We start from the raw sequence: 72,089 nt of genomic DNA on the forward strand, positions 1-72,089 counted from the left end.
CCACCTAATGTATATGTGGTATTTTTTTTTTATTTGGGTCAAATCTCATTAAGGGGTCACTTCCGGTATAAAATGAAATACCTTTAAAATGCATCTTCTTCCACAGATTCTGTAGGACAGTGACGCCACTTGCACACATGCATTGTTATTACCCAGTGTCTATGTGGTGTACACAGATTTGGGGTCAAAAGGTCATTAAGGGGTCACTTCCGGTATAAACGAAAAACCTTCAAAATTTTTGATTAGCCAAGTAAAACATGGGACAGTAACGATATGTTCACACATGATCTGCAGTCACCCAATGTATATGTGGTATTTTTTTATTTGGGTCAAATCTCATTAAGGGGTCACTTCCGGTATAAAATGAATTACCTTTAAAATGCATCTTCTTCCACAGATTCAGTAGGACAGTGACGCCACTTGCACACATGTATTGTTATTACCCAGTGTCTATGTGGTGTACACAGATTTGGGGTCAAAGGTCAGTGAGGGGTCACTTCCGGTATAAAACGATATACCTTCAAAATGCCTCTTCTGCCACAAAAAGCATAGCAAAATGATGCCGCGTGTGACACGTGCATTGACATTAGCCAATGTCTATGGGGTTTTCATATATTTTGGGGTCAAAGGTAATTAAGGGGTCACAACACGGCTGTGTTCGTGGTCTTAGACCACAGCTAAGTCTAGTTCTTCTTCTTTCTTCTGTCAACCATTACATTTGCTCTAGCACTCACATGCTTACATCGATTTTGACCTAACTTGGTCACAATGATCATTGACCGTGCCCCTACATGTCACATGAAACTCGTGGGGTCAAAGGTCATGCAGGGGTCACAGGGGTCAAAAACGTGATTTCAACTCAAAATGCATCTTCTCCTACAAATTACGTAGGACAGTGACGCCACTTGCACACATGCATTGTAATTATCCAGTGTCTATGTTGTGTACACAGATTTGGGGTCAAAGGTCATTAAGGGGTCACTTCCGGTATAAAACGAAATACCTTCAAAAAATTTTATTAGCTACGTAAAACATAGCACAGTAACGGTATGTTCACATATGATCTGCAGTCACCCAAAATATATGTGTTATTTTTTGTGCTGAAATATTTGGGGTCAAAGCTCATTAAGGGGTCACTTCCGGTATAAAAAGAAATACCTTTAAAATGCATCTTCTTCCACAAATTATGTGGGACAGAGACGCCACTTGCACACATACATTGTTATTACCCAGTGTATATGGGGTGTACACAGATTTGGGGTCAAAGGTCATTAAGGGGTAACTTCCGGTATAAAACGAAATACTTTCGAAAAATTTTATTAGCTAAGTAAAACATGGGACAGTAACGGTATGTTCACACATGATCTGCAGTCACCCAATGTATATGTGGTATTTTTTTTATTTGGGGTCAAATCCCATTAAGGGGTCACTTCCGGTATAAAATGAAATACCTTTAAAATGCATCTTCTTCCACAGATTCTGTAGGACAGTGACGCCACTTGTACACATGCATTGCTATTACTTAGTGTCTATGGGGTGTACACAGATTTGGGGTCAAAGGTCATTAAGGGGCCACTTCCGGTATAAAACGAAAAACTTTCAAAATTTTTTATTTGCTAAGAAAAACATAGCACAGTAACGGTATGTTTACACATTAATTGCGGTTACCCAATTCATATGTGTTATTTTTTTATTTGGGGTCAAATGTCATTAATGGGTCACTTCCGGTCTGAGACGAAAAACCTTCATAATGCCCCTTCTGCCACTAGTAACATGGCAAAGTGATGCCACGTGCACACATGCGTTGACATTAGCCAACGTCTATGGGCGTTTTCATATATTTTGGGGTCAAAGGTCATTAAGGGGTAACAACACGGCTGTGTTCGTGGTCTTAGACCACAGCTAAGTCTAGTTAGTTCTTTGGTTTTACTTAAATTTTTAATGTGTATTTTTCATGTGATTTTAATATGTATATCATGTATATTTCTTAATAATTATGTAGGGGGGCCTACTTTTTAAAATATAGTTTGATGTATATTCTTGTATCTGCATTTTAATGTTTTTTATTGTAAAGCGCTTTGACAATTTTAATATATCGCTCTATAAGTGTCGTTTAATAATAATAATAATTCGTCTTCAGTCTGTGCAGGCAGAAGGGGCCCGGGTTCATAATTTTTGACCCGTGATATGGGTTTCAAAGTCGACCAATAAGTCTTTTTTCCTCCTCCCTCTCTCCCTACCTGAGGGATGGAAAACTTCGGTGCATCTGCTCACGCCACTTTCAAAAGGTCTTTTTAACACAGGAAATTCTAGTAAAATTTTGACTTTTCTACCTATCTTCAATCACTACAGGAAAATGAAAAATGTTTTTAAATATCTTCGCTCGGTATTAAAAACTTTGCTATATCTACTTTCAAATAATATAAATTATAAATCCATTGAGTTTTGGGAAAAGGTGGCACTTTTTACTTAGAAAGTTGTACGTTTTTCAATTTTCAATGGGAACTGAGACATTTTTCTTTCCTTTTCAAGTTTTTTTGAGCAAATTATTTGCTAATTATTTCAGAACATTTCACTGGAACATGCTAACATTTTTCTTCGCGTTGCAATAAACACTTGAGAGAGTTATCTTTCTGATGATATAAAATTCATGTTTAATAGTGGATAGCAAATGGTGGCACTTTTTGATCCAAAATAATAATAAACATCACCAAAACTCATTTTTTCGATGTGCACAGGGATTCCTAACAATGGAAATCAATCAGCCATAACGAGTGAACAATGGGGAGCACAATGGGTTTTCCCATGCTTGCCTAATACAAGGTCATGCAGTAAAAAATGTTGCTCTTCGTGCTACCACTTTTCTGCTCATATTGTGGCCAAACTTTTTCATATGCGGGGAGTCCCTCCCTGAGGGAGCCCATAGCCAGGTATTAAAAGCGACTGCTATCTGTGCAGTACCGCGTGCGGTACTGCACACTTCCGCTCACAGTCCCGCATGCGGAACTGCACCTTCCGTCACGCACTTCCGCATGCGGGACTTCACATCCCGACGTGCATTCCCGCATGCGGTGATGCAGGTCGGGATGTGCAGTCCCGCATGCGGTGATGCAGGTCGGGATGTGCAGTCCCGCATGGGGAACTGCAATATTTTTGGTGCATTTCCGTTAGGGGATGTGCAATATTTTTGGGTTTTAAGGGGAACTGCAATATTTTTGGTGCATTTCCGTTAGGGGATCTACAATATTTTTGTGTTTTATCCGCATGGGGATGTGCAATATTTTTGGTGCATTTCCGTTAGGGCATGTGCAATATTTTTGTTTTGTTTTCCGCATGGGGAACTGCAATATTTTTTGTACTATAGGGCCTAGTATAGGTTTTTCTTTCACTCTGGGTTAGAGCCATGTAAGTATAGCTCTGAGAGTTCCGTGATATGGAAAACGGACCGATGTCACGGAATCGGATGCAGAAAACGGAAAACAGGATTTAAGCTGGAAAAATAAAATTGAAATAGGGCCGTGAACTCAGCCGTGAAAAATGTTATTGTTTCAAATGAGATGTCATTGTAAAGGGGAGTATTGTAGCTACCCATTGACATGCAACACGATATGAATATGTCACAAATAATTTGAGATGTCATTGTAAAGGGGAGTATTGTAGCTACCCATTGACATGCAACACGATATGAATATGTCACAAATAATTTGAGATACAGATGCTTGAAAAAACTTTCCAAACTTTTGTTGAGGAGTTTATGTGTCTGGGTGTGTCTCAAGTTTGTAATATATCTTTAGTAAACCTCTTGTATAACGGTAAAAAACATGGTAAAACGGAAACGGACAAAACATGGAAAGTGACATAATTCCCAAGTTTAGTTGGGAGAAATGCAGAAATGCATGTGTTTTGTGGCCATTTTGGTCGAAATACTCATTTTGAGGCAAAACAAAAATGATTTTTGAGCTATATTGCTATTTTTCTGCCTCATTCCATATGAACATGTTTTATCTGAACATATCCTGAATCTATACATGTACCAGATTATGCGTGATGGAGCACACAGGGTGTTTTTGAGGCACTTTTCCTAAAAATGCTTTTTGACATTATGTACAAAGCCTCATCCATATAAACATGTTTTATTGACGCCTCATTAGTCCACAGTAAGCACCACGAAGTGCGTTTTTCTCAAAATCATATTTCTGAAAGCAAAATGACAAAATAAGTTTGCTTATACATTTTATAATATCCATGTTTTGTACATTAAAACATATCCTAACAAAAGGTACAATATAGTTGAGATTATGCATGATGGAGCTGAACGATTTGACCTATGTTTTCAGACACTTTTCATAAAAATGCTCATTTTTGGGTAAAAATATGATTTTTAAGGTTTTGGCATTTTTGACATTTGGGTGATTCTCTGAAAAGAGTAACTTTTAAGTCCCGCGACTTTCGGCGCTCATAAAAGTTTTAAAAGCGGATTTTTTTTTCTTTTTTGGCTTAGTCATGGACTTTTGTATGTATAAAAATAGTTAAGAACATCCAAGTAGGGAAAAATTAATTTCTTGGTGTCAAAAAATTCTTCAATATCTGACGACCCCCCTGAAAACCCCATGTCCCGATGTCACGCACCGAATTTTAGTGATTTTGTAGTATTTTTGTGAGCAAGTGTGGGAAGTGAAAATTACCACTGACTGGGGTAAATATCATGTCTAAGAAGGTTTAAATGCTTAAAACCACTTCTAAAGTCAATATTATGGAATAATTCAAAAATTTGTGTCAAAAAATTGATGTACCTTGGTTTTGCATCATTGCCGTCACATTGGCATCAAAACGACTGGAGGTGAAGACCAAATATCAGAGGTCAATAATTTGACCCTGTACGCTGCCTTTTACAGACGACGAAAACATCAACCCGGAATAGGTGCACATTGGCACTCTTTTCCTGCCAATTTTGAGGGTATCTTCAAGTATACACGTGCGTACCTTTATTCAACATCATCTCCAAACGTTTCTGATCAATTTGATATAAGTCTTATTGTTGAAATTTTCCGGAAAATAATGATGGTTGAATATGTCCCACAAGCTGTTGTGGTGATATGTAACACGTGGGTAAGATTAACCCTGCTATTAATCGTAAGCAATGTCTGAACCATCATCTCCGCTACATCAGTTGGCGTCACAATTTGCCGTGGCGGAGATGATTCTCTATAGGAATTCGTGTAGAAATATCATCTCCGTCACATCACCATCATCTCCATCACATCACCGGATCTTGAGATACAGCGAAGTCCAGTTTAGTTGATCAGAAAATGCTTACCAATTCTAGACCTTCTCATCTGTATGAATTTAATTTTCAAGTAGTGTGAAAACATTACTGAAATCAAATGTCTGTGACGGAGATGATTCTCTATAGGAATTTGTGTAGAAATATCATCTCCGTCACATCACTATCATCTCCATCACAGCATTGTCATCTCCATCACAATTGTTGTTGACCTTTATTTGACCTTTGACCCAGACAACATGGAATTTACTATTTGGAAATGTAATTGATATTGTATGTGTTTACTATGTCAATAGAAATTGATTTAGTTATTTCAAGCAAAATTATGAATATACTTAAGTTTGTATAAAAAAAATACTAACAGACATGACATTTTCCGTACAGCCTGCCTCTCATTGTCCCAACTAAATGACGAAAGTACAAAATCCTATTTTTTTTAAATGAAAAAAGCAAACATGAATCAAGCAACTTACAAGTTATCCATAAAACTCATAATTAAGAGTTTTAACAATTTTTTTGTCCTTATTTCCTTTTTGGCCTAAATGTGACGGAGATGATGCTCACCTGGCACAACCTGCAGATTACGCCCTCTATAATATAGAGGGCGCCCTAAAGATTGCGCCAAATATTGTTTTCATGCACTAGAGACTTACATCCTTACAGATATGTAAAGGAAACATTTTTATAATCATTTTCAAATTCATATTTGCCTATCTTCAAATAGTACACCTTTTCAGAGAAATACCCATTTATTTCACAAGCCTCATCATCCAAGGAAGTGTGTTTTATAATACCCCTCCGAGTCTCTGTTTTTCAATTACTTCAAAATATAAAATATAAAATAAAGATAACAAAATGTATAGGCAACTCTATAGTCAACAGAAAGTCTGTGTTTTCTCAAAACCTTTATAGTTTTAAAAGATAAGTGATAGTAAATATGATCGTAAAGTTCTCTATTTTCAACTTTTTTGTTACCACATTTTGTACCATTTCTACGTTTTGTAAAAACATCATTTATAGATCAAATGAGTTCACATGGTGAGTTTTTCGCGCATAGCAGGAATGTGGCATGAATTTCTTTTTAACACTAGTGGGCTTTGGAGAAAATCTGTTAAGTAGAATGAATCAAGTGTTTTTGCTCACAGAATAACTTTTCACGTACAGAAGGGCAAAAAATACTTACCAGTTCGAAGCTAAAATATTAATATAAAAAATGGAACAAATTCGCGCGGATAATTTTATTTAAAAGTCATAATGTGAAATTGGTTATTTTTTTTCAAACCTGATTTTTTGCATATTTGTAATGTTTACACATGTCCCAACTTGCACCTAAATAGAATCGGCCATATTGTTGTCTTTTATTTTTGTAGGTCAACAGAGCAAATTTCGACATACGTCATAATTAGGCCCATGACTTTAAGTACTCCCATAGAATTGCATGTTAAATGACCAAATAACCAGTGTGATTTCTTTCACTTTACCCTGTTATTTCAGCTTAAAATGGACAGCATCAACTCTTCCAGCCGGCCTTCCATCAGTTATTACTATTATTATTTCAACATTTTAAATAAAGAATAACAAAATTAAAATTTGACAGAAATCGTACATTAAGGCTTTGGGTGATGTGGAGCAAATTGTTTTTGCCTGAGTGGAGCAATGTTTAATTTTTGCTCATATCAGATGGCGAGAACATTTCTTCTTCACTTCAGTGTAGGCCCCTACTTGTCTCGAGTTTGTTACTTAGAAACAATTAAATCAAAGAAAGAAATTTAGAAAGAAAGAAAGAAAGAAATTTAGAAAGAAAGAAATTTAGAAAGAAAGAAATTTAGAAAGAAATTTAGAAATTTAGAAATTTAGAAATTTAGAAATTTAGAAATTTAGAAATTTAGAAATTTAGAAATTTAGAAATTTAGAAATTTAGAAATTTAGAAAGAAAGATAGAAAGAAAGAAAGAAAGAAAGAAAGAAAGAAAGAAAGAAAGAAAGAAAGAAAGAAAGAAAGAAAGAAAGAAAGAAAGAAAGAAAGAAAGAAAGAAAGAAAGAAAGAAAGAAAGAAAGAAAGAAAGAAAGAAAGAAAGAAAGAAAGAAAGAAAGAAAGAAAGAAAGAAAGAAAGAAAAAGAAAGAAAGAAAGAAAGAAAGAAAGAAAGAAAGAAAGAAAGAAAGAAAGAAAGAAAGAAAGAAAGAAAGAAGAAAGAAAGAAAGAAAGATGGCATCTGGTGGCAGGGAGGTAAATAAGGATAGCCTAATTTACTGGGTAATTTGATTTATTTTGCCCCCAAATAAATTGAAATAATGGAAAATAATTTACTGGGCGGGCAGCGATAATTAATGGCATCCATGCGTTTGGATTTTCGGAAATGTAGACCTGTTTATGCGTACAATTTGGCTTTGATGTAAAAAGTGGACATTACCCTCCCTAAATGCATCTTCTGCCAATTCTTAGCATATTCGTGTAGCAACTTTCAAGAAAAATTGTATGTACCATATTATATTTCACTTTGGGTATTTACAAATCTTATACTAATTATCACTCACCATTACTCCTTCGTGGGGAAAGAAGTAAAAATTAGATTGTAATTATGGTGCCCAATATGTGAGGGGAAATAATTTACTAGGTGGGCACTTTTGGGCAATGGGCAAGTTGAATTTACTGGGTGGGCAAAATAATTTACTGGGTGGGCAAATACCCACCCAGTTAACATGTTATTTACCTCCCTGTCTGGTGGTCGTTTTATAATTTACCGTATATAACCCCTTCGTACATACTGTGTACAATTGTACACATGGACTTCTATTACTCCCTGTATACCAGGGGAAGCTTATTACTGCAAACAAACACCATGTGCACAATTGTGCATTCATATGCAGACATGCTATCCTCCAGTGCAGAGCGCCCTCGCCTAACTGAATGTCACTTTTCATAATCTAAGAGGGCATCACCCACTACAGCACGTTGCCAGAAGACATGTACTTTCCCTTTTTAATTTTATATGAAATATCATTGTGGACAAGCTAAATTCTAGTCAGGGGGTTAGTGTAAGACCTGTAGAAAACATGGAACACTATTTTTGATCAAATGCTTCAAACATATGTGGTGTAGAATTTTTTTTAAATGGTGTGTACAATTGTACACAGTGTGTCTCACCTTCTAAATATAAGACTAATATATTGTGTTCAGTTGTACACAGTGTGACTAATCTTATCAATATATAGGAGTTATTTAGTATACTTTGTACATCATTATAAGTTATTTTTAACTCTTTTGTCAATACTTCCATTCAGTTTATAATTTGCTCTGGATGCATTTTTTGGAAAAACCACTGTGTAGGCCTATTATTACAGAGATAGTTAGGAGTAACTGGTCGTTGATGGGCCCGAAAATGGATCGTGTATAGAGTGGAGTAACAAAATTAGTCTCAGAAATCAAGTTTATTAAGTGTGATGTCTTTTTCGGTCTCTCCAAAGACAAGAAATGTTTATTAGCATTTTATACCAAATTAATGAAAGTTAAGAGCCTATACAGATACGGACGTATGAAGGCAACAGAAAAAAGAAACAAAGGGTTCAAGTTTGTTGCTTCACATATGTTACCAAGTTTTACTGCCATTACTTAGTCATAATGTGTACAATTGTATCCAAAAAATCATTGTAAACGTCTTCACTTAGTCACAATGTGTACAATTGTACACATGCCCTAATTTGCATAATTGATGAGGTAATTATTTTTTTTTAGTTTTTCACAAATTACTATCCAAAATAGTTATAATAAGCATAAAAAATATTTTTTTGATCGAGCCATCTTCCTTCGTGTCCGAAGGGGGATAATAATAATTATTAGAATTTTTAAAGTTGGAGCCAAAATTAGTAATTTGTTTAATAGGCGACGAGCTGTATATAGCGCTTTCCCGCATGCGCATATTGGAGTCGGAAGTGAGAGAGCAGCGAGATAATTTGTCATGGATATTTGGGCTCGTCGTTGTGCAGACTTTTCATCAAACTTGAAGCTGGTGAGAGAACCTGCACTAAAGGCAAAATTCAGTCCCAGTAATATCTCATTGTACGGTTGAAATAGGGTAAGCAATTGCGACTTATATAAACCTTATTTAACAGGTGTTTGGCCGTGCAGAAATTCACTCCGAAATTTCTTCGAACTGCACCTGTCACACTCCCATACATGAATCATGATACAGCTCTGCATGCATGATGCACATGCATGGGGCTCAGCACCTGCACCTTGCTCGCGTGCATTGTATGCGTCTTCAAAGTTCAAGGCCCTTGCTATGCACATTCTACCATGGCTACTGAGAACTTCTATTAAGAGGACTGTACTTTATGGAGGAAGGAGAACTACCATGGGCCATTATTCCATTAATCGAGAACTCAAATTCTAGCTTCCAATTTGTAAATTGTAGCTATCCTATTGCTATGACACCCTATTTTTAAAATTTTAACAAAATAGGTCGAATTATTTATATACCAAATTAAAGCTCTTGATGAGACAAATACATTGGTGAAGAAAAAAAAATGTATCTTGTTCCATCTCGGAGAAATTTGCAGTTAAAATATGAATGGAAAATTGTGGTTTTTGCTTTTTTTTTGTGTCACATTTTTACGTTTCGGTTAGAGGGAACCCATACCGTAGTACATGGCTCTGCACAACGCAACGTTATGGGATGAAGTGTATACATACAAAAAGCTAGTGCAACGCAAGTGCATGATTTCTATTAGAGTTTGCACTAGTCTAAGAAATTAAGGCTCCTGTAGCTAAATAGTTGCATATGTTTGTCATAATATTACACAGCTTCTTGTACTTCTTGACTAAACATCTATGCTTGAAATTGTAATTATTACTTCATTATTTATCCAGTATGAAATAAGAATTCATTAGCACATGATGCACATCGGCGCACCAAAACTGAGATGGTACTTCTGTACAAACTTAAAGGGGGGTAATCCTATCGGTTTAGGATATATGGATTCTCTTCAAACTTACATACAATGATATAATATTGGATGGCTGAGCATGATACCATAACATATCGGATGAGTCATAAAAATATCGGACGAGCCAACGGCGAGTTCGATATTTGTATGACGAATCCGATATGTTATGGTATCATGCAAATAAGCCATCCAATATTATCATTATTAGGCTTTCTTAACTCCTAATAACCCTGAAAACATAATAATGTCAAATATTGTCCCCTTTATCAATCTATGTGAGAAAACGGGAACAATTTCAGCATAAAAGTGAATAATTAGCATATTAGCAAGCCAATACCGCTCATTAGGGTGCATCAGATGCCCCTCATGTCAATGGATTCATCTGTCCCTAGTCTTAAAATGTTCCTATTGTCACAAAACTAACATGTGCCAAGTTTGAATTAATTCGGAGGTCGTCCTGGGGGGCCACCGAGAGCCTGAAGTTACAATGTGTGTTCCTATGTAGTAAAGTTCGTTGACCCCTGTACAATTCCAATTAGAAGCCGATCGAACAATTTAAAGTAGCTGCCATATCAAAACCGTTAGGACTTAGAAGCTCAAATCTTTTGCGCTTATAGCACTGATAATCATCTTCGAATCGGTGATCAAAATTAATCACCAACAAAATGAGCATGTGTGGAATTGGCACAAGCGCCCTCGATACAAAATTTCAGTGAAATAGGCATTTTGTGGTAATTTTTACCTCAAATTTTACAAATGTTGATGTCCTGGTTGTCATTACACTTTTACAAAGCAGATTTTCTGAACTTTAGATCAATATATAATACATATTAACAACTTTCAGTGTGAAATAAAGTATTATAGCACTTGGTTAAGACAGAAATTATAGATTTTCCCAAGAATATGGACTGTGGGGGCACTTTTGACAATAAAACACACACAGTCATTTCTTTGGAGATGGATTTTCATCACAGATTCAAAGATGATTATCAGTACGCTTAGCTCCCAAGATTTGAGCTTCTAAATCCAAACGGTTTTGATATGGCAGCTACTTTAAATTGTTCGATCGGCTTCTAATTGGAATTGTACAGGGGTCAACGAACTTTACTACATAGGAACACACATTGTAACTTTAGGCTCTCGGTGGCCCCTCAGGACGACCTCCGAATTAATTCAAACTTGGCACATGTTAGTTTTGTGACAATAGGAACATTTTAAGACTAGGGACAGATGAATCCATTGACATGAGGGGCATCTGATGCACCCTACCGCTCATTCTACAAAATCCGGTGCCAATAGCCTTTTTTCCATTCTTTGGTCCACAAACACTTTGTCGAGCATTTAGGGCATCAAATATGTTGTTTTTCTGGTAGAACTCAACGAGATCTACACGGACATATATGGTCGAATCCAACGAAAAGTGTACACGGCATGTTCAGGGCCATAACTTAAAAATATTAATCAATTGGCATTCGTTTTTGTATTGTGTTTATTCGCTTGATCATACGCTTGGCGCCATATATAATAAGACCCCTTCTGTGAAAAACTTAGACACAGAGACCCCAAAACATGCTATTTTTACCCATTTTTTCAAAATATTTCTTAAAGTATTTTTAAAAACATCTAAATCAGTTATGAAAAGAAGTCATTGGATTGAATCTAAATTGATTTCCTGAAAGGTGTGTATTCAAAGATTGCCTGTTCAATTTTTCACATATTTGTACATAATTATGAATTTTTGTGATAATTTTTTGAGTGGTATTTTTTTACATTACCTACGAATACAATTTTTCATAGCACTAGATATATCTTTAAAAAATGGAAATCACTAATAAATGCGCAATTGATACAAGCTTTGATATGTCCAATATTGAAATGCATTGCATTCGGACATCTTTATTATTGTGTTTAGCTGCCAGAAATTCTAAATGGCACAAAGGTAGGTTTGGTAAAAAATATGCATTACCTCCGAATACATGTAAAAAGCTGTGTCATTTCCACAAAGTGAGAGAATAGTAAACAATAGTTAAGCAATAGGTGCAGGGTAATACACTCTTTATTTCTACCAAGTTTCAATAGCCTGCGTTTAAATATTTCTGAGATGTCAACAATAAAAGCAAGTATTCAGAGGTAAATTTCGGTAACCGAATGTTACCTTTAATACAATTTGACATCATGACAGTAGTGTGAAACACTTCCATTCATGTCAATGCCCATATTGGTACATAACGAAGGCCTGTATGTTTGCTATCAAATCATATGTCAATGAAAGTTGCGAATTCACATACATGCCCACTATGCAAAGGTGAATACGGCTTAATTGTTGAAAAATATGTTCTGAAATAGACGACGGTCTGCTCATTTGAAAGAAAAATCAGATTCAAAGAAGATTAGAAGGGGATAAATAGTTGGATTTGTCAACTGTCATGTGTGCTTCATTTTAAATGTTTACCGACCTTCTGGTTTCTGAGTAATTTGTGTCCAAATTGATTTATTCGAAGGTAACTTTTGACGTTTTCGCTAAGGTTACCTACTGAATACCATGGAAAAAACGACTGTTCTCATTGTCTCATGATCTAGACAACACAGTGATGGACCCTGGTATAAAGCTAATTGTAGTTGCCCTCAAACGAAAGGCCACAAGACGTAACTGACTCCAAGATGGACTTCACAAGTCTGCAATAACGGTTTTAAGCGATTTGTGTGCAATTCAGCAAATTATAATTAAAGTCACTTTAGTACCTTTGTTTCTTACTTCAATCCTCTTTCAACCGCTGTGAACCGACATTATTAATACATAATAGGGTCTAAAGTATCAATAAACGCACAAAAAGAAAATAATACATTCAAAGTGCTTTATAAAATGAAGTTTTGATTGCGATATCCACCAAAAGTCTAATTCTTACCTACAAATACTGAAATGTTACTTACGAATACAGCATAATACATGACATGTGTAATGAAGTGTCCCTACCAAAGGAAATTAATTGTCAAAAACTTTAAGCGGTACCCCAGGACGCTATTATTACCGATTTACGGATTCATTCAACCATTATTTATTATGTAAAATTGCTGATTAACTACTTGTATATCAAAATGAAGTGGTCAAAATCTTGCTAAAAGCATCAACATTTTTTTTGATCTAAGGTAATAGCATTTATTCATTTGGACGTACCATCTGAAAGAGATCTAAAACTACCATTTTATTAATTCATTACCATAATAGCAAAATTTAAACCTCTAAACTCAATATAGATATGTTAAATCGCTCATGTTACCTACTGAATACCGGGTTTCTTCACCTTTTCATTGTATAAAGCGTTAGGTGTATGCGTATAATTCCTAATATTCTTGAAAACATATATCCTACTCGTTCTTATACAATGTGTAAATTGATTCATACTCATTTGATAAATAAAATACAGAAACTGACCTAAACTTCATTTTCAAAAATAAACTAGCATAAATTGACTAAGATCATATTGATCGCGTTATAAAAATAAAACAAATATTTTCTGGTTGAGCTAGCATTTTCCTGACACCCTGTGGTCTACATTACACGAAAAAAAGCGTTAATGGGAATATTCCATTTGTTTTAGGTTGATTAGTATTGCGATAGTGAAAGCATCCTAGTGGTATTCGTAGGTAACATTGGGTTTTGGTATCACATTTACTATCACACGTCCTGGATTTATTTTTCAAGATTAGTAATGGCACTTTTGGTTCCTATAAGGCCAATATGTCATCAATCAATGGGCAAAAGGAAAAATTGTGGAGACATTTTTATTTCGACTTTAATTTTTGGCCCGTGGACACTTTTGGTTGGATTCGACCATATAGTTGTCCATACTTTAGATGCTTTCTTCAGCCTGTTTAACCCTTGCAAAGGCTCAAAATCGCTAAAAATGCGTTTCCACTGCTCAAGTGTCATATCTGACCCTGAATATTTTCTTTGAATAAATGCGATTTCTTTACACATTTGTTGTTTTTTAATTAGATAACGCACCATCACATTGTTTATCAACATTATTTTTTAGTGATTAAAACGTCTTTGTGTAATTCTAAAATAAATTGCACTTTCCACCAAAACGCTGTGAGCTACGTTACCCTTTTTTAACACACGTTATTGGAAAGAAGTAAAACAGAGGTATCAATGTAATTTGCGGTTTTTGAAAGGAAACACTCATAGGTTTTTAAAAATCACAATAAAAATCATGATGCTGTAGCATTTTTTTTTAGAAATGTTGTAAACATTGAAATTTCGACCGACCATGTTAAGATTGGTGAGCTACGTTACCAGGATTCTATAGTATGCACTTGTATTACATGTACTTCCTAATAATATGTGAAAGCTACCAGTGGTCGAACCCCATTTATATTAGAATTAACCGACATAACGTTCTAACGTTCGCAAATCACATTAAAAACATTAAAAACCCGTGAACTACGTTACTGTGAGCTACGTTACACACTCATTTACGCATCTTCAAAACTTCTATGAAATGGTGAAATCGGTTTTACATTTCACTCAAGTGATCTTTAGTTTGCATTTTATGACCTTGGATTGAGTAAAACCAGCCCATTTTGTAGCCGGTAACGTAGCTCACATTACATTGAGTTTTAGTGTTAAAAAACATCATGACTTCTTGAAAGAAAAATATGCAAGTGGTGTTGGCAATTTTTTACATCTGAAAGTAGTGATACATTTACTCTTAAAAAACACTAAAAGCAGGTAATTTTGTACAACTTTATTTTTTTCAATTTTTATAGTGGATTGGCACCGGATTTTGTAGAATGAGCGATACACTGGTACGCGTGAATTGCATTCTGGTCAGGCATCCCGAAACAACGGCCGAGCACATGTCCCGGTGGAAACAGGAAGTGTTCGCCTTGGCACTGAAAACCGGCTCGCCCCTGTACACTTTTATACCCTCTATTCATACTGATTAATCTTAAAAAACATTACATATCACTGCGCTCATTATCATTCTTGACAAGATAGCCCATGCTGTATTTACTTCGCTTAATTATTTCTTTATTTTTAGCTATATGATGCACATTTTCACATATGATTTTTCTTTGTTTTATTTTTTAACTAATTTTTTAATGGGGGGAGGTGCTCTCATAATTTTTTTTTTTTTTTTCGTATGATGCTTGACAATATAGGTCATATTTCCTTATTTATTTCGCCTGTTATGTATTTCTTTATTTTTGTTTTTGTTTTATATCATTATAGCGCCCATCTATAGTTTGACATTAGGGGGCCGATTTGATGTATTTTTGCGGACGAATTGGTACTGGGGTGAAGTCTTCCGAATCTATTCCGATTTCATTCTATGACTACCCAAAACTCCAGTGTCGTGTAAAATGCGAACAACTGGTAACCTGTAAAAACCGATGTGTTTCATGATTTCTCCGGAAATACATCGACTTGGAGCGTCAAATTTCAGGATAGTAATGAGAAAAATAGTATCTATCATGTGATACCAAAAGCTCATCAACAATGAAAAAAATCGGGGGGATGATGCTGTCGATCGGGTTACGGACCTTTAAATAGGGCAGCGCCAATAGTGGAAAATGTCATACCCGGTACCGATAAATGATGTGTCTGTTCATTGCCCGTTTTTTTTAAGTTTGCATTGCTAACTACATTTCAGTGATTTACAGCCTACCAAAAAGGTCAAATATTTACCAAGGAGCTGAAATGCATATCAAATTAAAGCTAATAATCTCAGCTATTCAACCGTGGCAAATATGTTTCAATTGGTGCATCTTTTGCCGAGTTATTGATCTTGAAAGATGAACCTATATAGAGCCATTTTTTTTATATAATTTTTTTTAAAATTTTGTTGTGTACATTCACCTCAATTACTCAGTTATATGGTTTGCTCCTCTTCAATTACCGTACTGACGCGAGTATTATAATTGTCCCACCTTCGAGTAAAGTCCCACCCCCAAATTTGTGAAAAATGTCAGAAATTGTAAAAAAAATAAAAAGTTTTTTTAAAATGTTTTTTAATTTTATTTTTTTGGTTTTGGAGTGTCCCTGGACCTAGAGCTAAATGCTAGAATCATTCATGGTTGATTTAAAAATATATTGTAGGCCTATGTGTTTTGAATAAATTTGTACTCATGTCATACTCTATTAATTATGATTTCAAAATGCATTGAATTTGTATGCATGGTTTTAGAGTCTGCCATGCTAACTCCACTTTCCAAAATGGCGACCAGCACAGCGAGACGCTAGCAAAATAATGCTTCAGGAAACATTTAATTTACGAAAAAAATATAGATACAAAGTTTTATTTTGCAGAATATAAGTATTATATTATATTCATAATTATTTTCAGGGGCGGATTTAGAGGGGGGCGCACCCGGTGCGCGCCCCCTCTATTTTTTGCAAAGCGGCGCCCGACTTAATGTATTTTTGCAGAGCGGCGCCTGACTTTGTGTGGGCGCCGAGCCGCCGCGGCAGCGACGGTGGCCGGCGCCCCCTCTATTGAAAATTCCTGGATCCGCCCCTGATTTTTAAAGCATCATATGGTCCCATTAAGTTACAGTTAACTGTTGAAAAACATAACTTTTACGTTACGACATATACGGGATTGCCGAGGGTGTGATAGCTACAATTTGCACACATTTGCTGTGACATTTTGTGCAGTTTATGTTGAATATAAAAAGGCCCATGATATGCACTGTTTATAAATTGCTATTGCTTGCTGCCTTTAAGGTGGTAGGCCCTATTGGATGCATTTTCTAGAAATTAGAAAATGCTTTGAGCATGTTTTTTAAACAGATTAATTGAGTACATATGTAGGGTAAAGTACACTGATCAATGTGCCTTTTGTTTGGAGCAAATCGGACATGTATATGGTTTCCATAATACATCAATTTATATTTTCTTTGTATCCTATTGTTTTAGTCAATAATCAATATAGTTTTATGAGCTAAAAGGACTGGAAAGGCTCATTAATATGTAATTTTTGCCATTGCCAATATTTTGCTAAAAATCCATGCATAAATGTACAGGGTTCTTTTATTTTGCATACTTTTGCCCTGAAACTTGGTCAAAGTGTTTCTAATATGTTCTAATGTAATATATAGTGAAGCCACCCTCTATTTTGCATATATTTGCATACTTAATGCACTAATTTGCATAAATGCTAATTAATTATGCAAATTGTTCCTTCCTTCCTACAAAGCTTACATTCATGAGAGGGAATTGATGCATGTGGTTTACAGGTTTATGGGGGGGGGCACGTCACAGGTCTCGATCCTCTCGGCCCTCATTTTGTACATGCCACTGATTCTTACCATAGATGACAGTTTCAGTTTAAAGGAGGATTTCGTGATCCTAGCATCCTCTTTTTATGACATTTTTCAGTACATATCCACGAAAAAAGCCTATTCCCAAAATTTCAGTTGATTCCGATTTTGCGTTTATGAGTTATGCGTGATTATGTGTATTACACTGCTCCATAGATAATGCGTTGTAATTTTGTTCTGGTGCAGAAATATTTTGTACATACACATTATGTAGCCAGAGGTTTCCAGTGATATAAAAATCTCAACTTTTTTTGAGAAAAGTGGGGGGATGAGGCTGTGGATCACGAAATGCCCCTTTAATAAGCTACATAATTTTGTATTTTTCAGATACCTCAGGTTGACTTGAAACTAAAATGGCAACTACAAGCAATCGCTTTGTTATCGATGACCAGCATATGGACACAGGTACTGGTATTATATAATTCTTTTCCTTCTTTTATTTAAGGGGGTACTACACCCCTGCCCAATTTTGTGCCTATTTTTGCATTTTTCTCAAAAAATATAGCGCATTGGTGACAAGTAAGATATGTGTGTTGTGAAGAGATTAATCAGGTTTGTAGATAATTATAATTTGAAGTTTTCATATACAAAAGCAAAATTTTTGACACTGACCTGACAGTTTCGTATGTCTTGGACGACATACTTCTTCAGAGTGATTGGTATCCCATCATCCTCTGTGCTGGTGGTAACACAGCTCCATCCCTTGGGGGCGTGGTCTTGAGGAGAGGGTCATACATGTGACTTAAATGTTAGGCCCCTTGTCCCTGTTCATGATGGCCGGGCCTCTCTTACGTATCCAGATTGATTCTCTGATGAAGTCATGTGTATGTATGTCGTCCAAGACATACGAAACTGTCAGGTCAGTGTCAAAAATTTTGGTTTTGTATATGAAAACTTCAAATTATAAGTAAGATGTATATTATAGGGGCAAGGACTACAACTACTGCACTGGAAATTTTATTTCAACACAGACAACAGTTGTGGAGTTACAGTCAAAAATGAGGGAAAACCAATATTTGATCAATAAATCAATAACTACTTGCCTTGAGTTGCTGAATTTTCTGTGCAGTAGTTGTAGTCCTTGCCCCTATAATATACATATCATACTTGTCATCAATGCGCTATAATTTTTGTGAAAAATGCAAAAATAGGCACAAAATTTACCAGGGGTGTAGTACCACCATAAGCCTATATACTTGTAAGCCTATATGTAATTTCCAATCCGAGTAAAAAATACTTGTGTGAGAAGCTAGCACAAGATAGAGGTCTTTCTTGCATCAGGTTTGTCATAATTTTTCAGACCAAGATGTTTGATGAGCACCCTCATGATCCTTATTAATTTGATGTCAGAGGTTGTAATATCCAAATAGCAAATGTGCATTACTATCTCTTTGGCAGAAATATTTCTTATATCTATTGATGCGGGGAAACAGGTAAAATACAGACTAGATGCAGAGGGGGATAAAAACAACTATTGTAGGCACAGAAGTAGGTAAAGTTTGATAGCCAAAAATTACCAATTCCAAGGCCCACAGAAGTGTTAAACCATCAAAAACAACTGGGATCAATGGGAATACAAATGTGCACATAAACGGACACAATAAACCAAACGACAAATGTTGGCACAAAAACAGGCAAAGTTCGATGGCCAAAAATTACTAATTCCAAGGCCCACAGAACGCATGCTGGAACAAGTGATGAAAATCACTGAGCACATCAGCAGACAAACTAAACAGACAAAAAAAACCCCATAAATTTACCAAATTCATGGTAATGCTCATACATTTTCCTTTCAGTTACTCTCCTCTCTGACCCTGACGACGAAGAGGACGGAGAAGATGAACTCTTCAACCGTGATGATGGCTTGACCTATGACATGATGTCATCCGAGTTGGAGCAGATGCATGTGGATGATGGCTTGTATTCTATTACACCACCTAGTGTAACCTACAGGGTTGCCATGACGACTTACGTATGGGTAGCTGCTGGAATGGCTGCACTTGGAGGTGTTTTATTCGGATACGATGTGGGTAAGGGACAATGGGGAATGTTTGGTATGGGGATGGAGGTTTGGGGATGGGTGTGTACTTTAAACTTAGATCATGCAGAACTAAGGTTTTTGTTGGGGGGGTCAACTTTTATTTTGGCATATGTATGTACCGTGAACGTTCTCAAAAGTAGTTTATTGGCTTTTTCTCTCAAAAAGATCAGTGTTGGAATTGATTAAGCTTGGCACTTAAATGCTATGGTAATGGGACTGGAAATTAAGTCTGGTGAAAGGTTTGGCCAAGAGTAGCTGCTTGTATTCAGCCTGGGAAACCAATGTGACAACATACCTTTTCAACATGGCTGTTTGTTGGTGTTGCTTTCTTTCAGGTATTGTGTCTGGGGCATTGCTTCTGCTGAAACCAACCTTCAATCTTAGTTGTTTTGAACAAGAGATGGTTGTTAGTTCTATGCTGCTTGGTGCTCTATGTGGATCTCTAGTGGGAGGTAAGATTTTGTGATAACTCAAAAGACTGCAATAGTGTGGACTACAGGTGGACGGGTGGCTAGCTGATAATGTCAAAATTTAGATTTAATTGTTTAAAATGTGTGACCCACTCTGACAAAACCAGGAACAAGTCACATCTTTGACATTTAATGATTTGATTAAAATGTAAGCACTAGACAATAAGTAGGCCCCGGCAAAAAACACAATTTTTTGAAGTAAAAAACGAGATCCAAAATTTTGAAAAGGGAGAAAAGCGAGATTTCCCCCGAAAAATGGCACGAGAAGCTTTCAAAACGCCCGAAAATGCGAAAAATCAAAAAAAAAAAAAATAAATCCACAAATTTGCTGCCCTCTATTGTTCAGCACAATGTTTAGATGTAAATAAAGCTGCCGACGGCCGGCTGGTATCTAAGAAAAAAGTGACAAAAAGTTGACCTTGAATTATGTTTTATAGTCAAAATAGTCCAGTAATTCAATAAATATAATGATATTTGGCCTAAACTTGAACTCATTTGAAATGAAATGTCAGTTTTTATTGAGTAATGCATGGCTTTTTCACTCGACCATGTGCTTGCAATGCTGTTGAATTCTGCACTTTGGCGAAGTTGGAACTGCATTTTAATGGAATTCGGCGAACTTTTATGGCATAAAGCAACATTTTTATAGTAAGTGCACTGCTTGGAAACTTTTTTAAAAAGTGAGATAGTTGGTTAATAGCGAGAATCACGGCGTGAAAAGCGAGATCTCGTTTTTTGCCGGGCCTTAACAAAAAGCTTTAAAATGATACCAAAATTATATTAAAGGTAACCTGATTGTCAGCCTCCCCCCCCCCCCCCCCACTTTACTCCATCAAAATGCAGATTTTGGTATAAATTGAAATTAGACATTCCAAATCGGAATATGTGCGAAGAAATCATCAAAAAACTGTCGAATTAGTCTTAAATGTGGTATACCACATTTGAGACTAATTCGATAGTTTTTTATGATATCTTCGGAAAAAACAGCGATTCGAACTCAGTATGATAATGAGAAAAATAGGATTTCTCATTTGATATTAATTTATTACATGAATATCATTTTATAAAAACACTATAGACTATATTAATTATGATTATCACGCTGTATAAATGTCGGTAATTCCGTAAGAAGTTAGTCTCTTTTACAAGAAACATTTACATGTTCTTTTTGCATGAATGTTTGAAAGGGACAACATATTATGTTTTATGTCAATTTTAAAGAATTCCATTTTCCAAATATTTCACATCACCTTCCTTTAATAGCATCAATACTTTTCAAGATATGGATAATTTTGTAAATGATACCTTGATATTTTTGCCAAATTGCTATTCTGAGTTATGGGTCAATTAGTTTCCTGCCTAACACAGGATTGAATAGGGATTATTATAGTTCAACTGTTATTTAAATAAACCTCTTTGTAATAAGTACTTTCATGAATTTGAAAGTCCACTTAGTCCCACAGTCAATTAGGATGAAATTAAGAATTCCAAATATTTTTTAATGGGAATGTCATCTTTAAAGGCCTATTTCTCAAAAACATGTCTGGCGACTTGTTCTGGGTTTTGTTGGAGCTGGTGACATATATGTTGCTAATTTTTTTTTGTTACACCCTGTATATTTTTATCTTGCTCATAATTTGTTACACCCTGTTTATATTTTTTTCTGACTAGTGACTTCATTGATTTTCTAATTCTATAGCTTTTTATTCTGCTTTCTGACTTTGTTACTGCTCACCTGTTTTCTTCATCATTTCTTTTGTTACATTAATCATGGGTGTGACTTAATTTGCCCTGCTCATTGAAGTGTGTGAGTAGAGGATTTTAGAGCAGTGTATGTCTGACAGTTGAAAGGGATGGATGTTACTAGTGTGTGAGGCCAAAACCTTTTGCTTTACTTTTCAACTTCGTGTGAGTGGTTATAAGGTGATGGGTGTGAGCTTTTGCATGTAAGTTAGGCTTATAAGTTGGCAAATTAATTCATGATGTGAAATTTTTAATATGTGAATTGTAAAACAAACTTAAAAAAACAAACAAATTTATTTTTTATTATGACCTATCTGATAAGTAATTTTTTGTTGGTAGTTTAAGATGTGGGCATTCAGACGTGGTCTAATTCAGTAATTCTGCATAAAACTGGGCCACATTATTTCTATAGATCTGCTGCGCATTCAAATTGCATTGTATTGCATCGTAATTTCATTTGTGTCCATGCTAATTATGTTTACACAACATGTTTTCAAGCAAATTCGCCGATATAGGTGATCAAAAGCGATCGGAATGTTACAAAAGTACAGATCGCATTCAGCTTACTTCATATGAGATGATCTTTGGAAAAATACGGCATAATTTGTCATGGTGCTTGCGGAATGCCATGCAGTAAAATACTAAAACGTTGCGACAATTCATGATTGATAACTAAAACTCGGCGTGTCATTCGTATCCTCCGCTGTCAGTTTCTTATCCACTCACTAGTCCTCACAAAAGCTTTGTGTTATTACGTAATGTGTGGAGGCAAATTGCAATAAGTACAATGAAAAAATGAGTAGGGTGGGCTCCGGGACTGGTTTCTTCTTACGTAACAGTATTGTTCTCCAAAAAAAACGGAAGCTTGTTGTCTGGCGCTCTAGCTGAAATACAACAAGATAATGTAAGATAGTAAATGTAAACCTGTATTTTAGCTAGAGTATCTCGAGCTATGGGCATTCATTCTGGCATTAATGCCAGGATATGTTATGTTGCGATTGTTGTTATGAATTTTGTTATAATGTTATGAAGTTTGTGGAATGCTGATTCAAATTGATGATGCGATGTGTTGTCTGTTAAAATGTGTATGCATTATACATGTTATTCAGGTCCTTGTAATTTGACCTGTTCCTCATTTCATATTTTTCTTACATTCCATTTGGCATTTGGCCCAAGCTTTTGTTACTCTGCAGTGCAGACTGGTCACAAAAGTTTGTGATTTTAGGGTTTTAATAGCTCAAATTGCCCTTTAACTTACACAAAGTGTTTGGCTCAAGCTTTTGTTACTCTGCAGTGATTTGTGATTTTAGGGTTCAACAGCTCAAATACATTTAACTTGCACAAAGTGTTTGCAGGACTCATAATTTCAAACACTTTATTTTGTATGTGGTAGAAAAAAGAAGACTTAAAATAGTCTTTGAGCATAAGTGTAATTAAAGCAAATGTTTTTTTCACAGGTTAATTATTGATGTGCAAAATTTTAGTCTGCAGTATTTCTAGGTCTGGCTATAATTAGTCGTTTTTGCTCTGATGTTGCACTTCGTTTTATTTATATGTTTTTATATTGCTAATTTTTCTGCTTCGGAGCTGGACCACAGATTTGTTACGCAATATGGGTAGTGGCAGCACTCGGGGAGTTATGACAGGACACCTGTTGGTATTCAGTTGAGGCGTTATTGTTTAATTTATTTGGTCTAATCACCACATTAAGGCCATTAGTGCTACCCTCGGCCGCGCAGGGAATTGTCTGACTTCATCATCGTAAGTCAGACTTTTATCAATTCCCCCAAACCCTTGGTCTGTGACAATAATGCCTTTATTTTTTGTTCTGCAGGTTTCATTGTGGATTGGATTGGACGGAGGATTACTATAATTTGCAATGCATTTATCTTTGTAATTGGTGCTATTATTCTTGCTACTGCTCACTCATATGCTGTGTTGGTAAGTTACTTGGTTCATATGACTGTATGATGTGCTGCAAACATGGATAGCATTTTCAGCCTTTTGGTATAATGGCCTCTTTTCTAGACCAATTTTGGTATATTGATGGGTCCTTTTTTCTAAATTGTCTCATTTCTTTGGAAAATATCCCAATTTTGCCTCACTGTACAGCTGAAATTTCCTCAAAATTTGAAGATAAAGTTGTAAAAACTAAGACATTTTATGTCAAATTTGGCTGAAAATTTGACTTCTGGGTCCAAATTTCGTGAAAAATTGGTATATTGAAGGGCCCAATTTCAAAGTCTCATTGGCACACCCTACCCAAACCAAACCAAACCAAACTTGAGTATCCCCCAGTAACACCAAACATGTACACCAGGGGGTTGTGACACCTAATGGGATCATCACAAGTTCAAAAAGAATGGTAGCTTACGGTGGCATACCAATTTCATTTTTGACTCCTGTTGAATCCTCTGGAGTAAATGCTATTGTCCGTTTCAGACAAACTTTCCAGGAAAGCCTGTTGGCAGGACTGGAAAAATGTTCATGAGATAAGCCAATTTCATACCAAGATAGCTAAATTTTCTGTACACAGTTTCTGATGTATTACTAACAAGAGGAGGCAAAATTTCTTCTCAAGTCCTAAAATTTCCCTATAAATCCTTTCCATCCACAAATACCAAAATTTTCTTTTGGTGTGAGTTTCGTGTATTAGTTCTCCATATTTTCCAGGCCTGTGGATTTTATTGTGTCACAAGGAATTTTCAGGTCAGGCCAGAACAAATCTTACCACATAGGGCTCTACCAAAGTGTAGTACCGTATTCATTCCAATAACAGCCCAGGGCGCTTAACAAAGTCATTTTTGGTGGGCGCTTATTTTTTTATATTGTTTTAGTCATCAATCACCATCTAATAGTATTTAGTTTCTCACAGTTAATGCGCCCTAAAAAAAAAGTCCCCATATTTTGCCTGTTTATGGCAACTGCCAGCAAATAAAATTCGATTTTGAAGTTAGAATCACTTCAAATTTGGCCTTTTAAAGGCATTTGCAGGTACTAGTAAGTTAATGGAAGTATTTTGACAACATTGGATGGGCGGTTAATAGTTTCACATTTTGCTTGTTGTAAAGTTGCTGGGTGGGCGCTTAATAGGGACGTGGGCGGTTAATGGAACGAATACAGTAAGTAGATTTATTTAAAAAAACCATGTCATTCACATATCAAGAAACTTAATCAGCATGCATTTGTGTGTCTACTTTCTGTATCTATAGGTGTTTGGCCGACTTGTAGTTGGTTTTGCTGTTTCACTGTCAGCTATTGGAGAATGTATATACATCTCAGAAATTTCACCTGTTGTGAGTATATTATTCAATTGATTTTAACGTTTTTAATTTTATTGATAATTGGTAAAGTATGTGTCCTATTTGAAAGCTTGCCATTTTTAAACTGTAACCGTTAACCCCCTAACCTTACTTCTAACCCTAACCTTAGCCAAAACATAACCTTAACCCGAATATTTTGGTGTGAAAGCACAGCCATTTACTGTCGCTACAAACACTTTTATCTAGGGGCCTACAATTTGAGGTTTATTGGTACATTTACAACTACTGTAGCTACACCTGCAGTTTTTAATTAATACCTAAATTGAAATTTGGATGAATTTCTTCAAATCTAATTGAAATTTAGACAAATTTCTTGGTATTTTGGGTTCATCAGACCCATATATTGGGCATAAATTTAGATGATTTTCTTGGTATGTTAGTCAATAAATTGAAATTAATATGAATTTCTTTGTGTTTTTGGTTCATGAAATCTATGTACATAGGGCATAACAAATTTAGATAAATTTCTTGGTATTTTGGTTCATCAAATGTATATCTACAGTTAATTGAAATTAATTGGAATTTCTTGGTATTTTGGCTCAGCATCTCTATAGATAGATTTGGCATAAATAAAATTCAATGTGCTATGATATAAAGCATTTGATCATGGTATGGTAGATGATGTATAATTTATCAAAAATCAAAATGTATTGACAAAGAAGATAAATTAATCAAAGAGAAAAATGATTAAAAGGGCATTTTGTGATCCACAGCCTCATCCCCCCACTTTTCTCAAAAAATGTTAGATTTTTATATCCCTGGAATACTCTGGCTACATAATGTTTATGTACTAAATATTTCTTGCAGATTAATTCGTTTAGCAAAGATATCGCGAAATTTGAATTTCACCAGAACGAAATTACAACGTATTGTCTATGGAGCAGTGTAATACACATAATCATGCATAACTCGCAAACACAAAATCGGAATCAACTGAAATTTTGGGAATATGCTTTTTTCGTGGATATGTACTGAAAAATGTCATAAAAAGAGGATGCTAGGATCACGAAATACTCCTTTAAATTTAAGAGAAATGTAGCAAGTGTATCAGAGGAATATTTATGAGCAGATCTTGTTTTGTAATGACCTAAAATATGAGGGTCTTTTTTACAATTTAAAAAAAAAAGACCTTATCATGTGTCTGTCAGTCAGTGTGTCTGTCCGTCAGTGTGTGTAGTAAGGCTTTTGGTTAAAATTTGGTCTCATCTAAAGAGTTTAAATCCTATTGGTCATTTGAGGTCAACTAGGCTGAAAATGACAAATCTTCTCTCATGTGAACAGTTAGCATCCAATTCAACCAAACTTGGGCCTTTAGTATCTTTCAATCATGTAAAAGTGTGGAAAAAAATGGTCTTACATCTTCCAACGACCTATCTGGGACCGCCAGGCCTATTTTTATTAATGATTTATTTTATGTTACAGAAACGAAGAGGGCAGCTGGTTTCACTGAATGAATTTGGGATTACACTGGGACTACTTATGGCCTATTTAGTCAACTATATATTTATATCAACTCCACATGGCTGGTGAGTGGAATTATGTCAGATGTTATCATACATTCCATTTCACATTGGAGTGATGGGAAAAGGTTAAAGGGCACGTCTGAAATTCAGCATCAAAGTGGTTACGTAATTCTCTTGGTTACCGGACCACGCTATTTTGGTATGCCTTTGAGTGCCATGCGGGGGTGGGGAAGGGGGGGAGGAACGAGTAAAAATCCACCTTTTAATGCAAGCGGATTTGTTTTTCTCATAATTAATTTAAATACTACATGACTCTACCTATAAAATACTGAACTTCTTATTGTGCCATTTTGAACTTTAGATATTACTTGTAAAATATCTAGAAACACATTTGAGGGGGAAAGATGGTAAAATTCTCCAAATTCACTGTCAATTTAGACCCAGATTTTGTACATGCAGAAGGTCTGTGATGATACAAATGAAGTGAAAACTTTGTATAGAGGGCAGTGCAAATAAGATTCTAGTCCAGTCCCCCTGTATCTTCATTTAATAAGTGCAATGTGAATGCACACTTCATTAAGTAATTAATATTTACCGATCTTCGTTGAATTAAGCTACTTGCTCTTTGGAGGAGCCACATCTCCCTGAAATAAATCCTGGCTGCAGAGCGGCTCTGTGCCTTTAAAAAAGAATTACAAAATGTATTTCCTGTTTTGCTTATACAGGAGGTATATGTTTGGTTTAGCAGCTATACCAGCAGGAATTCAAGGCATAGGCATGATATTCCTGCCACCTAGCCCAAGATTTCTTGTACAAAAAGGTAGAGATAATCAGGCTCATGCAGTGCTACAAAGACTGAGGGGCACAAGCAACGTGGAAGGGGAACTCAACAATATTAGGAGCAGCCTCATGAGTGAACAGGTAAACACATGCAATTAATCTTGGTGGTGATCATCATGCACAGAGTAGAGGTGTAGTCTCCACCATGGTCTCAGCTAGAAGTTTACAATTTCTGTGCAAAATTTAACACTGAAACATAAACCAGACCTCTGCCCCTTCTTGGGGTTCAGTCAGTGAATAGCTATTGTTATATACCTCATAGCTAAAGATTCTTGCCATCTGATTGGTTAGAAGCGCTATGCCCGCAAAAATAATTATTGCCTGGGCATAGTCCTGCGTGTGCTTTGTTCCCAGCGTAAAATGATATTACGCACGCGTTAATGTTTTCACATGCTATATTTACGCGGAAATCGTAGATTGTAATTTGTGCCGTTCGCATTGAAACTATTAATTTCTCTTGCCAAAGTCGATGCTTTTAACCAAACAGATGATCTTAAGATTTGGTATATAAAACAAATATTGACTGCTTTTTTCAGGGCATGGTTAAAATTATAGGCTCAAGGAGATCTCAAAACCATGACTATGCCCCTAGGCATAGCCGAGGGGCATAGTCATGGTTTTGAGATCATGCCCCTCATAGCAGTCAATATTTGTATACTATAGCCTGGTTTTGTAAGTTTGGTTTTGTTTTGAGTTCACAGAACTAATTCAATCATTACTTTTAGAATTTAGCATATGTCACAAGCATTAATTTTGCCTGTCCCAGAAGCAAAGTGCCTGTCCAAAATGACTGGTGGACGAGTGGTTAGCTAACTCCCTGGTCTCGACCCCCTTGTCTGTGCTCGATGACCATGTGAGTCAACTGTTTTCCTGTCATGATTGTTGACCAGCCAATCAGTGTGACTGTTTTATCACTTCTGCATTTACGCTCACACATGCTGGACACATAACTTGAACAAATGCAAAATTTACTCCAGTGGAATATTTCATTATGAAGCTCAAAGGAGCACTGTGGTTGTTCAAAGAGCTTTAACGTGGAGATTTGGTAAGATAACCAACAGGCAAAATTTAATTTCACAATTTGAAAATTATATTGATTCTCAATAACACCTTTCCTGTTTTGATTTGTTGAATTTAAAAGTAGTTGATATTTAAGTTTAACTTTGATTTATACAAATCTTTATAAGATCTTTGTGAGAAACAAGTTGAATATTCATTTAAAAAAATTCTAACCCTCACTGACTGAAATAATTTGTCCATCATTACAGTTCTGAGTTTAGTGGCCTTAGATAAATTTTGTTACGCACACAAATTTAATGTACAAGTTTTGGTTTATTCACAGGTCTATTCAGTGTTTGACCTACTAAGGTCTGCAGACAACATGAGAGGCAGGATGATGATAGGTGTGGGTTTAGTGTTCTTTCAACAAGTAAGTCTAATGTACATATGTGATGCGGTCAAAACAAATGAGCCGCTTGTCAAACATAAAAAAAAAATTGTTATTCTCATTACATTGATCATCAATGTGCAGAGCATTGCTAAAAATCACAATTTGGACTTGTTGTTCCAAAGATATGGTCATATTAGTGTTGCTCAGAACAATTAAATAAAAAAGAAGTTGAATGACTTTGTTGGCTGTGTCTCAAAATGACTCCTCTAGCTTGATCGCATCAAATTTGTGCTGTACTATCCCTACATTTTTAATGGGGGGGGGTAGCATTATGGGGATTGTTGCCAGTTCCCATACAGAGATGGGTCAGATTGCAGAAGGACAAGTTCAAAGTTACTGCGAATAAATGATGTCTTTTTCAATTTCATCAAGTGCTAGTTTTGGCTGAAGTTAATTCAGGTAATTAGTCGCAAGACCATACATTCCTCCTGTTGAAGATCAGGAGGATATGCAGACAGCGCATCCAATTTAAAGGCTAGGATCCTGTGTCGGTGACCTTGAATGGTGCTTGTAAACCTTGCCCTATGGACTGTATCCCAAGAGACTATACAGGCGAAGTAAGGGCAATAACTTGACACTTTTGTGTTTAATACCTCTCATCAACTGTTCTCAGGCGTTAAACATGTGTATTTGAAGAAAATTGTTTTAGATGGAGAAACGGAAGTATCCTTGTGATATCATGACAATATCTTCAACTGGAGAGGGAGGGTTCTCAGGACCAAAGCGCTCAACCTACCATCGCCCTTCCCAAGTTGAGGGGGAGGGGGAGTTGTAGTGAACTGAGAGAACAGACAATAGGATGTAGTAAAACTTTGGCTTGATAATCCCAACACCTTCAAGACTATGCATGTTGATGCAGATCAAGCCACACCCAGCCATAAAGTTGCTCCTAAAGTTTTTTGTTTAAGTGTCCCAAAATTCTGTCTTATTTCAGTTCACCGGCCAAGTTTCTGTGTTATACTATGCACCATCTGTGTTTCAAGCACTTGGGTTTGAGAGTAATACCTCAGCTACATTAGCTACAGTAGGCTTAGGCATAGTAAAGGTAAGTGTCCACCACACACAGTTTTGCTTCATAAGATCATACTTCTGGAAAGGTTAATGTGTTAAGCACCTGTAAAATGAGAAGCACATAATGGACAGGCGAAAATAGCCCTTATAAAATTATCAATTCTTTGAGGCCTCCTTCAAAGGGAGTAGACCCAAAGGGGTCGAGACTTTGCCATGTTTGTGTGTCATGCTTGAAGAACAAAACAATGTGTCTCCAGATTATTTCGCCATGCACCATGTAAGCTTTGATTTTGAAGTGTGTTGTTTGCATTGTACGAGTAGTGCATCATGCCCATAATACATGCTAAGTGCTATATGTGCAAACCTTTGTAACATTCAAGCTTAAAAGATGCAAATTATCATTCGATATTGGGGTTTTGCCAATTAATGCTGGAGTCACACTATTTTGGGAGGGATTCAATCTAACTGTGTATTACCTATCTTCACTTGTATTGCCTCATGTTTTCTTCTAAGGTACTTGCCACTATTGGATCTCTACTATGTGTGGATAGAGTGGGAAGAAGATCCTTGTTACTGCTTGGAGCAACCTGTATGATGTTGGTTACCTTTGCTCTTGGCATGGTCACCTTGGTAAGTACGATGGGCTCAGTTCAAAGCTTTCATCTTGCATAAAAATAGTTTTGTAAAGTACTATGTAGTTTGTAACTCCTCTTGTTAAGTTTCAAATGGGCTATTTCAGTTGAAATCCATGTATCCCCATAGAAGGCATGACCTTAATATCCCACACAAGGTGTAAATTTCAAATGGAAGTCACCCATTTAGGTAATCCCTTTTGACATTCACACTACCTGTTTTGAAGATTAAGGGCATGTCATCCATATGGGGTGTATGGATTTCAACTGGAATAGTCCAATCTGATAGACAGGAGGCTACAGAGAATCTCCTGAGCAGCTTGGGACAACTAAAATTTGACAATGGGTATTCATAATGCTGACACATTGGCAAGGCATTTAAACTAGAAACAAACAAGTGACCCTATAGAGGCCCTCCATGCTTTTATCGAAAATGATTCAAACGAGCGTGCCTGGCTGTAGGCCTAATGCAGTCTATATATAAAATAAATTGTTGGGCTCAACCTATGGTGCACTTATTATATATTTTCTGTGGAATATATTGATATTGGTAAGCTTCTATTAAACAGAGTTGAATATAACATTCAGCCATGGTTGCGGCTGACTATGTCACATATATGCAAGGCTTTTGTTGCGCACACTTTTATTTAAGGCATATACCATAAATGCACCAAACTTATGCACAATGTAAAGATGTTAGATTGTACTTATTGTATGATACCAACCTTAAAGCTGCTTTGTCAGTGCAAATGTTCAAAATAATATGCAACACAAAGCTCACTAAAAACACCGCTTTTACTTGTCAGTTTTATCAAGAATAAAGTATCTTGTATGAAGGAGGGAATATCAAGGTATGTGCTTTTGCAGTCAACAACAAAAACAAATTTCATGTTACACACATTATCCATGTAGATCTTTCCTCGCTAAATTTCATTTGCTGACATCTGTCTCATTACCTCGTATTGATGCAGAGTTTCACTAAACAATTTATAGTGGCATTGTTATCAAATAAGAAAACTGCAGGTGCATAAATTTTGGTCATTTGAACATTAAGAAAGTTTTAACCATTCATTCATTAAACTCATTCATAAATACCATAAAAATTGTTTTAATTGTCTTTTAATAAGCTCATATCTCAAAATCTGTGACCAAAGAATGTATTATTAATGACCAAAAAAGCTCACCTGCAATTGAATAGAGGTAGTCATTGTGATTTCAACGCCGCCATTTCTTGTGGGTACGGAGTGCCTTGTTGTTAAGATCACCGTGTTGACACTTGACTGAAGAGGTGCGTCACTAGCTGCGACTTCCGCGTAATTGGGCGTAAAGCCGAAATGTCTAACACATGGAATGTAGAAAGGCAGTACCCACAAGATGGCAGATCCCGCGGAAAAGGCTGACAGCCTCTATTACCTAGGTATTACTGCATAGGCAGTAGGTACCCAGAAATATGTGTACATAAATCTCTGAAGTGGTTCGACCGTGCATTGACAAAAAGCAGTGCATGAATGGCACTAACCAAATGTAAGCTGTTATTGGTTCATTTGCCTCATGAATTTAAATAGTTTATGAATGCAGTTCTAGTGAGGGTATGTGGCTCAAAGATGATATTCCTTATAGCAATAGACATAGCTCAGTAGTTGGTGTCCTAATCCTTTTGTTTCATTTCTTGCCAGAAAATTGTACAGGGTCCTTATTTTTTGCACAAGTACCAAAATATGTTTCGCTGGGGAGTTTCCTTTGTTCAAACGATTCATGCTAGTAAAGGAATTTAAAATTGGTCAACAACACATACACTAACACACACGTTTGATCTGAATAATTTGAGCTAAATCAGTCCATAATCAGCGGTGATACTGCTGTTGACAGTAGCCATACTGCTGTTGATAGACACATTGGTCATCTGCTTTTCTTTCTTGATATTGGCATTGGCAATGTCTTTTTTGATGTTGTTGACCAGTTTTAATTTCCATTTGATGTCTACTTCCAACTCATATTATAATCACTGAATCGCAATTCATGGTAGTTAAAACAGAACAACAGAAATAGATTTTTGTAACTCAATTACATAAGATCATTTGCACTTTACAAAAAGTTGCTGAGCAGTGAGCACTTTGGCTCAACCATTAGCATAATGCAAGGATGCAGCTATAGGCAAATATAGTGCCCTTATCAGCCAGCATATTGAATAACCATCACAACCAAGATTAGCTAGCTCTATGAGTTTTGTACAGGTAGATCAGGATAAGTTCCTTGTCCAGCAGAATTTCAAGCCAATCTTCCCCAAGAACAGAATCGTTAGGGGCTCCAGTCTAGGACTTTAAGTACATTTCAGTTTATAGAGAACCCACACTTTTTTCCCAACAATTATTAAATCAACTATAGTAAGAATTCCAATTGAATGAACGCAGCTTTTAACAGCTGCACTCGATCCAACCGCTATCGTATATTGCGTATTTCAAACTATAACGCGAACGCACGACCTTGGATACAATGCTATCCAATCACGAGTGCGTTGGCATGGTTGGATTCACTTCCGCGTTACTCATGCACAGTCGCACACGCTGGCGTACATCGCGCAGTGTACGCAAAAATTCGTCACGCTATTGAAAGCTGCATTCATTCAATTGGAATTCCCACTATAGATTAAAAGTTGTGGCCTTTACACAAAGTTCATGGAAATTCCAGAAAAGTCTTAGGAAAATTTAAAAAAGTGAGTGTAAGGTAAATAAGGGTTGTACACACTTCGTGCAGCAGCAAGGTAAAGGGATGGTGAAGGCAGATTTTTCTGTGTGTTACAAGTAGATCTGTCAGTCTGCAATTTTGCGATAAAGATTATTGAAAAGTTATGTAATATTTTAAAAGTTTGAGGATCTGATGTAGTCACTGATATTGTTTTTAATCCCGTGAGAACTGCCTCGTCTTTAATACATAGCTTTGGGCTTAACCACCAGCAGGCTATGTTAGCTCATCTATGACACTACCAAAGGTGCCAAAATCGAAATGTTGATGATTTTTACAATCCTCAGGATGAGCAAATCACTGTATGAGCCTTTAAGCTAAAATCCTCTTTAGATCTACCACCATTCTTGCCATGTTGCTAATTGGCTCAATAAATCATACTAATGTTCTTGTAACCAATCAGCAGGTAGTACTCATAAGGTTAAGCCTCATTTGCCCTACCACCATTCTTACCATGTTGCTGATTGGTGCAATAAATTATACTAGTGTTCTTGTAACCAATCAGCAGGTAGTACTCATGGGGTTAAGCCTCTTCAACCCTACCATCATTCTTACCATGTTGCTGATTGGCTAAATAAATCATAACCAATCAGCAGGTAGTTCTCATGGGGTTAAGCCTCTTCAGCCCTACCACCATTCTTACCATGTTGCTGATTGGCTCAATAAATTATACTAGTGTTCTTGTATCCAATCAGCAGATAGTACTCATTGGGTTCATTGTCTTTTATTTTTAAACAGATGATTCACCCAGTCACCACTGATCCTTGTTCAGACATTAGACTCCAGGAACCAATTCCAACTGCTCTAAATGTAACAGATGCAGTCATAATCCCAAAAGCACATGTACAGGACACATTCCACAAGTCTCTGCAGTCAATTCAAGAACCTTATAGACATCTTACCATAGTAGATGAGAAAAGAAATAGATTGAGGAGAAATTTCGATTTGCTACAAGATTCTATAAACTTTGTACATTCCTCAGCAGGTGATGCAATCACTGAAAGACATGAAAACAATGCAATGAACTCTGTGATAACAGAACTGCCTGTGCAATTTTTGAATTTAGATTTAGAGAAACGCAACTCGTCTAGCATATCCAATTTATTATATCTATTAGACTCTGAGTCATTCGACACAGACAAAAGTATTGATGACCAAAAAGAACGATTTTTAAACAATATAGTTTTGAAACAAATACAAAATCAAATTTATTCAAATTCTCTCTATATGGACATGATAAAGAGATCAAAGAGATCGTTATTAAAGCAAGGTATAGCAAACAGTCCACATGATGCATTTAAAAGGAAAGTAACTATGCAATTAGATAGCGCCATTCCTGACTCAATCCAAGCTGGACTCGCTGGAAAGGATGCAAACACAATGTTGCTTTCACGCAGAGCAGCTGATGATGTCACTATTGATACCCCAATAACAGAGGGAAATAACAATATTGGATCAGTGAATACTAAAAGTGTGCCGAATTCTGTAGAGTCAGAGACTGATAGTGCAGGGAAACAAAAAGGAAATGAACTAAATGTTTTGGAAACAACGACTAAAGGGAAACTGTCTGAAGATGATGAGAAAAAGACTACAGCTGTACCAAACAGATCAACAACAGAAGAGGGAAATAAGGTATTTCATCATTGTTATGTTTAAGTTGACATTACTCCTATTGTCGCAGAGAACACAATATTAGATGTGGGCAATTCCAGATGAAACCCCCAAATCCCATATGGAAGACATGACAATTTTAGAATATTTAGTAATATAGTAACTAGTCCCTAAAATGAAAAAAACATATGCACTACATTTTCATGTCTAGAGGATCAATTTGAAGTTCTGTGCAAATCTAGACGGAAGGACATAACCTTTCAATTTTCTGCATATGTTGTCAAAATTTCAGAAAACGAAATGATTTTTAAATCCTTTTGTTTATCCTCTATATCAACCATTTTTAAGCTATCACAGAAAATTGTTATAGATGTTTTTGTCTAAAATCCGCTTTAATAGATGGCAGGATGGTGCAGTGGATAAGGTTTTTGACTAGGGCAATAGTGGTCTCAGGGTTGATTCCCAGTAAAGGCATATCATCAGTAAGTATTGGCTCTCTCTTCATTACTGCATTTGGAGTCTGTATGGACAGATGCAGTGGATAACAAAAACCTTGCAGTGAGTTTTGATCAGGGTAACATTTGGCTGTTCATTATACACCCTGCCCTGGGTATCATGGGAGAACAGTGCTTTATCATTGAATGATTATCTCGGATTAACCAGATAAACTATATAAACTATATAAAAAATAAATAAAACCAAAGTTTCACAGTTTGGTATTCTAAATTCAATATTATTTTAATTTCAAGGTTGCGACTGATATTGATGTGCCAATAGCTTCCACCAGAGCCTCTGGCAGGGATACAAAGAATTTGCCAGATATGCTGCAGAAGGAAACTAGTAGAGCTGTCAAAGCTGTAGCGTTGATAGCTTTGATGTGCTATATTGCTGCCTTTGCTATTGGTTTTGGCCCAGGTAAGGACATTTTATCTGTGAATTTTGTTAACAATTCCTATGAAAAATGATGATTTTTCACTCACATTTTAGTGATGTTTCACCACTATACCAGTGGTTTATTTAGACTGACAACTTGTCACATCAGTCTAGGGTTGGTAGCCCCCAGGGCAAGAAACAAAATTTGGCACCCCTACCTTCCCACCCGAGAATATCTTAGATGTGGGTGTGTGGGAATGGCATCTTTTTTAAGTGAGGCCAATTTGGCACCCCCTAGTGGTAGCGCCCCCTAGTTACGCCACTGTTAGAGTCCCCCCAATTGAAGGAATGATTTGTGGAGGCCACATGATCGGTGATGGCAGATTTATGAATGTCTTGACAGAAGATTTGTGATTTGCATGCATAAATCGTCTGGATTCAAATTTCTCCACCTTTTTATGGGAAACAGTCTGTGATGAGTTAGTGTACATGTAGTGGTTAAAATTCACCAAAATGCGAGTAAAAAAAATTGTAATTTTTCATAGGAATTGTTCAAAATAAACAAAATCCAGTTAAATTAACATTGATAATGAACTTGTTCAAAAATGAAAGTAAGGATATTATTTTTTTTTAATTTGCCATGAAGGGTTCCAGTCCCAGAGCCCAAGACAGGTATATAAAGAAATTGTCACATATATGGTGCAGAAGAAAACTAGTAGAGCTGTGAAAGCTGTAGCATTGATGTGCTTATGCTATATACATGTAGCTACTTTTGTTATTGGGTTTGGTCCAGGTAACCAAGTATAGATTGCAAAATGAAGTTGTGAATTGATCAGTAAGAGACCCAGGCACAGAGAAGTTGCTAGATATTTTATTGCAAAATAAAGTTGAGAATTTTTTACCAGAAGTGTCCCAGTCCCCAGGGTCACTCAATATAAACACACTACCACATGCTCCTCAATCACCCCTGAAAGCGGACCCTTTCACCATTTTATGAATCATTGATAGAATAAAAGACCTTTATTGGCAAAAAGATTGGCAAAAAGATTGATGCTTTGCACAGGATATATGCTGGAATCAGAGGGTTTTACAATTAAACCAAGGCGATCATCACAACCAAATCAAGGCAGTCACCACAACAGCATCCATGGTCTGTTGATCCTTCGCGGCCATGTCCAATGACAGCAGCATGCTTTTGTCACTCTGGACTGTTGGGATGAATTTGTTTACTGACAAATGGTATTCGATCAACTTTTTACTAGCCTCTCAGGAAATTTGACTTATCTTCCTGTCATTTTTTAGGCTTGCCTGCATTTTTAACCTAACAAGAATTATTTATCATATATTTGATTTTCAGTTACCTGGCTGATTCTTAGCGAGATATTCCCAGCTGGTGTCAGGGGGCGTGCTGTATCATTTGCATCCGTCTTTAACTGGTCCACAAATATACTGGTATCTGCTACATTCCTGGACGTTCTCAGTAAGTGTATACCTTGAGTAGAATGTATCATGGCGGTCGCAAAAAGCAGAAAAATTATCATCTAACAAATTAGCAGTTGCCTAAGGCCAAAAAAAAATTGTTTGTTTGTCCATAGAGGCTTATGAAACAGTTGGGTCGGTAGGTCGGATTTTTTAAATTTTTTTTTTACAGATATTGCACTTGAAACTGACAATTTGAAGACTGGTAAATAAGTCAAAACACACAGCACTTTACTGGTTTAACTCTTGAGATGTTTCTGCATGTTATACTGTTCATTTTCTTTACATTTTCTTACCTTAAATTTATACTAACCACTGTTTTATAAGATGTCCCATCGATGCCAAAAAAAAAAAATAAATCAATAAATAAATCAATAAATAAATATAAAAAAAAGACACGGTCGGGACCAGTGTACACGGTCGGTCGGACGTGGACAAACAAACAAATTTTTTTTTTTGCCTAATGCGTATTGCTGAGATAAAGGTCAAATCAATTGTATCCATTTCATACACATACACCTCATCACCCACCCACCCACTCAAACAAACAAGCAAGAACTCAATTGTGAGTCTCCTTCCCTGATCCTGCATGTCCAGACTTTGAATTTATTTATGTTAATAATGATATTTTGTTGTTAACATCACTTCCATGAATGTCTTTATGAAACATGCATGCAATACTCCGTTGTGTAAAAGTCGGTAATGGTGAATCCGACCGATGATGACGCAAAACACATCAAGGATCAATAAATGATACAAGAGGATACCTTGAATATGAACAATTGGAAAGAAAATGGGCACCAACTTGATGTGGTGAATCAAGCAAAATGCAGACTAGACAGTACGCACAGGGACGAAAACAGCAAATGTAGGCAAAGTTCGAAAGCCAAAAATCACCAATTCTAAGGCCCACAGAAGTGCCAAACCTGCAAAAACAACATGGATCGATGGGAATACAAAAGTACACTAGAACAAGTGATGAAAATCACTGTGCACATAAACAAGACACGATAAACCAAACAACTAAATGTAGGCACCAAAACAGACAAAGTTTGATAGCCAAAAATTACCCAATTCCAGAGCCCACAGAAGTGTCAGGAAAATAGTACAAAAGTACACTGCAAGTGATGAAAATCACTGCACACAGTAGACAAACAAAACCTAACAAATGATGTGTCCAGCAGATAATCTTCTTCAGGAATAGGCAAAATATAAAAGCGAACAACAAAAACTGCATGCTGTACTTTTAAAACTACAAGTTCAAATAGAACTTAATAGTATCAAACAAGATCACAAGCTCAGAGCAAAATAAGCTCTGTCTGTGTTGATGTGTAGTTAATAAACTGGATCTTTGTGGCTTTTTCTTGCAGGTTCCATCGGTACTTCATGGACATTCCTAATATACAGTGCTATATGTGGAGTATCCATACTCTTTGTATTCCTACTCATTCCTGAAACAAAGAACAAGTCGTTAGAACAAATATCAGTGGATCTCAAGAAAGGGTAGGTACACTGTTAAATGCATAAATGATTTATTGGTAGAATCTAACTTGCACAAGATTTTGCCAATAATGCATTTTGTGCACAAGAAATACAGAATTACATTTTTGCTATTTTTCTATTTCACAGTCAAATGATATTTCAGATAAAAGTAAATGGGCAAAATTGCAAATTTGTGACCTGCTACCAAGCCCTGGTTACTGTGTTGGTGTTCACACCTGTTAAAACCACTAAGTATGTCTGTATGTCCTTTGTGAATGGGGGCACAATGGGCCATTCATGAAGGATAATGCTACTGGCTTGTACAGGTGGCAGCAAACAAAGAACATCCAATTTAGTCAGACCAAATATCTCGAAACTACCAACTCAACAAAATGAGTATAAAGTCGAGTCGACTTTACGCTGATTTCACGGTAGCAGGTCACATTTGAAAACTTTGTATGTGATCTTCTGAGACACCTTTTTATAATTTAATTCATTAAATTATTTTAAAGGGAAATTCTGTATTTTTATAACAAAGACATGATTCCTATTTTGAACTTATTTCCCTACCGCTTCCCGTCAATCATATGGTTTTCTCGATATTGAAGAAACAATAAATATGTCTCCTATGAAATGATCAATTGCATTCAATTTATCACCACCTTTGGTTATTTTAACTTGATTGGCCATCCATACTTTTTGTTCCTTCCCAATTTTCTTTTCCTGTATGGTATGGCCGTCCATACTTTCCATCCTGGGATTGTTTTTCACACCTGTTATTGACCTGCTCTAGGTTTCCTTTATCATGCAGATTTCTTTTATTCTGTGTTATCTGTTCATTCTGGCTGGCTTTTTATCCCATCATTTTGTATTGAGAGCTGGACTCTACCTGTTGTGTTACCTCTTATGCTTAGAAAAGAACACATGTGTGATTGTTCTCTCTCATACTATGGTGTACCAGTGAAATGGACTAACATAGTACAGATTATACCATCCAGTATCCACAATGAGCATAACATAGCTCCATGCAGTGCGCATCACAATCTTTCTTGCTTTGCTGTAAGGTGTTGGGAAGTATCTAACTAGAACTAAAACTATACCACACATATGCAATGATAATCATGCATAGTATTTTCAAAATGGATGCGGTGATATTTGTTGTCAACCAAACCAGGATGATGTGATGGTGAATCAATACAAAATGGTTTGTTTGTTGTGCTCCTTCCCAATGAGAAACTTGGCAGAAATAGAAGAAGCTACATGGACGTCAAGCTGGTAAAATCAGACAAACAAATTTAACGTCTAGGATAATCAACCACATGCCTTGACAAAACATTAACTCGAGGTTTGTAGTCCAATCAGACATAATCCTGTCATGTGGTATGATCGCACCAATCAAATGATTCAAATCTTGGGGTAAGTTCGGTACATAAGAACATGTGGACAATCAGCATTAATGTGGTACATTTAAAATGTGCATTGAAACTGTTTTTCCACACAACCACATCCTGCACCTTAACATCATAGATCTTACTCAAATTACACTTGCAAGTAGGACACTTAACTTCTTTAGTAATCAATCCAATATCTTGGCAAAAAGTTGTTGTTTTCTCCTTACTAGTTAATTTCTGTGATAGTCTGAAAAACTTTCTGTGATTTGCCATCACCTTTACGCGTCATAATCCGAGTGGACTTGAGAGTAGCTATTATTGTTATCAGATGCGACGTCTTTAGATGTACTAGCATGCACGCTGACACTGTTTGTATCGGCATCGAGGAAGATATTGCTAAACAAATCCTCGCCACTTTTTGCGTCCGTCAAGTCGGAAGTACTTACAAGTGTTAGTGAACACTGACCTGCTTGTATTCCATATTCTTCATAATTCGAAAACAACGAGGTAGACATGAATAAAATTTTCTGAAAAGTTAACAAATGTTGATAATAAACTAAAAAATTAATGTGCCTGCAATCTTTCAACAACGTTAAAGATGGTGGATGACAGTATTTCTGTATATATCAAATTCCCAAAGTTTAATTGTAATATGGATCAAAACAATGATTAGAGGTTAATAATTTCTTTACAGATCTACTCTAGGGAGAGCTTTTGCAAGATGCAGACACCGGACCTCTTGTACTCTTCTGTGCTGCTCCCAGTTCTCCATCTCCCATACTAGATTACAGAGAATATTGCCCTTTACATGTATTAATACATTGTATCATAATTTCTCTGCAGATCTACTCTAGGGAGAGCTTTTGCAAGATGCAGACACGGACCTCCTGTACTCTTCTGTGCTGCTGCCAGTTATCTATCTCTCATTCAAGGTTACCAGTGAGTGAATCGCAAAGTGACTTTATCTCATCCACAAATCAAGTAACTGTATCCAATACAAGGCTGTAAAATCATGTAATCTAAACCGATGTAGGATGGGGTAAGTCATTTATAGCTGTAAATATTATATGCAACAAGTGATGGTCATCGTGGTGTTACTATTTCATCAGCCAGCGAAGCTTTTGATATCAATGTGTGCAATGTCATTTGGAACTGTGTGAGTGTAGCAATCTGCAAGCATGTGAAGAATTTGTGGTTCATCGGCTGTGCATCGTAATATAAAATATAAGTCGTCTGCTGATATGAATTTTGTGGTAAGTCATGTGGAAACAGACTGTGAGGAAAGGAGCAGAATTATGCAGCCGACACCGAAGCATCTTGATTCTACAAATGTGAAATTTGAGTAAGATTAGTAAAATGTGATGCGATTAAGAAAATGAATCTGGATGATGATCAAAACAAATGTGCAGTTTCTTCCATTCCTATGTTATATTCTGGTATCGATATATGTTTATACCAAAAGTCCAAATTTAATTTGGTACATATTCAGATTTCTGACTCATTTTACTTGATAGCATCGCAGATCAGCCATTGAATGTGATGGTCGTAAGTGCTTTGATACTATTATGCACTGACACCGAAGTATGTCGAAGGTTTAGTGCAACAAAGGCGTATCTCCATTAACTAATTTAGGTAATGCTATTCATAAGCATAATTGCGTCTATACTCAACATTACCCAGGGGAGCTAATGGAAATGGCTACTCCATTTGTAAAACTCGCCATCCCTCTGTTGAAGATTCAGGTTGAATCTTTCTCAGAGGGTGTGTGAAATTAAAATGGAGCTGTCTAATGTGCTAATTCCATTTAAAATTCATACTCCCTCTGTGAAACATGTTTCCAATCTTCCACAGTGGTAGTGTGGATTTCAAATGGAACAGCCCTTTTAGAATCTGGTAGCCACTCCTGTCATACACCTTCTGATAATTTTGAGAATGGAGCATACTCATGGAATAAAGCACCTCTTGTGGTAAAGCCTAGCCATGGGATGAGTCTTTGTTGCATTGAGCCCTTGATTTCATTTCATAACAATCAATGAAGTATAGGCCTATATATTTAATTTACTATACGTATGTAGGCCTATATGTTGTTAGTTCTGTTTGAAAATCTGTTTATGAAACAGACATTGGGCTATTCCACTTGTAACCCATACACCCCAATGGCTAACAGGGAAGAACAACTGTTGCGTATATTAATACTTCCCAAACACCACCAAAGATTGGAACTAGCTTCCTCAAAGAATAGTCAACATAAAGAAACCAAAACATTCAAGAAAGAAGTCTTGAAATTCTACCAAAACGCAGCTCGAAATAATTAAATCTTCTGACATGTAGTGAGCACAAATTTCTAATCGCCTGGTCTGGTATGAAGCATTGGGAAGTATTCAACCAGAACCAGAATGGAAGACATGACCTTCATCTTCCATGCAGGGAGTGTGAATTTTAAAATGTGGTATGTGAATGGGTGACATTTGAAATAAAACCACCTTATGTGGGAGATTAAGATGTTTTCCACAGGGATGTATGGAATTTAACTGGAATAGCCCATTGCGTAAGTAATTGTGACATGATCAAGGGGAATGAGTCACAATTGGAAGCTTTTTACATCATTTTCTTGCAGTTTACGAATACTTCATTTTTGATGCAAACCCCATCAGAATCGGACATCTCGTTACTGAGTTATGAGCAATTTATCAATGGATGAAAACAATATAAAACAAAAGAATTTGAACACTGTTTTTGCCAATATCTCAAAAACAATATTAGCAGCATCCGAATCAGTCCCCTTGATCATGTCACAATTTGTATGTTTTGTTTAATTGTTTTTCTTTTTTGTCTACGAGACAGGTTTGTCAAAACTATTGAGTTCTGTACATTTATTTCGAACTCAAATATCACCTAATACGTCCTTGTATCAAAATATGTATACAATGTTCTATTATGCTGCCAAGTAGCGGTGTTGTTATTGTTGTTGTTTTTGTAACGGCTAGGTATGTCTAATAGTTAGCCTCAGTGATTTGCAAGATCATTGAAATGGCATACCAATATTGTGTTCTTTTCTTTGTCTATATTATTCTTTATCATACATCGATCAGTATTTAGCAGTATTATCTTCGGGTTAGGGTTATATGAGAATCTATATGAATAATTTGTCTACTTGGTGCCAGAAGTGGGTAAGTGAAAGAAATAGTTGACATGTGTAGCTGCTATATGTTAAATGAGTACTATATACTGAGTTGCTAAATGTTTATAGGGCAGCTATTTGCCCCTTACCCACTTCTGTGACTGCTTAGTACCAGAAGTGGGTAAGGTGAATAGCTGCCATGTGTAAGATAAGTATAACATACTGTGTGGAAATTGCCAAATGTTCACAGGGGCAGCTATTTGCACATATACCCACTTGTGGCACTAAGCAGTCAAATTATTATGAGTATTTATATCCGAAGTATTTTTTCAGTATTATTTATCAGTGCTAGAAAGAGACAGGGATATATATTACAAAGATGCCAAAGTGTTTCAACAAGATTTAATTGTATATTTAGCACAAAGCAGAAGTTGTAAATGTTGATAATTAGCTTGAAACAAGCTGACAAAATGCAAAAGAAATGAATTGAAATGTATAATTATAGCAAAATTGTTATATAGCTTAGTGCATCATATCATGATAAACCAAGACATAGTATACCAAAGCTTACTTTAACAAAAATTATGTCGCTTTTTTATATAATTATCATAGAATGACACTGCGATTTTGTCCAAATATGACGTTATGCAGAGCAACTTACCACATAGTGTCATCAGTAGGGGGTATTTAATTCTCAGGCCTAGAAATATGTGGTAATGCGGGCGAATCCATTTGGATTCTTGCTAGAGAATTTGGCGATAATCCTCAATTTGCACAAATATAGGATAGCCTCAATTCACTTACGTATCTACTTCCCGCTCCCCTCGCTGCAGAATGATTGAGTGGTGTCATATGAAAGAGGAAAACATAAAGAATATAATAAAAATATTTCCACCCCCGGGGGTCGCACTCATCATAAGACTTGGGTCAATATTCATATGGGTCATTTTCATATCTCAAAATGCCAAGAAGGTATAACCCCCTGAGCGGTGTCTAATGAGAGAGAAAAATGTAAACAATATAATAAAAATAATTTCCCCACCGGGGGTCACACTCCTCTTACGACCTGGGTCAATATTCATATTTTGGGTCTTTTTCATATCTCGAAATGCCAAAAAGGTATGATCCTCTACATCTCACATCTACCATAATATACTGCCAAAGGTCCATGGTTCAGCTATGATGCGGTAACCGCTCTAGTTTATTATTTACTTAATTAGCATAACTAATTAATGAGCTCATAATGAGGCAAATTTCAAACGGCAATATCTTGGCAACCATACCATCTACAGTAGCCAATAAAGTGTCAAGATAAAGCTTTTTACAAGAGAAATCCAATGACATTCTTCAATTAGCAGTTTTTCAAGATACAAATTACAAAATTCTAAAATTTCAGATGAATCTTGACATGGTATGGGTACTAGGGGGTATGCCTAGAGAAACTGGTTTTGTGTGAATGTCATTGGATTTCTGCATTGTTTCTGATTATTTTGAGACCAAAATGAGCACAATGCAATGCAAAATAATGAAAATATGCGTGTTCAAAAATTGCTAGTGCTGTCAACATTAGAACACAATGAAAAACACATTTAAAGAAAAAAATGACATTGTCATATAACAGGGATCGCAACTTCTCATGGTTTATATACCTGTATGTACTCCATTTGTTGACAGTTTGATATCATAGTTTTTGATTTTATATTTAGTGTCTATAATTGATTACCAGTTGAATAAGCTGGCTCTGGTCCTTCTTTTTCAGCGTTTTTGTCAATATGTCCCTTTCGTACATTTCGCAAATGTTTTCGTTTGTCCTTCGTTTTCTTTGCAGCTTGCCTTGCTGACACTTTGATCCTCTTTGCGTCCTTTCTCTTGAGTCCTTTCAGACAATGTTGTCCTGGATTGCACCCAAGTCTTTCAAGCACATTGGCAATGTGATTGCTTCCTTCATTGAACAGTTGATAAACTGCTGCAGCAGTGCCCAGTTCTATTGTACTTTCCCCAACGTACACTTCTTTCAGACATTTTTGTCAAATGACACCATTCAAACATTAATTATTGTTTTGCATGTAGCAATCTGCGCATCTGTCCATTTTAAGTCTGGCCATTACTGTCTTTTGTGGAAATAATGTCTTCAAAAACATTCTTGCAGATGTCAAAAACAGGTGGGTCAAGTCCTTTTGTGTGTTTGTAGGTTTCTGTATCTTTTTTGTAATTACACCAGGACTTGTCACACAAGTCATGCATTGGGTGTATTACCAGATGAGGCTCTGATCAGAATTTTCATTGTGTTATGATGTTTGTATTATGACCACATCTGGGCCCGGGCCAACAAGCGTGTCTTTATGCTCCCATTATCTTGGACCACATAGGTATCTGTTTAATTGTGTTTTTAGAAGTTGAAACACTTTGTCCCTGGTTTTTGAGAATTGTGTGTGGTACCTCTGCAAAATTTCAGGACCTGCGATGAAATATTACTTATAATTAAAAACTCATGTATCATTAAAGGAAGGTGACCTGATAATTTGGAAAATCAAATTCTTTTAAACACCAATTTAAAAACCGTATCTTAAGTTTTTAATTCTCATCCTACGAAGGAGGGTTGTACCATCCCTTTAAAGTTGGGAGACATCTAATAATCTTCAGCGCACTTATCCTCTCTAATCTCAGTAATCTAAGAGTCCATCTAACTATATTTAGTATTTGGCATACAAGTACCATTCTAGATTTACTTGACAAAAACTTTCCAGGCATGGGAAGGGCTACTAGTTTTCTGAGTGCATCAGCTAATTAACTGAAAATTTGGTTGACATCATTGTGTGTGTGACTGATGATAACAAAGTTGATCTTAACCTGTACAAATGTTCTGCATTACAAGTTTTTATTTTGCAAGCTATTTTATACCAAAACATTAATACCCCATGAGAACTACCTGCTGATTGGCCAAAAAGAAGTTTTCATTATCAATTGGCCCAATCAGCAACATTGCTAGAATAATTTCACCACACAAAAAATTAATATCATGTAATTGACCAATCAGAGGCAGTGTTAGATTGACAGGTAGTGCTCAGAGGGTTATATGACCTGAATTAAGAAAGATGCAAATCATGGTGATCTATTTCCCTTCCTCTCTGGCCAGTGTCAAAACTTGGCCACATCCTTTTAATGCACACATCCTTAAGCCTACTGCCATTGAATGTGTGTGGGGGTGTGTGTGAAACCAGTGTTTTGACGAAGTAGTGCATCCACCAAATTATGTAATTGCATCACTGCACAGAGGAAGGCAAATAAAAAAGGAATGAAAGTAGCATATGGCTCTAATATATCTCTACCTATTTTAATCTTTTCAATATGTGTGTACTGTGTCCCCAACAAAAAAGGACCCTCATGCCCATCACCAACCTATGAAAAATTAGTTGTCTTCCAGTACCGTACCATATATGAAAATTCCACATTTGACATCTTTTCATCATCTAGGATGTGTATGATATACACATTCTTATGTTATGGTTCCCTCCAAATAATAAAAATAAAAATAAATAAACCAACTTTCTCACCTTCCCCAACAGAGCAGCTACAGTCAGGTCTGTGGTCTCTGAGTCGCAAGCCTCTGCAAATCTCTGGACTTTAACCTCTGGTGGTCCATCTTCTCTAGTATGCTTGCCAATCCGCTTCTCAATGTGGTTATGGTCTTCACGGTGGTGTAAGACTTCCCGGTGACTGCGCTACTTCTGGTATATGTACATGCTTGGTAAAGTCAACCCCATGTTCGGATTTTATGTTGTTGAGAGTTTTTCTGTATTTGTAGGTTGCTACTTCAGTTGTTCTGTGTGGTTTTCTGGGACATGACCCCTCCAAATAAAGTTGGTTTTGTTTTTGGTAAGAGGATCTCAAGCCAAAGATTTTCTAAACAATCACTTTGTAAATCGAGCCGGTTATTAAAAGCAATATCATTGTGGACATAAACACACACTCCGCCACCTTCCCGATCTCTATCATGGCGAAGTACCGCATACCCTTGAATGTTGATCTCATTATCAGGAACGGATTCGTCAAGCCATGTCTCGGATATAGCAACAGCAGCTGGCTTGGCATCAGATATTAAACAGCGTAATTCAGAAATCTTTGGCAAGAGAGATCTTGTATTAAAATGCATAAAATGAAGGCCTTTACCTTTGGTAATAGAAACGGATTTCTGTAGACCCATCTTTGAAATCTTATATTTGGGGTCTTTATGAATAGGATTTTCTGTGCTTCTTAAACCACACAAGTATTTCATTTTTGCACTGGGTTGAAACTGTCTTCAGTAAAGTGTCCAACACACGCATAACAAGTTAGAGATCAAATCGAAACTCGACCGCCGGTTCCGGGCGGTTCCGTCCGGTTCTAAATTATACACAGTAATGAGGTCAGTCGTCACACCCTGGTTCATATGGACGGTTGGTATCATCGAGTGAATGAGTGGAGTGATTGGAGGAATTTAGGGATCAATTCGTGTGCTGGTTATAAATTTAAATATCATTTCATATCATTGGTACTCCTTGCTGGAAAGTTTGGAGTAGGGTATCATGCATGTGATTAAATAAGGGAATATCATTAACCAACCCATTTTTTGAGAAAATTGGTGTGTAGCAATATGTGTTGGAGCTCTTCAAATCCATCAACTTACAGACCTTAATTCTTTCTAATTAATGAGATATAAAACTTTTGATTTTGGTCTGTTTGGTGTTTTATTTAAAATTCTATGTTTCACATACAGTGCTATTCAACAACACAAGCAGAAATGAGTCTCTTTAAACGTCTCTTCATCATCTGTAGCACTGTATATTCACTTGCACACTACCCACACTCACGTTGTTCCTTATTATCACAGCTGTTACAGTAAAACAGTGTCTTTTGGGGAAATATCCTGAGTGTGACATTATAAAACGCTAATTTCCAGTTGCTTTATTTCCAAGTATCTCAAATCCTTGTTGTATCTATAGGACATATCTTTGTCACCTACTTAGCACTGCTTGTGATGGTGACATTGCATGTAAGTTTATGCCCGGACTTTTGGATTGTTGGCCTATATTTAGTAATTTAAGTGAACTTACATGCAAAAATAGCTTGTTTCTGTAATGTGACTGTCAGTTTGGGAATTTTATGCTTTTCTATGTCGCCAACAATCTCATGCTCCATTGATATATAGGGTATTTGTCAACTAGGACTTGAGGGTTTATAGTTCTTCCTCTCGATTTGCACTGTCTCTTGTGACCTGACCAACTTAATCTATCCTTTCCATGAAAATTAAAAAACCCTGCACTGGACGATTCTTCCGTGGTATGATACTCCATGCCAGATTCGGATGACATTCATGCCCACTCTCAGCTGGTGATCAGATCCTTGTCCAAGTGGGCAGTCGTAGTATTGTCTTCTTTCCATTTGACCAGATACCACAAAATAGCTCTCTGTGATCCTTCAAATAGGCTAAAACCCAGGACCTTTGGAATGTATATTTTTATTTTGGTATCATGATGTTTGCAGATTTTCAATTGTTGGAGTTTATTTAATTTGAAATTTACGAAATAAACTTGCCATCATGTTTACTTGCATCTTACATCTAGATATAGCAACCTTCTGTGATCCATGTCATAATAGAACCAGATGTTCATCTTATTGTCTATTGATGTACATATTTTTGATTTGGTTGGGTCTCTTGACAAAGATTAGTCTATCAGTAGACCAAAATTGTGATGACAATAGCCATTTTGTCATCAAGTGGGGGCTTGCCATGTTGTCATTTAGAAATAGAAATAGTTTAAAACAATCAACATCAGCAATTGGTGTATCTAGGAAATTGTTCAGATTCAACTTTATTTAACCACGGAGGCCCAAATCAACCCAAAGGTTGTTCTTCCTTGGGGCCGTGGACATAAATACTGTACAATACATGCATAAAATATACACATTTTTACAGAAACTTATTTAAATACAGAAACACAAATGTGAGGACTTAATTATTTACATTACATAGACAAACAGATTGAGAGAGAGCTAAATTTATATGATATATAAATTTAATCTAAAATATAATAATGAATTAGAACAAAACCTCCTTCAGCTTATTTTTGAAAATATTTAAATTTGGAGAATTTCTGACATTGTTATCAAGGTTATTCCAAATGATTGCACCTCTGTAGGATAAGCTTCGTTTTTTAAAGTCAGTACGAGGTTGTGGAATAAAGATGTTATTAACACTTTGCCGAAAATTGTATTTTTTATTTGAAAAAGTTGAAACAGTAAGAAGGTAAGGAGGTGCAAGGTTGTTTAAAATTTTGAAAATCCAAATTGAGATGTTATATTGATGCCTATACTGAAAGTGGCTTCCAATTAAGCTGATCAAGAACAATTGCACTGGAGGTATCCCAGGGGGCTCCACAAATAATGCGGGCAGCTCTGTTTTGGATTATTTGCAATCTATTTACAACAGTTATACCACAATTTCCCCAAACAACATTACAATATTCTAGGTGAGGAAGTATGATTGTATTATATACCATATTCAAAATATCTTTAGAAATGAAGTTAGATTTGCATTTCTTTAACATAAACATACCTTTAAGAGATTTTTTCCTAACTTGTTCAATTTGCTGGGTCCAAGACAATGTATCATCAATGAGGACCCCTAAATGTTTACATTCATAAACTTTCTTAATGTTAATACCATAAGCATTTTCAATAGCATCTTTAACAGAATACAACGGTTGCCTGGAACCTATGATCATGAATTCTGTTTTCTTTATGTTAAGGCTAAGTTTGTTGCTTTGAAGCCAATTATTGATTATTTCCAGATCCTTATTTATACAATTAATTATATCAGTAGTTGAGTTGGAAGCAAAATAAATTATAGTATCATCAGCATACATATTAACTTTACAGTGTGTGACATAATTGGGTAAGTCATTAATATAAATAAGGAAGGCAAGTGGGCCATCGATTGACCCTTGTGGCATTCCACATGTTATGTTACAAGTTTCAGAGAGTGTACCATCCACAAAAGTGCATTGGGTTCGTCCTGTAAGATAACTTTTAAACCATTTAATGCAGTACTCACTGATGCCATACAATTTAAGCTTATTTAAGAAAATGTCATGGTCTACAGTGTCAAATGCCTTTTTTAAGTCTAACATACAAAGTCCAATTAAATTACCTTTATCAATTTCATTGTACCAGTCTTCAGTAATATTAATTAGAGCAGAACATGTAGAGTGAGAAGGTCTGAAACCTGATTGATTAATATTAATTAGTCCATTATCATTTAAATAATTGTACAATTGATCAAAAACTGCCCTTTCTGCAATCTTAGATATAACAACAAGAATTGAAATTGGCCTATAATTACTGGGGTCACTTGGATCCCCTGTCTTATACACAGGAATAACTTAAGCTCTTTTCCAGCAAGTTGGAAACTTACAGGTTGTGAAAGAATGAAATATATGTAGAAGGTCATGTAGAAGGTCATTGGCCCATTGGAAAATCACATTCATGTCAAATAACTTGCGTAATTCATACGTTCGAACTACAACTTGATCTAAGTCATCCCTTTCTAAACAATGGCATAAGACTCTATATCCTTCCCTTGACACCATTCAGATGGTCTGCATTGACATCAAATAATTTGCATAATTCGAACCTTCGAACCACAACTTCATCTAAGTCATGATGTAGACTTTCGAGAGCACCCTCTCTATGTCCTTCCCTGACACCATTGAGACGGTCTGCATTGACATCAAATAAATTGCGTAATTCGAATCTTTGAACTACAACTTCATTCAAGTTATCCCTTTCTAAGTAATGATGTAGACTTTCGAGAGCACCTCTCTGTCTTTCCCTAACACTAAGGCCCGGCAAAAAACCCGATCTCGCTTTTCACGCCTTGATTCTCGCTATTAACCAACTATCTCGATTTTTAAAAAAGTTTACAAGCAGTGCACTTACTATAAAAATGTTGCTTTATGCCATAAAAGTTGCCAAATTCCATTAAAATACAGTTCCAACTTCGCCAAAGTGCAGAATTCAACAGCATTGCAAACACAAGGTCGAGTGAAAAAGCCATGCTTTACTCAGTAAAAACTGACATTTCATTTCAAATGAGTTCAAGTTTAGGCCAAATATCATTATATTTATTGAATTACTGGAATATTTTGACTATAAAACATAATTCAATGTCAAATTTTTGTCACTTTTTTCTTCGACGCCGGCCGTCGGCAGGTTGGTTTATTTACATCTGGGACAGAATTTGTTTGTCTTCCTCTACTGACAACCTGTCCTTGCTTACATGTATGTGCATTGAATTAATTTTATTAATGAGTTTTCTGACAACATCCATTTAGTACGAGTTTCTCCTCTTTTCTTGTAATATACTACTTGAATTTTAATTTATCATTTTCCTTTTTAGGATGTATCCTTTTCCTTTTTGTATTCTATTGCTTTTTCAATGCGAGCTACATCATATTTCTATCTAAAAACTCTTAATGGCAACAATATTACCCAAGTTGAATTAAAATCTCATGGTGTTAGTGAATGTCTGTTGCAGTTTGTAGCAGTTTTTCTAAGTGTGTTGTTGGTGTTCTTTTGCTGTCTTTGGTAAATGTTGTCCTGAAGATGCTTCAGGTTCATTTGTTTGAACTGATTGATTGATGTCATGTGCAGCCGCATAGGTTCAGTTGCATAAAAAGCGTGATCACCATAATGAACATGAAGTAATTTATCTGTTGATCTCATTGATTGATGTCGTTGGTTTGAGCACTCCACGCTCCGGTAGTGCCAGCCATTTCTTTTTTATTTAAATCTAAATCACCTGAATCGTCGTTAAAATACCATTGTCCATTGCGTGCGTCATGAGCTGCCAAAACTCCATTGAAGATATAACTCCAATCTAGGCGATAATATCCACTCAAATATAAAGGGAAAATGTGAATCTTTCTCCATTTCTCAGCATACTAGGAAGTAAAAATGTCGTCACAATTACAGCTCGTCAAACTTGGTAAATTTGTATCGTCCATTCACTGCTGTTAATTTTGCTCGGTCTTTTACACACGATAATATTGTCACGGTAATCTCCATCTCTTCCAAACTCTCGTCTTACTCCTCCAGAAAAACACACAAAAGTAAATATATCTGTCCATTTGTCGAAATTGTCTTCATTATGGTCGTCTTTTACTCCCCTATCCATCACGTCATACGGTCTGCACTCAGTCGGTCGTTCCTCACATCACGAATCGGTCTCGGTCTGTTGGTCATCCTGAATCAGTCTTGGTCTGACAAGTTTATCCAATTGCCCACCTCAAGACCACGCTAAAATCTTGATCATCTGACTTTCAACCAATCAGCATCTTCGATTGCTAAATCTTCACAAAGGCGATGCCGCTTCCTGATTAACGTTACCAGTACGCGCTGAATACAATGCAAAACTTACAAAAACAACTTAAGTATGGTACATGACCAGGGGTTGTACTCAACATAAATATCTTGATGTATACCGCAAAACACGTGATTATTTGGCTTGCGAAATAATGAAAAACATTCTATTTATAGGGGGGAAATCCCGTTACACTGATACAAAGTGTTCTATAGCTTAGGTGCAGTTGCATAAAATGCATAGGAACAGTGATCACATCATGAACATGAAGTGCAGAGTATTTTATCACTTGATCTAATTGATTGATGTCGTTGGTTTGAGCGCTCCGTGCTCCTGTAGTGCCAGCCATTGGTTTTCTTTGTTAAAAAGCTATAGATGTGCAGCCGCATACTTCATGAGGCAAAGCATTCCATAGCTTATTACGGGCAGTTGCATAAAATGAAAGTAATTAATTGGTCAGAATGTTTGTACTAAAGTCATTTATGCGGAGTTGTCAGCTCTGCTATTGCATAATATTAAAGTTCCAAATCTACCATGCTTCATGTTTGTCTTGCTCTGCTTTACACCTAAGTCATTTATGCGGAGTTGCCAGCCTCACTGTTGCGCAATTATGGTAGTAAGTGTATCAAAGTTTTTCAAAGTTTTATCAGCTCCGCTATTGGTGTAATAATACCAGTGTCCAGAAGTCAGCATACTCAAAAAGCATAAGTTTAATAGGTTCCTTCCATTGTCTAAATTCATAAAATGAGATGCCTACCTTGCGAAGCTTCTTGTACTTCACAAAATCTCTAGCAAATTCACACAGTTCACGACTGTACTTGTCTCCAATGTCAACATGTTGTTCGAGCCAGGATTTCCAATTACCCGATACTTCTCCTTTCAATTTCAAAGTTTGGTAGAAATTAAATGCTTGATTCAAGGTCCAAATAAGGTCCAAGTAATGTGATAATAATTTTGCTTCATGTTGTTTCATTATTTTCCAGCAACAAATGTAAGTTTTACATTGTCCAATGACGTTGGGTTCAATATAAGCACAGGAATATCTCTGTCGTCTTTTAGGCGTGCTTTTAAATATTCATGTAGGTCTTTACCTACCATCACTTGTTTTGCACACTTAGGTCTAGGATGAAGAGAATTCAAACTTTGCCGTGTTTTTTTAGGTTTCCACTCTGGTAATGGTGCATCTGGCCCATTTTCATCAAGTTGATTGAGATATTTTACCATATATTTGTGGTACTTTTTGTGAACATTTAATGTTTTCCTCTGACGATAACACCAAGTAGACACATCATCGATAGACATATCACTATCACGTCTAGCTTCTTCCATTATTTATTATTGATGATTATTTCACAATGGAAATAATATATGTTTATGTTTTCTCAACAAACACTTTCACATTGGCTATAGCATTTAGTACACTATAGAGACATTTTTGAGGAGATCTTTATCAATACAAACTGTATCATAAAGTATTATAGATATAACTACCTTTCATATCAGATGTAATCAATTCAACCACTAGATCCATTTTCTCTACCAGGACATGTTGTTGACATCCTCTAAGGTGAATGTATCGCCATATATGCGGCCTACTACCTGTATAATTTCAGTCCACTGAAATTCTGCTGTGGATCCAGTGAGAAAAAAGGTACACACCCCAGTTGCTTCTTTCCAGTATTGTGGGGTGCCTCTGACGGTTTTGAACGTGGAAAATATTTCCTCTTCAGATAAGAGCCTTCTAACATTCTGTGGATTTCTCAGTGCACCTGCTGTTAGATCAGCTTATTGTTTGGATTTTTGTTGTGACATGCTGATGCTACTAAATACAGCTTCAGTTTATTTCCGGTGGAGTGCCTGAGGAGTTGATGTTGCAAAGCGGCCACCAAAACTGATTAAGCGGGCATTGATGTATTTGCCGACTGAAATCTGTTGTAGTCTAGGAATATTGAAGTGATTCTTGCCATGTGGGAATAGGTGGGGAAATGCTAATTGTTCCCAATTTGGTTGTTGATTGCATCACATATGTGATTTCTGATCAACTCTGTGAATCTTTGTTGGAAAAGAACTGATAGCTGTTTAATCAGGCTATGGTGAACAAAGTAAGCCGTTGATCCAGACACTGTCAAGTCTTGTCACATATTGGAGCAATGAGTATCTTTTCAACATGTTTGTAACAAAATGCACAGTAGTACTACACATCTGATGCAAATGTCAGTTTCTGCATACTTTCTCAATTGGTATAGTGAACAAGCAATCCCAATTATTCAATTGGTATTGTAAATTTGTGTTGATGTCAAAGCCTTTTCTTCCAAAAAATAGCCCAGCTGTTTGTTGTGGACCAAATTTTGTTGCCAAATGGAGTTTCATGTGCATCATGACATCTTGTTTACACATAGTGCACAAAAATGTAGATGATGGTCCAGTGAGCCCTGCTACTTTACGTTCCAGCTTTTCATTAAACATTGTGCTGTACATGTTGACCTTAAAAGGTCCCAACTAGACCCAAAAGTGTTGTGTAAGTGGAGAGTGCTGTGTTCTAGGTGATGTCTTTCCATTAATAGGGTACTGGTTAAAGATGTAAATGTATAGTAGTCGTTTTCATTAGCCAAAGCTATCGGCAGTGGTCTTGGCAATTCAGTTGCGAGATTGGCCGCTTCTCTTCATAAACTATTTCCTCCTCCATTCTGATTAATGGTATAAATCTTCAAACTACAAAAACTGTATCGCAAGGCTTTGTCTGGAAGTTGGCTTGCAGACATGTACATTTTCCATGACACATCACCTAAATGTTGCAGGGTCTTTTTTTTCCATTTGATAAGTTTTAGTTCACTGCTTTTGCCAAATTCTGGCCATGGTGAGCTATAGTGAGCATCTGCACATCTCAGCTTTAGGGACAACAATCCATTTTTCAGGCCAAAGAGTTAATGATGGGAGCTTTCTTCATGTATATTCGACACAACCACCTTGTGTGTGTCAAATGTGATGACGACTCCATCGTCCACCTTTTTTTTTCTTTTCCTGCTCTAAGATCTCCTTGTTTTCCAACCTATAATATACAATGATACTCTTGCTGTCTCTCTGGAATAACCTCAGTCTCCTCTTAGGGCATGAGTATAACCGTCAGAGGGAAATTTCTTGCACATACACTGAAGGTCTAATTTATAGGTGTTTATGACAGCTTGCAAGCGATGCCATGAACCATTCTTGCAAAATTCCCTGAAGTTGCCCTTTCTCAAGATTAGGTCCTTGGGAGGATCCATCTTATATATATAACTAAAAGGTTCCCACCGCAGCCATAACAAACATGCATGTTGTCTGCTCCTGCATTTCATATCTAATAAGAGGAGGAATTAGATGCCTAGTCTGGAAGCCTTCTAATTTGTTCGCTTCTCAGGAGGTTTGTGGCTTCCTTTTATTTGGCACTGCAGGTGTCTCATCTTCAGAATCATCTGAAGGAAGTAGAAGTAGTTGTTTGCATATTCCTTGACTGCTCTAATTTGCTACTTTTTCATGATTTTGCTTGCATTTGTTGGTGTGATGGCCTACAATGTATGGCCTAAAGAAACCTGGCCAGTTACAACTGCCGTTTAGTGTTGTCTACTGCCTAATTGCATTTGCCATATCTATGTAGCATGTCTTTAGTATGTCCATCTTTGATCCTTACATGTATATTGGATATCTGGGCATGATGACCAATTGGCATAATTGGTATTTGGTGTAGTGTACTCTGTATTTTCTAAAGATATGCCTCATGTGTCTCTTAATGTCTCATATGTGTGGAGGGCTTGAGCCTCATATGCGGCTTTCAACACTTGGTAGTAAATGTCACGAGGTTGCATGTGAACTTCTCCTTCCTTTGAAACCTAGTAGAATTAGTAGAAATTTTTAGGTATATGTAGAAAGATGCATTAAAGGACTTGCTTCAGGATGAACATATAGATATATTAATTATATAAATATTAATGGCCCACTTGGGACCACATTAAAAATTTAGTAGGCAAAAAGCTCACCTCTGGTAGTATTGCTTGTGTAGTAAAATATGTCACTTGTTGATGTGGCTCCCTCTGCTTTACATATTGCTCTTGCTTCCTGCCTACTCTCCATCTTGCATATAGCTATGATGTTGAAAAGAGAGTTTAACTCATTCCTGTTGGCGGCTTTCACCTTGGTGATCAACTCTTGTGTAGCATGCCATGAGTAGGTCCATCTTTGACCTCATTATATTGAACATCTGGGCATGACTAATTTTAGCATAATTGATATTCGGTGTGGTGTAATCTATATGCCCAGGTTCTTGTCCCTACTTACAGTTTCCACTTCAGGGAATTTTTTCTTATGTCTATTCATAAATGACTTGGAGAACATCCTCTGTTGGACAAGCGAGTCTGTTTTTTTCTTTCTGTGGGCGCACATGGTTTGCGCACAGCATTATTTTGCTGGAGTCTCGAAAAATGTCCTTGAAAAATTTGCCACTGCTGCTGTCGTCATCCTGCCAATTTACTTCAACCAGCAGGTCCTTATCGCTGAGCTCTTTGAAGCATTTCTGCGCCGTGTACCCTTCCATGGACTTCACAGTACCATCGTACACATCATACTCCTCCGAGACTTATCGTATCATCGCTGGCAAAGATGCATGAGTGCCAACAAGGAACCATTGATGAAATTTCTTTGATAAATATAAAAGAGAAATACATTCATAAGAAACCAAAAAATAGAAACCATTTCAGGCACTCTTCCAAGTCGTTGTTATCACATGATAGCTTCAACTGCTTGTACTCCTCCATAAATCTTGGCTTGTCATGGTAACTGATTCAAGCATACCAATGCACAACCTCTTGAACTTCTCTTTTTCTTTGTCCTTCACTTCTGGCACATGCTTCTTTATGCTTTGCTTGAAGTGGAACTCGCACAAGTTGCAATGTGTGAGTGCCTCTTCACCAATCAGTGCTGTTCCAGTTTGTGACATCTATTTTCCAGCCGTTTGGGTTAAATTTGTATGTGAGCTTATTTGACACCTTTTGCAGGATTTGAAACACTCCCAAAATGTGATCAGACTAATGAGTCTTGATGTGAGGGTTCTCTTGATGGCAGTGGCCTTCTTACATAAAACAAATGATGGCACAAATAATGATGATAATAACACTCCAAGTTGTTGGTTATTATCTATATACAATTTATTTCTAGTCCATCTGGTGGTATTGTTGGTTGACATAATAAAATATGTCACTGTTGATGTGACTCCCTCTGCTTTAATGTTCCTCACTTCCTGCCTACTCTCCATCTTGCATATTGTTATGATATTGAAAAGAGAGTTCAACTCATTCCTGTTGGCAGCTTTCACCTTGGTGATCAACTCTTGTGTAGCATGCCATGAGTAGGTCCATCTTTGACTTCATTATATTGAACATCTGGCATGACTGATTTTAGCGTAATTGATATTCGGTGTGGTGTAATCTATATGCCCTGGTTCTTGTCACTAGTTACAGTTTACACTTCAGGGAATTTGCTCTCTTTGTCTGAATTGATATGAGAAACGACTTTTGTTATTCTCTGTTCTGACCCTCTCGTCTTAATCTGCGATAAATTTAATCCTGCCTCGATCAAATCCAGCAAGTGAATTTTCACCATTAACTTCTGAATGCCCACAAAGTTTAGTAAGCATATTGTTTTCACCTTTGGAAATATGTTCCTGGCACAAATGTAGTCCACTCAGAAACCAGTTATCAGTAAATTTTACCTTGTTTTGTGAACTCAAATCCATCAAAGGAATCACACATTTGCTATCTTTTTCATAATGTTTCATAGATTCGATGCAAGTGGATGCTTCTTGCGGCAAAGTCAACAGCCGCTTCTTGGAATTTGATATAAATCCCGCCATTGACTTTGAGAACATCCTCTGTTGGACAAGCGAGTCTTAGTTTTTTTTTTCTGTGGGCGCACATGGTTTGCGCACAGCATTATTTTGCTGGAGTCTTGTGGGAAAATGTCCTTGAAAGATTTGCCACTGCTGCTGTCGTCATCCTGCCAATTTACTTCAACCAGCAGGTCCTTATCTCTGAGCTCTTTGAAGCATTTCTGCGCCGTGTACCCTTCCATGGACTTCGCAGTACCATCGTACACATCATACTCCTCCGAGACCTCATCGTCTCCTCACTGGCACAGATGCATGACTGCCAACTAGGAACCATTGATGAAATTTCTGTGATGAATAGAATAAGAAAATACATTCATAAGAAACCAAAAATAGAAACCATTCCAGCCACTCATCCAAATCGTTGTTATTACATAATAGCTTCAAATGCTTGTATGTACTCCTCCGTAAATCTTGGCTTGGAAACTGATTCAAACATACCAATGCACAACCTCTTGAACTTCTCTTTGTCCTTCACTTCACTTGCTTTGCTTGAAGTAGGAGCTCGCACAAGTTTGCAATGTATGAGTGCCTCTTCACCAAAGTTATTCTCAATGCTGTTCCAGTTTGCGACATGTTTGTCTATTTTCCAGCCGTTTGGGTTAAATTTGTATGTGAGCTTATTGGACACCTTTTGCAGGATTTGAAACACTCCCAAAATATGATCAAACTAATGAGTCTGTAAGAGTTATTTCTTGAGGCGAGGGTTCTCTTGATGGCAGTGGGCCTCTTACATTAAACAAATGATGGCACAAATAATGATGATAATAAACAACCAAGTTGTTGGTTTCTCGTCCATCTTGCTTGTTAAAGTGTGTTAGGTAGAGTGAACCAAGGGTGGGGTTTGGATGTAAGGAGAAGAATAACTAAGATAGAGAATATAATAGATAGTTTGGTAACAGTGTTAACAAATATAAATGGGGAACCCGCGGTCATCCGGCGGCCGAGTTTTGATTTGATCCCGAAGTAAATAAGAACATCTTGCTGGGCTCGGGACACTTACCCTGGTGTTGCTGAATTGTTGCGACCCATCTCTCGTCCTTGACATTTGCTTAGGCGGCTTCTATTGCTGGAAATTACAACAAGTAAATAAAGGACATTAACTGAAAAATGCACATATCGGCAAAGAAAGGGGAATTTATATTCCCTGTTACCACTGCTGGTCTGCTGCCTGTCAGCTAAAAGATTGAGCTACATATCACACATACTAATTTCAGTTTTTCCTGCCACTCATGTTGGACCATATGACAACTACACGAAAAACACATTTTTTAAAAGTTCTTAAATATATTCTCTTATTGGCCAGGCAACAATGATTCTGATTTTGCCATTGATTTCACAACTTATTACTGTCATTCGTCCATGTTTTGCTGGTTTGCTTGTGCTGCTTCTTGGTTGAAGACACCCTTTTCGGCCTCACTAAGTTCTCCCCATCGCCTGTAAATTTCACTGATCTTTCGCCTCTACTGCCTCTTGGACCATATGACAACTACATGAAAAACACATTTTATAAAATATGTTCTTTAATATCTCATGATGCATATCCCAGATTTTATCATTGAATCAACACATAATAAGTAAATAAGAACATCATGCTGGGCTGTGGACACTTACCTTGGTGCTCCTGAATTGTTGCAACCCATCTCTCGTCCTTGACATTGGCTTAGCTGGCTTCTATTGCTGGAAGTTACAACAAGTAAAATAATAAAAGTTCATTTACTGAAAAATGCACATATCCGCACAGAAAGGGAAATTTATATTCCATGTTACCACTGCTGGTCTCCTGCCTGTCAGCTAAAAGATTTGGCTACATATCACACATAATTTCAGTTTTTCCTGTCACCCATGTTGGATATATGACAACTACATGAAAAACATATTTAATAGAAGTTCCTTAATATCTCATGATGCATATCTCTGGTTTCATCATTGAATCTACACATAAGTAAATAAGAACATCATGCTGGGCTCTGGACACTTACCTTGGTGCTCCTGAATTGTTGCCACCCATCTCTCGTCCAAGACCTTGACTTGATGACTGGCTTCTATTGCTGGAAATAACAAGAAATAAAACACATATTAATTTCAGTCATGTCATCCATGTTGGGTATATTACAAGTATTTCATGTTACCACTGCTGCTTGTAAGCTAAAATATTTGACATGTTAATTTCAGCTTTCTGTCCTCCATGTTGGGCATATGAGAAGTACCTGAAAACCATATTTTTCTAAATATCTCATGATGCATATCTCTGGTTTTATCATTGAATCAAACATGCTGGGCTGTGGACACTTATACCTTGGGGCTGCTGAATTGTTGTGACCCATATCTTGTTCAAGACCTTGGCTTAGCTGGTTTCTAGCTTTGTATAATATATACACTACTATTATCGATACTTCCAAGTAATTGTTTCTTTCGAAAATCTACATCTAAATTGGCAACCACCTCATCAAGTTCTGGTTGCAGGTGTAGCAATACCCAAAATACAGTTGCAGCTTCACCCATGGTTATTGTCCTTTGACCCAACATCTAATTCCTGTACTAATCACTGTCGATATCCAGTTGTATTTTCCACGCCATGGACACAGTGGGCAATGGCGTTCCTTCAAGTCTGTAGTAACAGTTGACAGTTGCCTTTGCAGTACTTGGTTATGTGTCTGTTCCTTTTTCAAATACATCTCCATCTTTTCCTGTGGACTGGTTTGTGATGGGGCTGGTTTTGCTGTTTTTGCTGTTTTTACACATATTGCAGAGACTGAAATTTGCACCCCTAAACAAGTATGAGTAGAGCAATTTGGCTACCCTAAACAAGTTGTTGTCATTTCCCTACCCTAAACAAGTAAACACACAAAAACAGGTGCTTTAAAAAAAACCCTAATCATAAGAAGCTGCGCTGCCTAGTGGCCAATTTTGGAAATCAAGTCCAGCAGGCCGCGACAAATATTATTTTTAGCTTGACCGATCGGGCAGGCAATAGTCAACAATTGTCGACGAAGGTGCTTGCTCTTATTATGAAAAGCAACATGCTTGAGACACCTTCATTGCCTTTATCTGGTCAGATGTAGCCTCAGAGGCTTGACACATAGTGACACATTTATCCAAAGTGAGTTCAGCCTCTTGCAAAAAGCGCTTCTAAGAGTATATTATCTTTTATACCACATACGATACGATCATTTGATAACTCTCCATTCACACATGTCACTGCTACAGCCAGGTTAATTACCCTGATCGAAACTGTCTGCGAGGTCTTTGTCATTAATGCATTTGCCATCACACTACCATCTCATAATAGGACATTTAAATTGGCACACAATTTAATTGAAATAACAAAAACACAATAGCTTACCCTGGAATCTTGGACTCCTGTGAATAGAACTTGTTAACATTGCAAAACTAATCTGATGCGTGACTTGATTGACCCCACAGACTCGAACATTGTGTCGGTTGGCCACCACTCTGGCAGGCAACACCCTACTTTGGTTGCATCTGGTTTGTACTTTTCTTAACAAGGTTGCCTACAATTCTCTGCAGTTCTTGAGTAGTTATAGTCTTTCCTTTAACTGTAATCTGGAAATTGGAATATGAAAAAAAGTATTTCATTTTTCCTTTAGTCTAAGATAAATAAAAAACAATCAACTTCGTCCAATCAAGTTGTACATACCTCACATTTTTTTCTCTAATCACAAGCAACAAAAAAGTAAATGGTCGCATATCTTGAGGATGATTGGTATAGGCAAAGGGTCAACAACCTGAACAGTTTTCAATATTCTCCGATTGTTTACGTTGGTCCTGTATGATGTCAAGAGTGCCAAACATATTTCTGTATTCGTGTGGCAAGGAAAACCACAGAAGCAGCCAAACAGACTTTCTGTGTGGATGCTCATCTCTGTGTAAGTTTGTGAGGTATAACCTGACCCATATCAAATTCCCCCTAGCTCCTCAAAGCATGCAGGTTTTGTATTCATTACTGCATCTGCCATCGCACTACCATCTCATAATAGAATATTTAAATTTAAGGTACTGTTGGCACTCAATTTAATTGAAATAACTATGTGAAAAAGCATGACTTGCCTAGAATCTTGGGACTTCTGTGAATAGAACTTGTAACATTTCATCTGATGCGTGACTTGACTGCACAGACTCAAACATTGTGTCAGTTGAGAGTCTGGTCGGTGTCAAAACACCAACCACTCTTGTTGCCATCACGACTGCGGCATACAACAAATACATCTTGATTGCACCCTCCGATGGTGATGGATCTTCCATCTCTTGGAGCAAAATGTATGAGTTGTTTTTTTCTTCTGTATCTGCGACTCCTCATGGCACCATATTGACGCTTCTTGTTTTCTCTCTCATCACCATCTTCTTTCTTTACAAAGAGACCCTTGCAATCTCTCTTGCATTTTGATTGTCCCTCTATCTTCATCATCCTCATGTTCATGTTTTTCTCCAGACTCTTCATCATGTTCTTCTCCAGGCTCTTCATCATGTTCTTCTCCAGTCTCTGCATCATGTTCCAGCGAAACCCCACTGTCATTGAGACGGTCATTTCCAATCTCGCCATTTTCCAGTTGTTCAACATCGTGTACCATGGACGTAATCAAGTTCTCGATATCGGCCATATTAATTACTCACCTACAAGTATTAAAAAAAAGAGAGGGGGGAAATTATGGATCAACCCCATAGAAAATCATACAGGCTGAGTCAAAAAGAAGTAAACTCATGTTTGAGGGACTGTAACTCGAGATCTGTAAGGAATCTGCTAAAAATGAAAATACCACTGGAAAGCAAATTCTACATGTCTAAATAAAAAAGATTTGTTGCAATTGCTCACAGCAAACTAAAGTTATACTTTTTTGAATACAACCAGTCATTTTTGTAGCTGCACACGGCTGATTGATTTTCATCCATTTCAATTTCGACGAATCAGCCAAGTACTAACAGGATTTATTGTTGAAAAGACAACTTTTGCTTTTAATGAATATTCAACAAGGTCCACGACGGTACTTGGTTAGATTTGCTTCCCCCAAACCATCATGCCAAACATGGACCAACTGGCATGAAAATAAAACACTTTCTGGTTGCAGATTCTGTGTTGTCAATCAATCAATCAATCAATCAATCAATCTTTTATTTGTCTAGTCTGTGCCCTCAGGTTAAACAAGACACAATCATTTACACATGCATCATACTAGCTAGATTTATATTGTCTACGTCTTATTTTCGTAAAACCAGGTTTCTATAGAACTTTGCAACACCATTGCTAACAACTTATCAAAACACAGATATATAATTGCTATTGTCCAAATTTGATCTTACCTTGCATGTTGCATATACAATCAGGGCATAATTGCTCGGCAGTGAGTTTCATGAGCAAGGTGATGTAGCACTATTTACGTCTTGCACTGAGTAGAACGACTCTATTCGCCCGTATAACTCGCGACCAGTAGCGTTGAGATACTTGATGTGCTGGTCACAGTGAACTTTATTTTGTTTTGTTGGACAGCCTTCATATCATACCACTGAGATGTTCAATTCAACTGGCTTGCATCTTGTGTAGCCATGGTAACATGCCTTCTGACAGTTGTCAGTTCTATTGCTGTGAGATGTTAGGTTTTCAGAGCACCAGTCCTTCTGAAATCCTGATCCAATTCAGTGATGTTTCTGCAAAAATATGTATTTTTGTGACTAACAGTAACATTCTCAAAACGACTTTCGTCAACTGTGCGTAAGGGTTGATGTCCAACAAATAAACTGGATCAGGGCGTTCTTGCAAGTCAGGAACCGTGGATTAGCCCATGGCTTAGCTTGTTGGAAAGCCTCGGCTAGTCTCAGCTGACCTGCTGGCGGACATGTCAACATTCTGATTTTGTAAAACTTGAAAAAATTGGGTCTCTGGTATAAAAATGGAAAATTTGTACAAATAAGGTCCCCTTCCAGATTATCAGAAGTGCACAAATAGGCGTACACATGACATTTAATTTAAATAACAACATTTGTGTTATGTGGTAGGTCACGCCATATTTTTCTCATGATATTTGAGTCATGGTTTGGGAAGCTCTGCCCTACCTGAATCATGATTGTTTTGTTCAGAATTTTGAACTCTTATCGACATCTGTTTTTAACAACACAGTGTTGACATAGCATGTATCTATGTGGGTTGCATCATCTTTCATTGCTCCCATACCATCCCAACATTCTCTATTCTGACGAACAAGCAGATTAGAAATTCATTTTTCTGCATATCCAAATTCAGAGCTCTCGCATTCCCAAACAACAAGGTGAGAATTTGCGGAGATACGGTCTTTCAGTGATGCCCATGTCATCCCAACATCCTCTATATGATGAACAAGCAGATTAGAAATTCATTTTTCTGCATATCCAAATTCAGAGCTCTCACACTACCAAACAACGTGGTGAGAATGTGTGGAGATACAGTTTTTCAGTGATGCCCATGCCATCCCAACATCCTCTAATCTGATGAACAAGCAGATCAGAAACTCATTTTTCTGCATATCCAAATTCAGAGCTCTCACCCCCAAACAACATGGTGAGAATTTGCTGAGATACAGTCTGTGTTAAAAAAATAAACAGATTATGAAAATAAATATATTATGAAAACCACAGAAATGTATTTGAAGTCTTGAACGGTTGTGGGTACTTGTGGTTCTGTTGCTCAATTACAAATGAACCACTTACAGTAGAAAAATTCCGGAACTTAATCTCTCAGATTGCAAAGTACTAAAACCAAGTATGAGGGCTATTCATTGCGCTGCTATGGTAGCAGTGCAGTGGCATTTATAAGCTTGGTGTTTCAATGGGTGTTGCATCTGCTGATAAAAGTTTGCAACAGAGTCAAAAGATGCCAGGGCATCCATGTTAGAATGATCCTCATTATTCTATTGTTGGCCTCCAGTCGTTCATCTTGTGACATACCTCGGCCGTCAGACGCTTCATGCCAAAGGGTAAATCTACTGGCATTCGCTTCTTGTAATGTCTGTTCCTCTGCCATGCTATTCACTGATATGTTAGGATATTTAGTTTTAAATTTTTGAGGATTCAATTCAACTTTGCAGTTGTCCCTTTTGTGATTTTTTATGTGAAGACCATCCACAATTTTCCTCACTTTTTTTTACTGCAAATATTCTGCAGTGAATTCAGATCTCTGGTTCATACTTGTTCTTGCCTTTCTCAGCATCTGTTGGCCAAATATCAAAATGAAACTACCAATGTTAGCTACATTCAACCAAAGGAAAACTAAGTGTGAGTGCTGTGCTGAAAGAAGCAACATATGACCAAAATTTCTTAGGATTTACTCTTAACATTTTTAGAAATATTATATGTATAATTTCTATGACTATTTCTAATTGCAGCTTTCAATTTGTTACTACAGTCCTTAAATTGCTGCAATATTGACAGTAGACTTACTTACTTAAGACTTTTTATACAACATCTTTTTCTTTGTACATAACTTTCTAATATCCTTATTGATCCATAATTGATAATTGTCTCGAGACATCAGGAAAACACAACACCAAAGCAATGATTAGACTCCGCATTGCCCTCCCGATCATGAGGACCATTTATTAAGCTATTTATGACCATTCAACAATTTTACATTCATATACATAAATATAATTGAGATAAATAATGATAAATAATGATAGATTTCATAATATAATAATAATATAATAATCATAGCACTTTCATAGCAGTTAAGACATAATATAAATAGTTATTTATCTTCCAATAAATATTATTAATAACACAATACAAGAATTATTGGGAAAATGTGTACAACAAGCCAACCATATAGGCTGGACATGCAAGAATTGACTTCTGTATCACATTTAACCAAATTTCATCTTAAGCAAATACAGATACCTCTTTGGATCAAACAGAGGATTGAATTGGAAAACAATATTTATAACGCAATTATTAAATAAACAGAAATCTCCAAAAGAAGAAACAATGCCAACTCTATCAATGAATTAAATCTTTAAATCCCTATATAAGCTGGTAATTATTGAAAAGTCAGCCAAAATTTACTATAAAAATATATTAATAATGAAATAATCCACTGACAAAAACAATCAAGCCAAAAAGATACTTCAAATAAGCATAAATTACTCTACATAAAGCGTAGTAGAAAGTGGAGACAATCTACAGACAAGTTTCATCAGGTATTGACGAGACTCCATACAAAGCGTAGTAGAAAGTGGAGACAATCTACAGACAAGTTTCATCAGGTATTGACGAGACTCCATACAAAGCGCAGTAGAAAGTGGAGACAATCTACAGACGAAATTCTTCAGGATTTGAAGAAAATCCATAAAAAGCATACATTTCCCTTTAAAAGCGTAGTAGAAAGTGGAGACAATCTACAGACAAGTTTCATCAGGTATTGACGAGACTCCATACAAAGCGTAGTAGAAAGTGGAGACAATCTACAGACGAGTCTCATCAGGTATTGACGAGACTCCATACAAAGCGTAGTAGAAAGTGGAGACAATCTACAGACAAGTTTCATCAGGTATTGACGAGACTCCATACAAAGCGTAGTAGAAAGTGGAGACAATCTACAGACAAGTTTCATCAGGTATTGACGAGACTCCATACAAAGCATTCATAAAGCCATCAAAAAGCGTAGTAGAAAGTGGAGACAATCTACAGACGAGATTCTTCAGGATTTGAAGAAAATCCATAAAAGCATACATTTCCCTTTAAAAGCGTAGTAGAAAGTGGAGACAATCTACAGACAAGTTTCATCAGGTATTGACGAGACTCCAAACAAAGCGTAGTAGAAAGTGGAGACAATCTACAGACGAGTCTCATCAGGTATTGACGAGACTCCATACAAAGCGTAGTAGAAAGTGGAGACAATCTACAGACAAGTTTCATCAGGTATTGACGAGACTCCATACAAAGCGTAGTAGAAAGTGGAGACAATCTACAGACAAGTTTCATCAGGTATTGACGAGACTCCATACAAAGCATTCATAAAGCCATCACAAAGCGTAGTAGAAAGTGGAGACAATCTACTGACGAGATTCTTCAGGATTTGAAGAAACTCCATACAAAGCATTTATTAAGCCAACACAAAGCGTAGTAGAAAGTGGAGACAATCTACAGACGAGATTCTTCAGGATTTGAAGAACTCCATACAAAGCATTCATAAAGCCATCACAAAGCGTAGTAGAAAGTGGAGACAATCTACTGACGAGATTCTTCAGGATTTGAAGAAAACTCCAGACAAAGCGGAGAGTAGCATAATTTGACATACTTTTATTGAAGCATCTTGGACAAATGAGATAACTGAATTACCCTTCCAGCTACTGGGAGGGTGGGTGGGATTTTTTTGTTTAGCATGATCGGAGGAGCAAATGCAAGTGGCTTACTAAGAAAGGTGTGAACACAACAAAAGAAATGGAATTAAAGCAGAGACCTGATTGGCTGCACCCCACTAAAGTGCCATCTGAATGGCCAAGAATCTGGGATTGTTGCTATAACAACACAACAACTCCTACATCATTCCAATACCATGACCCAAATCAATAGCATAAACTTTCAAGAGGACTTGATATAGCTCAAGTGGAACTGATAGGATAATTGTCCAGACTTGGCTGCACATGAATGCCCAAGTTTCCCTGATGCTGAGACAATCGGGTTTTTAAAAGATTTTCAACTTTGAAAAACGTCATTATTGTATATTATATATTATTCTGCTACAAATTTAACAAGCTGGGCATATAAGAATGAACCATTACTCCATTTACTAAGTGGCATCTGCTCTTCCTGCAAGCAGTACCTGGCTCAGAATTGGGTCGATCCTTCATGTAATTATTTCGTGTAATCTAATCCTAACTCTAACCCTAATCCTAACCCTAACCCTAAGCCTAATCCTAATCATAACCCTAATCCTAACCCTAACCCTAATCCTAACCCTAATCCTAACCCTAAACTAACCCTAACTCTAACCCTAACCCTAACCCTAATTTCGTGTTACATGAAGGAAAATTACATGAAGGAATAACCCAGAATGGTCATGAATCAGAAGAGTTTCTCCAATGCATGACCAGTGAATTGCTTGTGGAGACATTGAACCACAAGGACTTTGTTATGGATGAGAACAAGGTTAGGTAGAGGGCGGGAGGGCATGTTGGTGTAGAAGGATTGTACTTGCTTGTACCTCACCAAAATCAAACTGTGGTTCCTCTGTCCAGGAAAGACACACAATTTTGCACTTGTCTTTAACAGAGATACGCAGTGAATGGCGCCAAGAACGTGAGCGTGCATCAAATGACTTGGGGTCCTTTTTCATTCCTTTCGCCCTGCGCAGAATTTCAAGAGATACTTTTTTTCTAAAGGGTCCTCAACTCAACTTTTGCTTTTGAGCTTTATTCTTTGCTTTCTGCTGTTTTAGTTTGCCTTTAGCCTTACTGACTGTAAATTGGCAGTTTATGCAAGGTGGCTTCTGGTAAGTCCATGTCCAGTGGAGAGATGTTGCTTCTGGAGTTCTCCGTCTTTGATAAAATATTGCACGATGTCTGCTCTTACAAAATGAAATTTACACACTACCTTCTACAGCGTAACAAAAGTCACTTTGAATAGAAATGATGTCTTCTTCCTTCTTTCACATGCCGGAGACTTGCCAACTCCTATAGGAAGTGATTCTTGTTACACTAATTTCTGCCAGTGCAAATATCATAAACGCCCTGGATAATCCACCGTTGTAAATACCAGTTTCACCTCCAAATCTGACGGGCAATGGTCCCTTTATTCTTTGCTTTCTGCTGTTTTAGTTTGCCTTTTGCCTTACTGATTGTAAATTGGAAGTTTATGCGAGGTGGCTTGAGATTTCAAAAATCTAAAGGTAAGTCCATGTCCAGTGGAGATTGAGGCATTGCTTCTGGCGTTCTCCATCTTTGATTATATATTCCACGATGTCTCTGCTCTTACAAAATGAAATTTACACGGTACCTCCTACAGCATAACAAAAGTCACTTTTAGCATTCATGATTCTGAAATGCCAGTTCTGACAGAGTACCGTCACCAAGTCTGATGTCTTGAAACAATGTCTTCTTCCTTCTTTCACATGTGGTAGACTTGCCAACTCTTTCTGTACTACAAGGAAGTGCTTCTTGTTGCACTGCCATCACAGGTTGGTTCCAGGTATGCTACAAAGATGTCTTTTCCATGACTCCTCTGGTCTCTGTACATACAGGATCAACATCCGCACAAACAATAGATTTTGCATCTTTAGTATAGACCATAACTATTTTTTGTTTGCTCCATCAAAAAGATCTGGTTAGCAGAAGTATAAGAAAGTAATGTGCATTCATATCACTAATGCGAGAGAGTAACATTTTATTATGCACTTATCTTATCTTGTTTTTCCAAAAAAAAGCAAAATTTATTTTTGAAATCAGCAAGAATTATCAGCAAGAATTATAATCCTGTAGGATTATAATGCAATAATGGCAATTACACTAAATATTTTGATAATTATTGTATATTATATATTATTCTGCTACAAATTTAACAAGCTGGGCATATAAGAATGAACTATTACTCCATTTACTAAGTGGCATCTGCTCTTCCTCTTTCATTCATTTTCTCATAGAAGAACACTGGCAACTCTTCTTTCTTCTTGTTCATAAATTAAATTATAAGTTTTTTGATCATCTCAATGGTCTTGTTGGTGATTTTACTGAATTCTCGTTCTGCAGTCACAAACAGGCTACTAGCATACTTCAATACAATCAGATAAAATATGCAAGCGAGGTATTTAATTTGGGCATTCAGTGACAACAGACCACCTGGGTAATAATTGAGTCTATAATATACAAATATATACTGCCATTCGAGAAGTTCTGGTTAAAACTATGGGCCCGAGGTAAGATCAATAGTACTATTTCCCTGAGGAGCGCAGCCCCTCAGGAAAATAGTATTAATTGATCTCAACGAGGAACCATAGTTTTAACCAGAACTTCAATAAAGGCAGTATATATTTATTTATATACTTCATTAATATGTTCTTTGTTCATTGATTTGTTAAAAGAAAATCATTTGACGCTTTTGATTATCCTGAGTGAACAGCACGACCAATTTAAGCACAACCTACCCTTCAAAAAATCGAATAGCCTAAAATCGGGCTAACCAATTACAGCAGCGAAATGACGCTTATGGCAGTTTCAAGCGTGCGTGAACTGTTCCGTCAGATCGAATGCGCGCGCACGCCGAACGCATGGTCAAAAGTACTATTTACGGCTTGGAGGTACTATTTACGGCTCATCCGGGACATTGAAAATACTATTTACGGCTTAGAGGTACTATTTACGGATAGGAGTACTAATGGTAGAACTATTTTTGGTCATGTGATCCACTTTTAACCAATCAATGAACAAGAATATATTAATGAAGTATATAAAATCATCTGTCACACATCCAGGAAAGACATGGTTGGCCTGGTAGAGGAGGGTCTGCATACTGTCCATGTTATATAGACTGTTCCATCCAGGCCCTGCCCAGAAGAGACTATCTGCTAATGCCATTCTGCTAATAACTATGTCTTAACACACTGAGGATGAACTTGCCGCTGGTGATCTGACCTGCGCCCACTTGAATCACGACTTTGGTAGTCAGTCCGATCTCGACCAGATTGCTGTTTTCCCCGTAGGTAGGCCCTTGCTTTGTTGGGCAGTCCTGCTGCTGCTTCTGTTGTAGCTGCTTGCGCATTGATGATACATCTCTAGCTGTAGCGTCCTCAGTTCTTTCACTGCATCTATGAAAGAATATTACAAAATTGAATTTATAGCCGTCATGTTGATGATAATAGAGGCATTACGCAAGACAACAAGTACGCAACGAGTCTGTGTGAGAATGGCATAACAATAGAAATAACAATCTCATCCGTTGTTCTTGTGGTGCAGCTGCCATCACTACTTTTTGGCTGTCAGTAAAAGTCATAGGACACTAGCAGCTCTTCTATCTTCTTGTTCATCACTTTCTCTCTGTAATGGGCTTGTAAATTGTCAGAATCTAATTGATCAATTTGATCATCCCAATGGTCAGACTACCTGGGTAATAAAAGATGCATTCCCCTTTACCATATCTGTGCCATGTCCTTATTCCTTATTTGGTGACACTTGTTGTTTACTTTGTGTGACAGAATCTTCAGGAAATCATCTGTCACACATCCAGGCAAGACGCGGTTGGCCTACTGGAGGACGGTCTGCATACAGTACATATTGTAAAATGGGGGATATTGGTAGAGGACATCATTTAATTTCGTAGGGAGCATTTGCATACGACCTGTTCTGGAAGGATAAGGTCGAGATTTGGGGAGTATGATAATTTGCGAATTGGGAGTCGCGGGTGTATCATTGGCGCTGGGTGCAGGAGATTTTGCGACTTTGCGTGCAGTGTGACTGTTGGCGGGGAGGGTCTATACTGGGGGTTGGTGTTCATTGGAGTTCATTGCCTATATGTGTATGGGCAGTAAAGGTTTTTCTCCTTTTTCGAATGAGTGAGTAGGGGGTAAATCCTG

At 36.8% G+C, this 72,089-nt stretch overlaps 1 protein-coding gene and 1 long non-coding RNA gene across 2 annotated transcripts; both read left to right on the top strand.

Moving 5' to 3' along the window:
• Window positions 1-9,275: 9,275 nt before the first annotated feature.
• On the top strand, window positions 9,276-19,434 carry LOC140166423 (uncharacterized). The gene is made up of 3 exons (XR_011860858.1): window positions 9,276-9,357; window positions 17,882-17,959; window positions 19,351-19,434. It is a non-coding gene; the product is annotated as an uncharacterized lncRNA (long non-coding RNA).
• Window positions 19,434-40,959, top strand: LOC140166921 (solute carrier family 2, facilitated glucose transporter member 10-like). Its single transcript, XM_072190406.1, has 14 exons — window positions 19,434-19,584; window positions 19,931-20,047; window positions 23,643-23,749; window positions 25,021-25,104; window positions 26,554-26,657; window positions 27,320-27,515; window positions 28,777-28,863; window positions 29,819-29,929; window positions 30,409-30,525; window positions 34,008-34,901; window positions 35,630-35,795; window positions 37,111-37,233; window positions 38,603-38,735; window positions 40,800-40,959. The coding sequence occupies exons 1-14, from the start codon at window positions 19,434-19,436 to the stop codon at window positions 40,957-40,959; spliced, it is 2,550 nt and encodes an 849-aa protein (XP_072046507.1).
• Window positions 40,960-72,089: the final 31,130 nt, after the last annotated feature.

The sequence above is a fragment of the Amphiura filiformis genome, chromosome 12 (assembly GCF_039555335.1).
Source record: "Amphiura filiformis chromosome 12, Afil_fr2py, whole genome shotgun sequence".
Lineage (NCBI taxonomy): Eukaryota > Metazoa > Echinodermata > Ophiuroidea > Amphilepidida > Amphiuridae > Amphiura > Amphiura filiformis.

Coding starts and splice junctions, on each gene's coding strand:
- LOC140166921 (XM_072190406.1), top strand. CDS start 19,434: ATGTCATCCGAGTTGGAGCAGATGCATGTGGATGATGGCTTGTATTCT. Junction 29,930..30,408: donor TAGGCTTAGGCATAGTAAAG/GTAAGTGTCCAC, acceptor TTTTCTTCTAAG/GTACTTGCCACTATTGGATC. Junction 38,736..40,799: donor TCAGTGGATCTCAAGAAAGG/GTAGGTACACTG, acceptor ATTTCTTTACAG/ATCTACTCTAGGGAGAGCTT.